At 41.3% G+C, this 64354-nt stretch overlaps 3 protein-coding genes across 4 annotated transcripts; 1 reads left to right on the top strand and 2 right to left on the bottom strand.

Moving 5' to 3' along the window:
• Positions 1 to 12536: 12536 nt before the first annotated feature.
• On the top strand, positions 12537 to 22690 carry LOC115193990 (thioredoxin-dependent peroxide reductase, mitochondrial). The gene is made up of 7 exons (XM_029753194.1): positions 12537 to 12773; positions 16896 to 17007; positions 17136 to 17277; positions 17490 to 17625; positions 18859 to 18962; positions 22177 to 22342; positions 22428 to 22690. Exons 1-7 carry the CDS (start codon positions 12738 to 12740, stop codon positions 22479 to 22481), a joined length of 750 nt encoding a protein of 249 aa, XP_029609054.1. The 5' UTR covers positions 12537 to 12737; the 3' UTR covers positions 22482 to 22690.
• Positions 22691 to 22941: 251 nt separating this feature from the next.
• LOC115193989 (transmembrane 9 superfamily member 3-like) lies at positions 22942 to 37413 on the bottom strand. The gene is made up of 15 exons (XM_029753193.1): positions 37190 to 37413; positions 35787 to 35982; positions 35451 to 35573; positions 30126 to 30286; positions 29840 to 29917; positions 29521 to 29652; positions 29182 to 29348; positions 28979 to 29073; positions 28529 to 28659; positions 28184 to 28323; positions 27904 to 27972; positions 26382 to 26528; positions 26000 to 26083; positions 24760 to 24836; positions 22942 to 24578 (listed from the first exon to the last, which is right to left on the bottom strand). The coding sequence occupies exons 1-15, from the start codon at positions 37280 to 37282 to the stop codon at positions 24511 to 24513; spliced, it is 1761 nt and encodes a 586-aa protein (XP_029609053.1). The 5' UTR covers positions 37283 to 37413; the 3' UTR covers positions 22942 to 24510.
• A 7873-nt stretch (positions 37414 to 45286) lies between these two features.
• On the bottom strand, positions 45287 to 60882 carry LOC115193988 (lysophosphatidylserine lipase ABHD12). Of its 2 annotated transcripts, XM_029753190.1 has the most exons (14): positions 60596 to 60708; positions 57464 to 57633; positions 54990 to 55117; positions 54785 to 54890; positions 54454 to 54573; positions 54347 to 54377; positions 54206 to 54251; positions 53705 to 53834; positions 48971 to 49008; positions 48752 to 48831; positions 48548 to 48630; positions 46716 to 46794; positions 46401 to 46525; positions 45287 to 46280 (listed from the first exon to the last, which is right to left on the bottom strand). In XM_029753190.1, exons 2-14 carry the CDS (start codon positions 57613 to 57615, stop codon positions 46253 to 46255), a joined length of 1146 nt encoding a protein of 381 aa, XP_029609050.1. In that variant the 5' UTR covers positions 57616 to 57633; positions 60596 to 60708; the 3' UTR covers positions 45287 to 46252. The 2 variants fall into 2 exon arrangements, with proteins under 2 accessions (XP_029609050.1, XP_029609051.1); XM_029753191.1 differs by lacking the exon at positions 57464 to 57633 and having other exon boundaries at positions 60596 to 60882.
• Positions 60883 to 64354: the final 3472 nt, after the last annotated feature.

Raw genomic sequence — 64354 nt, 5'->3', positions numbered from 1 at the left:
AACCCACTCAAGTGATGCACCTCTCCTAGGGACGGCATAGAAGAGCACCAGTAAGCCAGTGACTCAGCCCCCATAATAGGGTTAGAGGCAGAGAATCCCAGTGGAGAGAGGGGAACCAGCCAGGCAGAGACAGCAAGGGAGGTTCGTCGCTCCAGTACCTTTCCATTCGCCTTCACACCCCTGGGCCAGACTACACTCAATCATAGGACCTACTGAAGAGATGAGTCTTCAATAAAGAAATAATATCCTACCCCCCATTCCTCCACCAACAACTGAGGAACTTGTGCAATCACAAGTGAGAAGAGGCGTAGGTAAGTAAAAAATAGAAGGCAGGAATATCAGGTAGAAATTCATCAGACCTCAGAGTGAGTTACAACAAAGCCTGTAGGAGATGATACTTATGCAGTCAATGAATAGTTGTCTTTTTATAATTCCACGGTATAGGTACACTAAACCTCCACATTCCTCATTCTTTCCCTCCCCCCTAGAGTTGGGTTTCCCTCCCCCCTAGGGGGGCTTCTAGGCAGAGTTGCAAAGAAAAAGCCATATCTCAGACTGGCCAATAAAAAGAAAAGATTAAGATGGGCAAAAGAACACAGAGAGTGGACAGAGGAACTCCCGGAGTCGCCTCCTCACTATTGACGTTGAGACTGATGTTTTGCGGGTACTATTTAATGAAGCTGCCAGTTGAGGACTTGTGAGGTGTCTGTTTCTCAAACTAGACACTCTAATGTACTTGTCCTCTTGCTCAGTTGTGCACCGGGGCCTCCTGCTCCTCTTTCTATTCTGGTTAGAGCCAGTTTGCGTTGTTCTGTGAAGAGAGTAGGACACAGCGTTGTACGAGATCTTCAGTTTCTTGGCCATTTCTCGCATGGAATAGCCTTCATTTCTCAGAACAAGAATAGACTGACGAGTTTCAGAAGAAAGGTCTTTGTTTCTGGCCATTTTGAGCCTGTAATTGAACCAACAAATGCTGATGCTTCAGATATTCAACTAGTCTAAAGAAGGCTAGTTTTATTGCTTCTTTAATCAGCACAACAGTTTTCAGCTGTGCTAACATAATTGCAAAAGGGTTTTCTAATGATAAATTAGCCTTTTAAAATGATAAAATTGGATTAGCTAACACAACGTGCCATTGGAACACATGAGTGATGGTTGCTGATAATGGCCTCTGTATGCCTATGTAGATATTACATTAAAAATCAGCCGTTTCCAGATACAATAGTCATTTACAACATTAACAATGTCTACACTGTATTTCTGATCAATTTGATGTTATTTTTATGGAATTTCTTTTTTAAAGTGCTTTTCTTTAAAAAACAAGGACATTTCTAAGTGACCCCAAACTTTTGAACGGTAGTGTACATACAAACCCTTTTACACCAAGTACATTACAATGACAGAATTTGAAAGAAGCGGTTTCATTTAGTTTTGCACTACATAATTATTTGCCCCTCATAGTAACAATAATATTTTTTCAGACTTTTCTGTTGGAATACATCTCTAGATTAACAGTAAAGGCCCTGATGGACCAAGACCCTTGCTGCTGGACCTCTCTAAAGTCTCCACTATCAAGCAACTAGGGGGAGACCTCCCTGTCTGCCTCACAGTCCCAACCCAAAAACTGATGCAGCACTTTCTCCATGTACCAGGCCACACACACACACACACACAACCTGATGACAGGAACATACACATGGACAGTTTAAGCTCTATGGCTGCCTGGCATAGGGAAGGAATTAGATGAAATTAGCATTGATATAATGCAGTACAGAGGGCCTACGGTGCCAGACCATTTTCATAGGTTTACTTTACTCTGTAAACATGGCCTTACTTTGGAGAGTACATTACTTCGTTAAAGGCCCGCCGTCATCACATGATCACCCCAATCAATTTGCCAAGGAGCTCCTCCTAAAAGGCTCTTCGCAAAAAGTGACATCACAATTTGCAAACGAATCAGTTAGTTCAGATTAAATCTATAGAGGTCTTTACACAGCTAGATCCATTGAGCCACCTATGCTGCTACATCTTACCTGGATCACCTGTCACCCGTAGCTCTATTAAAATATACCCTCCTCTAATCTTCCCATCCCTGTGTTCATGGGGCTCTACCTGCCTCTAGGGGTGTGTATTATGTCTGGGCTGACACACACATCTTTTATTTCTTGTTAGGTGACAAGTGACACAAGATTCTGGATCAAAGGTGTTTTGATCTGGTTATATTCTGAGTTTCTGTTTTAGCCATTTATCAGTTGACCATTGTTCTTGGTAGCTAAGGGTTAACTTGCGTTTTATCATGTTCGCATTGCATCTCAACTCATTAAAGCTGGAATTAGTGAGTCGTCTGTGACCCCCCCAGGACACACCTCTTATTTCATTTGTAATGAAACTCAACACTGACCTCTTTTTCTCACTTCTCTTTTCGGGTCGAGTTGATACAGATCCAATACTAATGATGATGATACTTGTTCAGTAGGACATTTCTTAAAAACATTGTCCCTGCTACCAGACCTGTTTATCTACAACTAGCTAGCAGCTGACTACCCTGCTGTTTACATTCTACAGTAGCTCCCTCATGCCCAAGCGCTCTCTCACGCATCTTTGCGCTCTCCCACTCTCTCACAACCATACATAGTGTATATATAAACAACACAAGAAGCGGGGTGAGCCTGTGGTCATGGACGACTCACTGATTACCACTTTAAGAATGCAATTGAGTTCATTTGTCCAGGGGTAGTTATGTGTTTTATATACCAGTTTAAACTCCTCTGGAATATCGGTACCATAACCTAATCATTGCACGCCTCTGTCTTATTTCACTGTCCTATGTCTTATTTCACAGGACATCCCATGTCTCCTTGAAAAGCAAGGCTCGGAGTAAATTCTCAATTACCTACATAGACCTGGCACAAGTCATTGGTGTTAACTGTTGTTTTGAGGGTGACATTTCACCTGTAGATTTATGTCAATGGTAAACAATTTTCAATATAGACAAACATTGTCTAAAATGTGTAAAAGTGGGATTTTTTGAAACTGTATATCCAGAAAAAAAACAATATGCAAACGATCAAATGTAAAATTATTATTTATTCAAGCACTCTTTCTGATCTATAAATAAAATCAGACATTTTCCCATTTAAACTTTGTTGTGCCGGGAGAAAGTGCAGTGATCACACTTTTGTGTGAGAAATAAATGAACAAACCTTTAAAATCTTTGATATGACATGGTGTGCCCAGAAAGAAGGTTGTTGATGTCCTGAAGATGCACCTGGCAGGTGTTTGTGTGTGGAGAATGCATACTGAGGGAGAGGTTGTGTTCTGTTCACAGCAATTGGCATGACGCCATACTAATGTCATGCCAATAAGTGACTGGCAACGGACACGCTTTGGCATAACACTAGTATGTCATCATGCCAAACGCTTTGAGAATCCTAGCGCCCAGGGTGGAACCAAGTGTACTGTGAATGGGGATCAGGGAAAGTGTCCCTGATTCTCCAAACACAGCAACTGGGGTTGACAACTCGATTTCCTGCACCAAGGGCACCATGCTGCCACATCACAAACTGTGTGTAGGCAGCATGCTGGTATTCCCAGGCATCATCTCCAGGCTTTGCTGCATTGGCCACTGCCAGCACGTCAACCCTATACCGTCTGTGCAAACGAAAATAACCGCTGACTAGGCAGTAATGGGCAAAATGTGGCAGCTGGCTTACACAGAAGTTTGGTTTGACTGCAACACTTCCTCTCTCTGTCAATTTATTTATTTTTATTTTACCTTTATTACTAGGCAAGTCAGTTAAGAACAAATTTGTCTATAGGCATCTCCCTGCAGTTGCCAGTAAATCTCTAGGACATAAAAACCAACCCTGGCTCTCGCTGAAACATCAGCCTCACCACCTCCCTGTTGTCTGCATCATTCAGCTCCCTGATCAGGAATTCCTGACTGAACAGATGCACACATAGCCTATTATCATTAAGGCAGAATGTGATATTTCTCTCCACACCCAACTAAAGGTATTTTTCATGTGTATGGTCAAGGTCTACGATTCATTCAAAGCCAATTCAAACACTACTTTCTATTGCAAATTGATGAAATTAGATCAGGTTTAAAAAAAAGTAATATGTGTGGAGAAATACCAAAAACCAAAATGTATTCAGCCACCAATTATTCTGTTCATACATTAACTATACAACTTTACAAGAAAAAATACTTTATTTTTGTTAAATATATAGGCATTTTCAACATAATACAAACCAGAGAAGCAGCTATTCTATCACGTCGGAGAGCAAAAAGCCATGCAAAGGGGAGTGACTCTAGGCTTGTTGAGAAAGGGAGTGGGGGTGGGGAAGGGGGAGAGTTGTTTGAAAATAGCCTAACTGTTGTTGTAATACGGGAAAAATAGGTATTTCTCCTATAAATGTTTAACAAGTAAATAATGGAGCGCAATATGAAAACATGCAAACCAAATCACATGTGAAATGCTGTACGAGGAAGGACATTGTTTGCTATACACATTCTCATGGTTACAATTAACTTGCAGTGCTTTGTTTATTTACACCCACGTACAAGTTGCAGTTTTTAAATTAAACTGAACCGGAACATGGACTCTGTCCTTTATCAATTTGTAATTAAAGGGATTCTCCGGTACTTGTGTATCAGGCTCCACTGAGGAAGAAGGAAGGGGAGGATTATCCTACTCAGTGAATTTAACAAATAAATAAATAGTGAAACATTAAAGTCATCATTTTTAGATAAAACTATACTACATATATTCCCATATCGCCAAATAACTGATTCAAACTCATTGTTTCGCAATGAAGGTCTACAGTAGCCTCATGAGCACTTTCTAGGGTAGCACCATGGTGTAGCCGGGGGACAGCTATTTTCCATCCTATGCTGGGTACATTGACTTCAATAAAATCTAGGAGGCTCATGGTTCTCACCCCCTTCCATACTGTACACATATACAGTAATTATGATGACTTCCAGAGGATGTCCTCCAAACTATTAGAGCTCTTGCAGCATGAACTGACATGTTGTCCACCCAATCAAAGGATCAGATAATGAATCTAGTACTGAAAGCACAAGCTACATCTAGCTAGCACTGCAGTGCATAAAATGTGGGGAGTAGTTGACTCAAAGAGAGAAAAAGACAATAGTTGAACAGTTTTGAACAAATTCATTTCCAAAAACATTAAGGAGAAGCAGCAGGGAGAGAGGGAGCTAGCTATATTTCATTGTATTTTTTTCCACTTTCACTTGCTTAGCTAGCTAGCTAATGCAGCTAGCTAATGTAGCCTACTCAAACACCCAGCTCAAACAGAGAGGAATGCTATCTATGTTAGCTAGCTGGCTAAGGCTTTCCAACACTTGAACTCTTCCAAGTCAAGGTAAGCTTTCGGTTTTATAAATGTATTGCCACTGGGGCGGGCTGGTGTATCTGCTAAACTGCTTGCTGTACACTGTACTGCATGATTGTAGCGGGTTTACTAATGCATTAGTTCTAGTAGCTATGTTGACTATGACGTTAGCTAATATGGTGACAATGGTGTAGGCTGTGTATAGTGGTTCTGGTATCAAGGTTTGGCTTGGAAAGGTTTTTTTGCCTGCTCACAGAGCTGTTGTGAGAGGAGGAAGAGAGCGCGTAGATACGAGAAGGAATTATACAACGAGCAAAGGGATTATGTTGTTTGTATGTGGCTGCTATGAAAGTGAACTGTGTGTGCAGGTGATCAGGGGTGTATTATTTCTGCCGATTCTGTTAACATTTCTTAGCAGGAAGCAAACAAAACAGGGATAAATCTACCTGAATTTGTCCAATAGAAACTCTTGTTTGCAACTGTTTGACCTATGAGTACAGGCAAGAGTGTATTGAATGTGTCACTGTCTGTCACCTTGATTAATCCAATTTGTCTCTCGACCTGTGCACCTATGTTAAAAACTTTCAATCGTAGGCTAGGTTGTAGTGCCCTATTTGAGGTAAGACAGTAAATCTGTTCATAGATTATGCATGTATGAACTACACATTATCACATCCAGCCCAAAGCAAGAGGTTGAAAAAATACTTAGCAGTGGCCAAAGTTCTGGAGCATGTCTTTAATTATGATTGAATTCATCATCCCAGCGTATGAAGTAGCTGGGCATATTCCATAAACTGCATCCTGTGGCCTTCAGAAGGTTGCTTCTCGTGTTGCCCAGTCAATGAAGTCACCCGGATTTGGTGCTCCTGCTTCCACATTGAAGTCCGCAGTACTTGTTCGCTGGTGCCTCAGAGCCCCCTGTGACAGCACTGCAATTGTCCTGGGCCTGATGATTCCAGTGTCCTTCAGTGTCTATCCACAGCTTAGAATGGTAAGACTTAGATACATTACATTAATACTGTATTTACTGTGCATTTTTCAAAACCCAATCAGACTGCAACTCAACATTTATTCTTCTGCTTTACAGATCAAAAAAGGAAACTTGGAAAAATAATTACCATGACAGAGGGTATCACGTCTGATGCAGGCGCAGTTGATGAGCTTATTTCTCGAGTCAGTTGTTCGAATGGAGCTAGCTAGTGTGTTCATGTTTCGAAGTTTCAAACATGTTCTCAAATGCCATTGAAATGGCAGCAGCGGTATGACAACCAGCACATTCATGAGCATGAAATACGACTTTCCTCAGTACGAAATCCTCAACGACCCACTGTGCTGTTAGACTCAGCATGCTCATGGGGCAGATATCGCTGGTCCAAATGTCAGTCGTGAAGCTAATAGCAGTGATGCTATTACTGTGTAACTCCGGTAGGGCAACAGCTGAAAAATAGCACACTTGGTAGTGTGTACCGGTGCTCAACCAGTCGGCGAAAGCCAACATCACCCACGATAAAGAATGGTTGATCGTCAAGGGCAATGAATTCCATTATCTTGGAGTTAATGGATTTCACCTTTGAGTTGTCTTTCAAATGACTGCTCAACTTGTTGACTGCTCGATCCACACAGCAGACATTGTGGGCTAGGTTAGGAATGCTGTGTTGCATATGTAGCGCAACATTTTACGTGGCGTCATTACGTCATGTACCTACGTTATATAGGTATGCATGTCAGCTTTGACATCAGTTTTGCACATCGGCGTTAAACTAGACATTGGGCCGATGTCGATGTTGGCATTTTTAGCTAATATTGTCGATTCTGATATCTTCACCGATATATCGTGCATCCCTAGTTCATAACACACAGTCAGTTAATGTTAGGTTCTGAACAGAAATTGTAACGTTTAATCTAAAATTGCTATTTTGATCATTCTTTGTAACGGTACCCTGATGTCCCAGATCAGACTTACTTTATACAGTATTTCAAATCCTATGCACTTACCTGAGAAGGGAACTGGTAATACGGACCTGAAAATCATCTGGACAGCTGGGCTGCTCATGCTACAATACCAACACGCAAATAACCCAGAAAGTCCAAAACAAGAAATGCATCAGTGAACATGTATCCAAAATGAAGTTGCTGGCATCTTTACTAAAATTGCATTGGCCAATACAGTACTGTAATACTGTAATATGCCATTTACGTAGCAGACACTTTTATCCAAAGTCACAACAACCCACACATTTTGGTATGTGACCCCAGTGGTTATCGAACCCACAACTCTGGTGTTGCTAGTGCAATGCTCTTATGAACTGAGCCACGTGCAGGACCACTTACAATAAATAAGTACAATACAATACATTATTATAATGCATGTGGAAGATGTATGATTGCCATCCCTATGAGCGTATCCAGGGCCGGTCCTTGCCGTTCTGCCGCCATAGGCGAAACCAAGCTGAAAATAAGTAATTTATAGACCTCTATGTTTGGGCCAAATCAAGGCTGGTCCAGACAGGACAAAATCTCAATCTAACATAGACGTCTATGATTGGTTCAGATTTGATCCGGACCAGACCAACAACCAATGTCGGTGAATGTGGAAATCAAGTCCAGAACTGCACCAACAAAAGATGTCCAAAAGGCGTTGGTCTGTGCTTAATGAGGTGTAGTCTATAGTGTTGCATGAAATTGAATTTTATGAATGTCCATCTACGGTACCAGTCAAGAGTTTGGACACACCTACTCATTCAAGGTTTTTTCTTTATTTTTACTATTTTCTACATTGTAGAATAATAGTGACGACATCAAAATAATGAAATAACACATATAGAATCATGTAGTAACCAAAAAAGTGCTAAACAAATCAAAATATATGTTATATTTAATATTCTTCAAAGTAGCCACCCTTTGCACACTCTTGGCATTCTCTCAACCAGCTTTATGATGTAATCACCTGGAATGCATTTCAATTAACAGGTGTGCCTTGTTAAAAGTTAATTTGTGGAATTTCTTTCCTTCTTTATGTATTTGAGCCAATCAGTTGTGTTGTGACAATCCAGGGGTGGTATACAGAAGATAGCCCTATTTGGTAAAAGACCAAGTCCATATTATGGCAAGAACAGCTCAAATAAACAAAGAGAAATGACAGTCTATCATTACTTGAAGACATGAAGATCAGTCAATCCAGGAAAATGTAAAGAATTTTGAAAGTTTCTTGAAGTGCAGTCGCAAAAACCACCAAGCGCTGATGAAACTGGCTCTCATGAGGACAGCCCAGAGTCAGTCGCGGTTCTAGCTTGGGGGAACCCCACGGAGCCATACATTTGTGTTGGAACAACACAAACAAATAACATTTAAAATTATATAAATATAAAAATATATACAAAAATAAGACTCATAAATATAAAAAATAAGTAACAAAGACAAATAGAAACAAATTGTAGTATATAAATACAAATAAAAAAGAAAATCGAATTATTACACTATTACCCTATTGCTAACAAAAAAACACACAAATAAAACTAAATTGCACAAATCATATATCAAACAAATACACAAATATAATAACACACTTATAAAGCAGAGAACCTGATTATTACACTATTGCACTTCAAACAAGAAACACACAAACTAAATTGTACAACTGCCATCTAAACCCTGACCTTTCTTGCCTTCCTTGATGCAAAGTCATCAATTACATTGTCATAAGAAATCTGCCCAGCAATTGCATGGTTAATACTGATGACAGCAAGGCCACTAAGGCGTTCCTGTGACATGGTGAACCTGAGGTAGGGTTTGATGAGCTTCAGCTTCGAAAAGCTCCTCTCTGCTTCAGCTACGGTCACTGAAAGAGTAAGACAAATTCTGAGAGCAGTCCACAAATTTGGATACATTTCTGAGAGCTCCCTTTCATGTATAAATATCAGCAGCTCAAGCAGGGTCATTGTCTTCGATGGCAAGTCAGGAAAGTTCTTCAGTTCCTGTGCAAGCTCTCTGCCATCCAAGTCTGAGTGTTCTTTATAGTGCAATTTCATACTAAGGGCCTCACATTGTTCTGTCAGCTCCTCATTTGAGAGACTTTGGAAGGTTGACAGCACTCCAAACTTCTCTCCCACATGTTCCAATGGGGAAAATCTTTCCTGAAGGGCTGTTGCAGCATCAACAACGACATTGAAAAATGTCACCTCCAGCTTCTTCAGGGCATCACTCAAAGGCTCATCAAGTGATTTGTATGAAAGTGTCGCTTTGTGGACCTCAGCCTTTTTTGTTGTAGAACGGCCGCTACATTCATACCCTCGCAAATATCCTTGGCTGACGTTTGTGCAGCCATAAAGCCCTGTAGTTGCTGAGACCTCTCTCTGTCTTTCTGAGAAGACTGACTGCAACATCCACATGCATACTGGGAGACTGCATCAGCTTGCTCACATGTTGGATCTGGCTCAAGATGTCATACCACACCACTGTACAGATGCTGAAGCGGTATGATCCCACCTCCTCTGACAAGGACTGGGCCTCAATCTTCATCACAGGGTCTTTGGTTTGATCCCTCACCTCAATCAGCGACTCTCTCACCGCTGCTGCCTGATACCTCAGTGGCTCGACACTCTTAACTTTACTCTCCCACCTTGTCTCAGTCCACATCTTCAAAGTGATGTCCACATGTTTTTTCAGGATGGCCCATCGCTGTGTGGAGGCTGAGAACAAGATGTACAGTTTGTGTAAGATGCCAAAGTAGCCTGTGGCATTGACAGAACTTTTAGCAGCATCAGCCACAACCAGGTTCAATGTGGCACAAATGAATTAATTTGGATTCATTTCCAGAAGTCTGCCTTGGACACCTTTGTTTTTGCCTCTCATGTTGGCCCCATTATCACAAGACTGTCCTCTGCAGTCCTCAAAATGAATTTTTAGCTCCTCTAATCTTTTGAGAATCAAGGATGCCAAATGTTGGCCCATGGACTCCTCTGACTCCAAAAACCCCATAAAATGTTCCTTTATGTGGGGCTTCTCCTTCAGTGACACAATTCTAATCACAACTGACAACTGTGGCTGACATCTAATTGTTTGTGTTTCTACTGGTCAGAGGGAGCAGGTGCTCCGCGTTAAATGAGTGACGCATCGATGACGAACCTTTGTGCATCACTGGGGCCAAGCTTCCTGCCATCCAGGACCTCTATATCAGGCGGTGTCAGAGGAAGGCCCTAAAAATTGTCAAAGACTCCAGCCACCCTAGTCATAGACTGTTCTCTCTGCTACCGCACGGCAAGTGGTACCGGAGCGCCAAGTCGAGGTCCAAGAGGCTTCTTAACAGCTTCTACCCCCAAGCCATTTTTTTTGCCTTTACCTCCATTATCTCACATCATTTGCTCACATTGTATATAGTCTTATTTTTTTCTACTGCATCATTGATTGTATGTTGTTTTACTCCATGTGTAACTCTGTGTTTTTGTATGTTGTCGAACTGCTTTGCTTTATCTTGGCCAGGTCGCAATTGTAAATGAGAACTTATTCTCAACTTGCCTACCTGGTTAAATAAAGGTGAAAAAAAAAAATAAGAATCCTGAAAAAGCTAATCAAAGGGCTACCCAGACCCTTCTTTTACGCTGCTGCTACTCTTTGTTTATAATCTATAGTCACATTAACTCTACATACATGTACATATTACGTCAGCTACCTCTACTAACCGGTGCCACCGCACATTGACTCTGTACAGGTACCCTCTGTATATAGCCTCACTGTTATTTTACTGCTGCTGTTTAATTATTTGTTACTTTTTTTTCTATTTTTTACTTAACACATTTATTTTTCTTAACTTCTTAAAGCATTGTTGGTTAAGGTCTTGTAAGTAAGCATTTCACTGTAAGGCCTGTTCTATTTGGCGCATGTGACAAATACAATTTGATTTAAAGATATGTGAATTGTTTTGCTCTCAAGAAAAGGGCGCCATTGAAAGGAGTGATTACTGGGGTAGCGGTAAATGTGAAAGTTGACTGAATGGGAAGATTCCCGGGGTTTGTGATTCTCATCGTTTGGCGCAACTCAGACAGGGTGGTGTTAGAAACAGAAAAGTCGTTGCCTGTTCTTTTGAGTTTTGATGTTGAGTCTTTGCCCGACAAAGTGATGTTAGGATATATAAGTTATACCTTGTTTTTACAGGTGTCAAGCCTATGGGCATGTGGCAGCAGTGTGGTTCCAAGGTGTGAGAATTGTGCAGAAGGGCACGAAACAAAGGAATGTGTAGCATTTTGGAAAGTAGTGGTACGTGTTAATTGTAGGGGTGCCCATGGAGCTGGGGATCAGAAATGTCCAGTGCGAGAGAGGCAGGTTGAGGTTTCCAGGGTCAGAGTAGTGCAGAAGTTGTCAAATGCTGAGGCAGTGAAGAAAGATGGGTCAAGGGATCCCAAGGGGAGTAATAGATCTGTACCAGTACAGAGGGAAAGGGGGATACCTAGTCAGTTGTACAACTGAATGACTTCAACTGAAATGTGTCTTCAGCATTTAACCCAACTCCTCTGAATCAGAGTAGTGCAGGGGCTGCCTTAATCAACATCCACGTCTTTAGCACCCGGGGAACATTGGGTTAACTGCCTTGCTCATGGCCAGAACAACAGATTTTTACCTTGAAGCTCAGGGACTCAATCCAGCAACCTTTCAGTTACTGGCCCAACACTCTAACCACTAGACTATAAGCCAACAGGTGCTATATGCTTCAGTAAGATTGGATTGTTTGCATTTTATAGCAATGATTATCAACTGTGCTGCATGGATGGAATGTAAGTCGCAGAACATTTTGGTTGTGGCGGCAGCTGCAGAGGTATTTGGGTGTGGTGGTGGTGTCCCGTCCTTTCAGGCTGTTGGCATGAAGTAGGACTAGATAGATTTAAATAGTGGAGCAGGGTAGTGGGTTTTTAGTGAGTGTAGGGTTAGATGGTAGTGTATTTGTTGATTTATTTTAATTGTAAAACTTTTTTTAAAGCAAAGTATAAGGAAGTTATATTCCAGTCTGGTAGGTGGCAGTAATGCAACATTTATTGAATGCCAGCCACCGTTCAACCTAATCAAAGAAGAAGAAGAAGAAGAAGAAGAAGAAGCAGCAGCTCTCATGGCAGGGGCGTGTTTGCCATGTTCATGACAGCCTGCGAGCTGAGCAGATTGCCAAGCGTGATCAAGAAAATCAAGACATTTGCAGAAACTGGCGAACAAACCACAGCATACTATTTCTCTGCAATATGTTTATTTTTTTAAATATATATATATTCAAAAAGCTAATTTTACAAGGGATTACAAATGTGTTTTACCTAGCTACATAAGTTAACTGCCATTACGCAGCCTACCTGCGCAAACCATTTGTATGACGCCCTAAAGCAACGTCATAATACAAGATGGCAGCCACCGTTGGGAGACTGCTAAAGACCTCTGTAAGTTCATTTAGAAATATATGTTTATGTTACCAGTAGTAAATGCAAACTGTATAATGGCAATTTATAATTTCGTTGAGCTATATAAATTGGCAATGCGAATTGTAAGAAGAGTTGCAATGTGCCGCATCTGAGAGCTTGACCGCAACGTCACCGTGACTGCGTGACCGTCTTCAGAACAGATCCCGCTGCTCAAAGGCTTAGCAGCTAATGCCAAATTAAGTAAAAACTCTAAATATACAATCATTTGTTATACTAAGTGTCTAATGCTCTTCAGTGCCAATAACAGTTGTCACGATGTGCAATCTATCTCTTTTGCCCTCTTTAACGTCAGTGTTAATTTTGGCACTCTTTTAAAACAAATGTTATTTAGTCTAGTCTTATTCGATTTTACCAATATATATATATATATATATATCATTAAGTCTTAGGGCCATTTTTTGTCATTTGAATAATGATTTAATCTAGGTATTTTCAAAATCACAAACAGTGGGCCATTTTAGTCAACTAAATGCCATTTAATATTTGTCACATTTTCACATCACATTTGTATTGCCTCGTTAACCTATAGTAAACACACAGTGCCTTCAGAAAGTATTCACATCCCTTCACTTTTTCCACATTTTGTTGTGTTATAGCCTGAATTTAAAATGGATTAAATTCAGAATTTTTTTGTCACTGCCCTTCACACAATACCCCATAATGTCAATGTGGAATTATGTTTATTACATTTACAAATGAATAAAAATGAATCTTAAATGTCTTAAGTCAATAAGTATTCAACTAATTTGTTATGGCAAGCCTTCATAAATTCAGGAGTAAACATTTGCTTAACAAGTCACATATTAAGTTGCATGGACTCACTCTGTGTGCAATAATAGTGTTTAACATGATTTTTTAATGACTACCTAATCTCTGTACCCCACACATACAATTATCTGTAAGGTCCCTCAGTCGAGCAGTGAATTTCAAACCCATATTCAACCACAAAGACAAGGGAGGTTTTCCAATGCCTCGCAATGAAGGGCACCTATTGGTAGATTGGTAAAAATTTAAAAGCAGACATTGAATATCCCTTTGAGCATGGTGAAGTTATTATATTGAACAAAAATATAAAATGCGACAATTTCAAAGATTTTACTGAGTTACAGTTCAAATAAGGAAATCAGTTAATTTAAATAAATTCATTAGGCCCTAATCTATGTATTTCAAATAACTGAGAATACAGATATGCATCTGTTGGTTGCATCTTTATAAAAAAAATAAGTAGGGAAGTGGATCAGAAAACCAGTCAGTATTTGGTGTGTCCAACATTTGCATATTCCTTGCATAGTGTTGATCAGGCTGTTGATTGTGGAATGTTGTCCGTTCGTCCACACGACACCATACACGTGGTCTGCGGTTGTGTGGCCGGTTGGACATACTTCCAAATTCTCGAAAACAATGTTGAAGGCGGCTTATGTTAGAGAAATTAACATTACATTTCTGGCAACTGCTCTGGTGGACATTTCTACAGTCAGCATGCCATTGCATGCTTCCTCAACTTGAGACATCTGTGGCATTGTGTTGTGTGACACAACTGCACATTTTAGAGTGGCCTTTTATTGTCCCCAGCACAAGGTGCACCTGTGTAATGATCATGCAGTTTAATCAGCATCTTGATATGCCAAACCTGTCAGGTGGATGGATTATCTTGTCAAATGAGAAATGCTCACTAACAGGGATGTAAACCAATATGTTCCCAATTTGAGAGAAATACGTTTTTTGTGTGTATGGAACATTTCTGGGATCTTTAATTTCAGCTCATGAAACATGAGACCAACACTTTACATGTTGTGTTAATATTTTAAGTGTAATTAAACTTTGGATGGTGTATCAATACACCCAGTCACTACAAAGATACAGACTTCTTTCCTAAATCAGTTGCCGGAGAGGAAGGAAACTACTCAGGGATTTCACCATGAGGCCAATGGTGACTTTAAAACAGTTACAGAGTTTAATGGCTGTGATAGGAGAAAACTGAGTATGGATCAACATTTTAGTTACTCCACAATACTAACCTAATTGACAGAGTGAAAAGAAAGAAGCTTGTACATAATAAAATATTCCAAAACATGTATCCTGTTTGCAACAAGGCACTAAAGCAATACTGCAAAAGAAATTGGCAAAGCAATTCATTTTTTGTCCTGAATAAACATTGTTATGTTTGGGGCAAATCCAATACAAACATTACTGAGTACAACTCTCCATATTTTCTCCGTACTTAAATCTATTGCAAGACCTGAAAATGGTTGTCTAGCAAAGATCAACAACAAATTTGACAGAACTTGAAGAATTTTGAAATGAAAATGGGCAAATGTTGCACAATCCAGGTGTGGAAAGCTCATAGAAATTTACCCAGTTTACAGCTGTAATCACTTCCAAAGGTGATTGTAATATGTATTGACTCGGGGGTTGAATACTTATGTAATAAAGATATATTAGTGTTTTACTTTTTATTCATGTTTTACAAATGTTTTACAAATGTTTTCTGCCACTTTGACATTACAGTATTTTGTGTAAATCGTTAACAAAAAACGACAAATCCATTTTAATGCCACTTTGTAACACAACAAAAGTTGGAAAAAGTCAAGGGGTGTAAACTTTCTGAAGGCACTGTAATCACTGACTTCCATGTGCACAAACATACATCGCCTTGTCCTACCAACATATTTTTCTGCATAACATCCTATTCTCTTCCCAACAGCAGACATATCAAAATCATATTCAGTATAACAATTATCTGGCCATGTAAATTCCTAATTCAGCCTACATAGATATTACATACAAAACAAACAGACGTGTAGCACAATCACCAGATCCGTCACTCGGTTGCTTTGCCGTTGTTATCAACGGTCGACAGACACCGCAGCCACATTGATGTCCAAAAGTAGAACGGGAGCTAATGACTGTTCGCTCAGTGATACAGTCAAGTCACTAAATCTTGAGTCACGAGTACCAATGGCTGAAGTCCGAGTAAAAGGGCTCGAGTCCTGGTCCAAGTGCTCAAGTCTGTGGACTGTCTATGTCACGGAGTCCACATTAACTCAAAATAAAGTTATTTACCCAGTCAGGTGTAGCGTAGTGGCAAGAAGAATTTAGTCAAATTGTTTGCTATCCCTTTAACTTTCTTTATGTGCCACAAGTATTTGCATATAGGCTACTGGTAATGTTACCAGGGCCATGCTCAGTTGCAAAACGTTCTCGAACGTTGCAGATAGAAATTCCATGAATAGAGCAGACGTTATTCCCTTTTCAACATGTCAGAGAGGCATGTTTGTTCTACGTAGCATTTTTCAATCTGAACGTTCCAAAACGTTGCGTCCTTCTGAACGCGCCCCCAGGTTGTTAACTATAGCTAACTAATGAGGTAACATGATTGAAAAAGGTGCAGCCTAAACAAATGGTTAACGGTTCTGTCCGCAAGTAGCCTAGTTTTAGAACGGCCCGCTATAGGCTTTATGAATGTAAAATGCTGCTGGCCAATGCACGATAGAAAAAAACATAGCGCTGGTATGAGTCATATCTTTTTATGGTAAGGGCTAGAATCAATACGTTTTCTCTGAGGAAAAGAGGGACAATTGGCTATATTGACAACATAACCTTGTTATAAAACGCAGTGGGGAAAGTGGGAGGTTTGAGCGAGACTACAAATTAAAAGACAGCCTACTTTTCTATACTCAAGTGAGAGAAATATATACGTAGCCTTGCTGTTGTTTTACTATTAAACTCAATGCTGCTATTCTTTTTAATTTCGTAAAGAGACGTGTTTCTTAACTAGGAAAAGGGTATCTAACTAGAAGGCTCGTGGTGACTGGTTAGCTACGGGGAAGCAAGAGTCGCCTTATTACTTATTACAGAAAGTCTCTCCAAAAACTCATATCCAGTCCATTTAGTAGTCCGATTTTAGTCCCAGAGATAATTTCATCTCGTTTTTGTCAACTGAAATGAATTTTTTTTTTAGTTCATTTATATTTATTTTCTGGGTCTATTTAGTCAGTCTCGTAAATTGCCACAGAAAAATACATGTTTGCAGGATATTTTAATCCATTTTTGTTGATGAAATGAACACTTCACATCAAGGTAAAAGTTGCATCTGGAGGACTGAAAGCAGCTTTGCCACATGGAACTTCAGTGAGCAAGGCCTCAAGAATTCTCACCTGTCCTGCACTGCAGAAAGCCTGTTTATCCACCAGTAGGTATTAACTGTAGACCTTCAGGACAGGGAATGAAGTTGATCAAAGTGAGAGAGAGATGCACTTCTTGTCATTGTGATGTAAATATAGAATCAACCTTATTCATTTAATATCTTTCTCCCAATAGGTACTGCTAAGTGGGCTCCAGCTGTCACTCAACATGCACCACATTTTAAAGCAACAGCTGTCCACAATGGCGAGTTTAAGGAGATGGGCCTTGATGACTTTAAGGGCAAATACCTGGTTCTTTTCTTCTACCCACTCGATTTGTGAGTACCGCTATTCCTCTGGAAAGACAGGAATGAATTGCTTTGATTAGCTGCATGTGGTGTACACAGTAGACAATCTGTGACTTTATTCGTCTTCAGAATTTAAGGAATTATTTAGCGGCCTATGCTCTTTGCACTACAGATACCTAAGCAAGAGATTGTGGATGTGACATTCAATATGTTTTTTTAAACATTTCTTTGTCTCCTTACAGCACATTTGTTTGCCCGACAGAGATCATCTCGTTCAGTGACAAGGCCAGCGAGTTCCATGACATCAACTGTGAAGTGGTAGGCGTGTCAGTGGACTCTCACTTCACCCACCTGGCATGGATAAACACCCCACGCAAGGTACAGTGGGTGTACATAGACTTACCATTATTCTATATACATACAGCCGCTCGTGAAAGTCAACACACCCCTTGCACAGTCTTCACATTTTTGCTGCCTTAAAATTCAATCTAAAAAGGGAATATGTAGATTTTTTTGGTTTCTAATTAATGAAACATTTAAAAACATAAGATGTCTTCACACCGTAGAGTTACTTGGTGAAAGCGCCTTTGCCAGCCATTACAGATGTGAATCATTTTGAATAAGATTCTGCCAACTTTGCACAAGTTCTGTAAATTTGATTGGGAATCATTAATGGACAGCAATATTCAAACCTTGTCTCTGATTTTCAAGCAAATTGAAGTCAAATCGGAGACTGGACCACTCAGGAACACTCGACACCTCTTGTAAAGCCATTCTGGTGTGTCTTTGAACTTAAAGGTCCAATGCAGCTGTTTCTTTCTCAATATCAAGTAATTTCTTGGTAACAATTAAGTACCTTACTGTGATTGTTTTCAATTAAAATGATAAAAAATAAACCAAAAGAGTTTCTTAGCAAAGAGCAATTTCTCAAGCAAGAATTTGGCGAGGACTGTCTGGGTGTGGTCTGGGTGGGGAGCGGAAAACTGAAAAACAGCTGTTATTGGCAGAGAGGATTGGAACTCTCTTGTCTATCAACTAATTTACTGCTGGAGGCAGGTCAAAACTCCATCCCAACAAAATAGGCTGAAATTGTACTAATAGACAGGCACTGTACCAATAGATCCTACTGCTCACCTACAAGGCCCTCCATAACTTTCTGACCTCCTCCACACACACACGCACACACACTCCCTCCCACTGTCTCTGCTCCTCTGACTCTGGACTACTCACCATCCTAAAGACAAGACCATGGGGGACTGGGCATTCAGCTCCACTGCCCTCAAACTCTGGAACTCTGCCATCTGCAACTCTGACTCCATCACCAGTTTCAAAACCAGCTTCAGAACCCACCTGTTCAGTCTGGCTTTCCCCTCAACTTAGCTTGCCCCCTTACTCAGCCCTAGCTTAAGCTAAGTAGCTTCTATTTCAATTTGAATTGTTTTATCCCTGTTTTTGTTTTTTTACACTCTTTGCTCTACCGTGTCCTTGTTTTTTTTTTAAAAGGTGCTTTAAATCCCATATAGTATAATTATACAGACAGTGTTCCATAGAGACACAAACAGCAGTTGTGTGGCTACATGTTAATCATTTGTCATGGCGTCTTATTCTCAGGCTGGAGGTTTGGGTGAAATCCACATCCCCCTGCTGGCAGACCTCAACAAACAGGTGTCCAGAGACTATGGTGTACTTTTGGAGGGCCCTGGCATTGCACTGAGGTACAGTAACTATGGGTGCGTCCCAATCGGCACCCTGTTCCCAATATACAGTGCATTCGGAAAGTATTCTGACCCCGTCAATTTTTCCACATCTTGTTACGTTACAGCCGTAATCTAAAATGGATTAAATAGCTTTTTTCCCCCTCATCGATCTACTACACACAATACCCCATAATGACAAAGCAAATAATTTTTTTTTCGAAATTTTAGCCATTTTGTTACAACAAAAAAACATAAAAAATATCACATTTACATAAGTATTCAGACCCTTTACTCAGTACTTTGTTGAAGCACCTTTGGCAGCGATTACAGACTCGAGTCTTCTTGGGTATGACGCTACAAGCTTTGCACACCTGTATTTGGGGATTTTCTCCCATTCTTCTCTGCAGATCCTCTCAAGCTCTGTCAGGTTGGATGGGGAGCGTCGCTGCACAGCTATTTTCAGGTTTTTCTAGAGATGTTCTATCGGGTTCAAGTCCGGGGTATGGCTGGGCCACTCAAGGACATTCAGAGACTTGTCCCGAAGAGCCACTCCTGCTTTGCCTTGGCTGTGTGCTTATGGTCATTGTCCTGTTGGAAGGTGAACCTTCACCCCAGTCTGATGTCCTGAGTGCTCTGGAGCTTGTTTTCATTAAGGATCTCTATGTACTTTGCTCCGTTAATCTTTCCCTCGATCCTGACTAGTCTCGCAGTCCCTGCCGCTGAAAAACATCCCCAAAGCATGATGCCACCACCACCATGCTTCACCGTAGGCATGGTACCAGGTTTCCTCCAGACGTGACACTTGGCATTCAGGCCAAATAATTCAATTTTGGTTTCATCACACCAGAGAATCTTGTTTCTCATGGTCTGAGTCCTTTTAGGTGCCTTTTGTCAAACTCCAAATGGGTTGTCATGTGCCTTTTACTGAGAAGTGGTTTCCATCTGGCCAATCTACCATAAAGGCCTGATTGGTGGAGTGCCGCAGAGATCGTTGTCCTGGAAGGTTCTCCCATCGCCAGAGGAACTCTGTCAGAGTGACCATTGGGTTCCTGGTCACCTCCCTGACCAAGGCCCTTCTCCCCCAATTGCTCTAGGAAGAGTCTTGGTGGTTCTAAACTTCCTCCATTTAAGAATGATGGAGGCCACTGTGTTCTTGGGGACCTTCAACTCTGGGACCTTATATAGACAGGTGTGTGCCTTTTTCAAAATCATGTCCCATTAATTGAATTTATAACAGGTGGACTCCAATCAAGTTGTAGAAACATCTCAAGGATGATCAATGGAAACAGGATTCACCTGAGCTCAATTTCGAGGGTCATAGCAAAGGGTCTGAATACTTATGTAAATATGTTATTTGTTTTATATTTTTAATACATTTACAAACATTTCTAAAATCCTGTTTTAGCTTTGCCATTATGGGGTATTGTGTGTAGATTAATGAGAAATAATTTAATCAATTTTACAATAAGGCTGTAATGTAACAGTCACTTTCCAAATGTACTTTCCAAATGCACTGTAGTGTATAGGATGTGTTCATGTTACAGTTGAAGTCAAAGTTTACATACACCTTAGAAAAATACATTTCAACTCAGTTTTTCACAATTCCTGACATTTAATCCTAGTAAAAATTCCCTGTCTTAGGTCAGTTAGGATCACTACTTTTATTTTAAGAATGTGAAATGTCAGAATAATAGTAGAGAGAATGACTTTCTTTCAGCTTTTATTTCTTTCATCACATTCCCAGTGGGTCAAAAGTTTACATACACTCAATTAGTATTTGGTAGCATTGCCTTTAAATTGTTTAACTTGGATCAAACATTTTGGGTAGCCTACCACAAGCTTCCCACAATAAGTTGGGTGAATTTTGGCCCATTCCTCCTGACAGAGCTGGTGTAACTGAGTCAGGTTTGTAGGCCTCCTTGCTCGCACACGCTTTTTCAGTTCTGCCCAAACATTTTCTATAGGATTGAGGTCAAGGCTTTGTGATGGCCACTCCAATACCTTGACTTTGTTGTCCATTTTGCCACAACTTTGGAAGTGTGCTTGGGGTCATTGTCCATTTGGAAGACCCATATGTGACAAAGCATTAACTTCCTGATTGATGTCTTGAGTTGTTGCTTCAATCTATCCACATCATTTTCTGTCCTCATGATGCCATCTATTTTGTGAAGTGCACCAGTCCCTCCTGCAGCAAAGCACCCCCACAACATGATGCTGCCACCCCCGTGCTTCACGGTTGGGATGGTGTTCTTCAGCTTGCAAGCATCCCCCTTTTTCCTCCAAACATAACGATGGTCATACAGTTCTATTTTTGTTTCATCAGACCAGGGGACATTTCTCCAAAAAGTACAATCTTTGTCCCCATGTGCAGTTGCAAACCGTAGTCTGGCTTTTTTATGGCGGTTTTGGAGCAGTGGCTTCTTCCTTGCTGAGCGGCTTTTCAGGTCAGGTCGATATAGGACTCGTTTTACTGTGGATATAGATACTTTTGCACCTGTTTCCTCCAGCATCTTCGCAAGGTCCTTTGCTGTTGTTCTAGGATTGATTTGCACTTTTCGCACCAAAGTATGTTAACCTCTAGGAGACAGTATGCATCTCTTTCCTGAGCGGTATGATGGCTGCGTGGTCCCATGGTGTTTATACTTGCGTACTATTGTTTGTACAGATAAACGTGGTACCTTCAGTCGTTTGGAAATTGCTCCCAAGGATGAACCAGACTTGTGGAGGCCTTCAATTTTGAGGTCTTGGCTGATTTCTTTTGATTTTCCATGATGTCAAGCAGAGGCACTGAGTTTGAAGGTAGGCCTTGAAATACATACACAGGTACATCTCCGATAGGCTAATTGACATCATTTGAGTCAATCAGAAGCCATGATGGAATTTTCCAAGCTGTTTAAAGGCACAGTCAACTTAGTGTATGTAAACTTCTGGCCCACTGGAATTGTGACACAGTGAATTATAAGCGAAATAATCTGTCTGTAGACAATTGTTGGAAAAATTACTTGTCATGCACAAAGATGTCCTAACCAACTTGCCAAAACTATAGTTTTAACAAGAAATTTGGAAAACGAGTTTAATTAACTCCAACCTAAGTGTTTGTAAATTTAACTGTAAATGCATTTTCAGACCATAAACTGCCTCGAGTAAATCAACATTGAATTTTAGACACTGTATATCATATGGATTTCTACTATGACATTTAATACTTTTCCATTGTCTGTTTGTCAATCAGGGGACTGTTTATCATTGATCCAAATGGGGTGGTGAAGCACATGAGTGTCAACGACCTGCCAGTGGGCCGCTGTGTGGACGAGACCCTGCGTCTGGTGAGGGCCTTCCAGTTTGTGGAGACTCACGGTGAAGTGTGCCCTGCTAGCTGGACCCCTGACTCTCCTACGGTGAGGCCACTCCCCTTCACACTCTCAGACATCTGAAATAAATACAAGCACCAAAGTCTTGGTCTCATCAGTTCTTCTTTTTCAGATCAAGCCAACTCCCGAAGGTTCAAAGGAGTACTTTGAGAAGGTCAACGACTAGAGGACTCACACTTCACAGCTTAATATTCAAAAAATTATCCACAACTGGAAAATAAAACAATAGATTCACCAAATATTTTCTATTAGGTTTAGATTAAAAAAAGGTGCATTTGTGTTCAAAGCAATCAGAAATAAAGACTAAGTTGTTGGAGTTGAAACATTTCATCCTGTTAGCTAGCTTCATGTAATAAAGTTTCCCTTTCATCACATTGCGAGTATTGAGCCTACATGTGTTTGCATGGTTCTAAAGGTGAATATTGTAAAGAGATTGGAGGTCTGACAGTGTCAAAATAAGGAAAAAAAGCCATCACACCAGTTTTATTCTACTGATTTAAAAAGTGTGATCATACAAAGACTGTATTTTCCCAAAACAGTGTTCAAAGAATGTTGCTTCTGGTCTTTGATAGTTAAAAAGAAAGGAATCAGATACAATGTAACCATTTACAAACCATGCCTGTATAACCCCTGTACATAAAGATGTTTATTTCGTTCATTTTTTACAGCAAGTTAATTAATATGCAGGTTTAAAATGTCTTTAGACATATAGTACACAACATGAGGTGCCAAAAATCAACTTCAGTATTGGAAATGAGAAAAGTATTGCCACTTCTCATACATTAAGGTACATACTGTATTTACAGCAACAAAAAGTTAAAACACTGCAGCACTGTATGTAGCTATGAACACATCTAGTTAAGTGTACATAAATGTCACTTCTGTGGAAACTAGCACAATTGCCTCATTTTGTCTGACATTCACAATGTTTCAGGTTATGAAAACCAAAGATAACGTGAGGGACATGGCTGACCAAAGAATGGGGAGCCGTTTAAAGCATACAGCAAACCAAATAAAGTCAGTTTTCTGTCATCTCACTCTTTGGCAAGCAGCCAGCACATACTTCTTTGAATTTGAGACTGCTACATGAGATGTCCACAACCAGGGAAAGTGATAGAAATGTAGGTATATAACGAATGGCCAAACAAAATGGAATTTGATAAGCATATGTTTCAATGGAAACTTCATGCAATTTCAGGCAAGATAACAGCGCCACCCGCCCCATCCCAAGCACCAAAACAGGAAAAAAACAATATATTTTTGTTTATAACCGAATGATTTAAAAAAAGCCCCCCAAAAAACCCTGTAGTAAATCTGTACAACCAAAATACATTTGAGATCTACATCTAAAGTTACATTATTAAGGTTATATACACTTTTTCCCCCTATCCATATATTATCTTTACAAGTAGACTTCATTCAAACCCAAACATTAAGAAAACATAAGCCTAAGTGGGAAATTTAATCACATCAAACATCCATTTAAAACAATCTGTCATTTATACTGTACTTCAAAACTAACTGTTGATCACTCGTTCCTTTCGCAAATGTTTTTTTCCCCATCTATACAGCAAACTTCAGATCTAAAATATTTATCTTGGTTGGTTGATTTTAAACTACTGTATTTGGAAATTAGATAGTCAAAATATGGGAATGGTTCTAACTCTGATAAGTTAGTATAACATCCAGTATATGTTAAATGTCTAGTGTAGCTAGTAAAAATGAATGCGGAAGTCAGAATACAATAATATAATGGAATTCTGAGTGACAGTAATACAAAATAGAATCAAGTCAGAGCATGGACGCAAACCCAACTCTCCAATATTCTAATACAATAGAACAAAGGCTTTCGATATGGCCTCTTCACTGAAGAGAGCTAGACTATTCCATAATAAAGATCTTTATGTTCTCTGGTGGTGGGTGGGACTGGATTGGAAAGGGGAAGCCATGTTACGTTTTGAACAGCATCTGCTTCAGAACGTTGGTTGAATGCAATTGATAAAAACAGAACCGGTTAGAATTTTCTTTTTCCGCAGTTTTGCTCTTGTACAATCTTTGTTTTGCAACATTCAAATTCATTCAGAAAAAGGAGAACTACATTTGTACAAAGTGAGATACCGCCAAAAAAATAAAAATAAAAAATGTATGTTGGGGAAAGCGTCAGCTGATCTGTGGATCCCTTGCTTGCATCTGTCCTAGTCAATTTTCACATTTGTGTAGATCTTCCTCACGAAGGCACTTGTTCCCACATACCCAACAGCTCCTACAAAAGATATTGTTGTAATGTGTCATTGCATCAATAACCATGTACGTTTGCCACTCTCTGAGCTACATTTAAAGATTATTGCGTTTACGGAATAACCTCCAAAGCCTAAACTGTAATATCATAAGAATTCCAATACTCGGATCAACTCAGATGCTGTGAAAAGATAAGTAGAACTCACCACACATAATTCCCAGAGAAGAACTAAACACTGCCATGTAGCCAAAGTAAAAGGATGTCTGGAACAGACCATACATCCTGAAACAGATGGGACAAAACAATTGTCAGCGGAAGTAATACACAGGAAGACACTGCTGAAACATCTTTCATACACATACAGTACTGTATGTGGGGATGGGCATTTGAAAAAAAAATTCTATGTTCGAGCACTTTCATGAAAATATTGGAGTACTCGCATGTTAGCGTGAAATGAGGCTGAAGGCAAAAAGTTTGCTGCATACTATCCAATTACACAACTGAAAACAAAACCTAAGGTCCAAATGCAGATCTCAATATCAAATCATTTCAGTGTAACAAGTATCTTATTTTTTTTATTTTAAACAATTACAATATCTTAAACGGAAACAAAGATTCTTAGCAAAGAGTAATTTCTCAAGCAAGAATTTTGATAGGACTGTCCGGGGGTGGTACCTGAGTGGGTAGGGTAAAACTGAAAACTAGCTTTTATTAGCAGAGAGGATTGGAACGCTTTCTTATTAGTCTATTAACTTATCACCAGGCAGGCCAAAACTCCATCGCACAGCAGGCTGAAATTTCAGGTGGTCTTTTCAAACAGCTCTTACACTAAATGGGCATGATCATAATTTTCACAATTTCACAGTATTATTCCAACCTCAGATGGGTTAGCTGACAACGTCACGAAAACGATTCACACGCTTCAATGGGACAGTGAAGTCCGTGAGTTGTGATTCTGGATGGCCAGATATCTACCAACAATGACAAGAAACTGCCTTGTGGGGAATCGTAAGTGACTTGTTTTAGCTAGTTTCATCTAGTTCTTGATACCATGTCTTGTGTTTAGGTGTTTTAACTATTTCATGTCAATGCTAATATGGCTAAAATTAGCTAGCTAGCTAACCAAACAACTAACAATGTATTTGAAAGACAAAATAAAGTGCTCATTGTGCAAATATACTTATGATTTCAATAAAAATGTTCACTGCACCTGACATAGTCCAAACAAACACATCTCAAGAGTGAAATTCTGTCAGTGATTATATATTTACCTGCTAAACAGTTTCATTTGTACATTGAGTATTTTAATTGAGTACTAGCACCCATCCCTAATCTATGACAGAATGCTTTAGGGTTACACAGTCTGTTTTCTACAGTCAACAGATGATTGACTTCAGTTGTGTACAATATGTATTTTATATAATAAAAATAATATTGGAACTCACTTTGTTTTGAAGAAATAGTAGTAAAAGGAGTACATGTAAACATAAACTGCAGTGGATGCAGCAGAGAGAAAGCTTGTCCATTGCCTGAGAGGAGAAAAAAACATGGAGAACTTAAATTAAAAAGCACAGATACCATAGCCAGCCTGAGGATAGTGTGTTACAGTATATTTTGTGTTCAGGAAAATCCTGAATTCAGCTGTGTTATAGTTCTTAAGCTAGACATGCAATTATACTTACGCCTAATCACACCAAGTGGTGTAGAAGGCCCACACACACACAAGGTCCCTCCATTTAATTAATGGAATTAATCAATTTAATTCATTAATGATTCATGTAATCATAGAGACAAGTACATACATTGCTGGCTCTGTCTTGAACTCACCATCTGTAGTCCTCAGCATTGAGGAGGAAGTAAGTGCAGACAATTGTGACACACACGGTGACAATGCAGAGGATAACCAGGACCAGCATCATGAACCCGTACACGTAGTAGATCTTGTAGGCCCAAAATGAAGTGAAGATGAAGTACCTGGAAAATAAGAAGCAAACAATGCATTTCCACTTCCAGCCATGCACAGGTTTTATATGGTGAATTATCGATCTGCTAAATGCAGACGTACAGGTAACTGCCAAAACAAAGGAAACATCAACATAAAGTGTCTTAATAGGGCGTTGGGCCACCAAAACAGCTTCAACGTGCCTAAGCATAGATTCTACAAGTGTCTGGAACTCTATTGGAGGGATGTGCCACCATGCTTAAAAAAAAAAAATCCATAAAATTTGGTGTTTTGTTAACGGTGGTGGAAAATTCATAGACGCCGCTCCAGAATCTCCCATAAGTGTTCAATTGGGTTGAGATCTGGTGATCGATACGGCCATGGCATATGGCAGGGTTCACCAACTGGCGTCCGCGGGCGAATTTATTTGGCCCCCGAAGTTCTTCGCAAAAACATTGTTGGACATAAAAGACTGAAAAAATTAAATCAAATCGGCTCCAGGTGATTTTAATCTAGGAAATCTGTTCCAAAGTATTTCCACGCATAATATAGATATATGTCTGACCGTCTACAAAATGTAAGCAAGGTGTAAAATGATTATGTTTTAGTCAAATATTATATCCGTTTGGGCTGCTTGCGGTCAATTTACAGTCTACAAATTGTTTGTAATTATGTTCTGGCCCCCTGACCATCCGCTCAATACAAAAATTGGCCCGCAGATGAATCTAGTTGATCCCTGGCATATGGTTTACATCACATGTCAAACTCATTCCACGGAGGGGCAAGAGTCTGCAGGTTTATGTTTTACTGGATTGATGAATTAAGGTCGATGATTAGTTAGGAACTCCCCTCACCTGGTTGTCTAGTGCTTAATTGAAAGGAAAAAAACAAAAACCAGCAGACACTAGGCCCTCCCGTGTAATGAGTTTGAAACCCCTGATTTACATTGTTTTCAGGCACATCAAATTATTCAGTGGCTACTCGTGCCCTGTGGATGGGCATTGTCATCCTGGAAGAGACCACTCATCAGGATAGAAACGAGTCACCATAGGTTGAAGGTGATCACTCAGAGTGGTTGTGTATTTATTGGCATTTACCTTTCCCTCTAAGGCAGGGTTTCCTAACACTCCTCGTGCCCACCCCAGATGTTTCATATTTTTGTTTTAATCCTAAACTGGCACACCTGATTGAATTAATCACCTAATCATCAAGGATTTGACTATTTGAATCAGGTGTGCTAGTTTAGGGTTAAAACAAAGGTGTGAAATGTCTGGGGTGGGGGCTATGAAAGGGTTGGGAAATTCACCCCACAACATAAGAGCTGCCAGAACCCTAATTTACTCAAGTATTTCCTTTATTTTGGTAGTTAGCTGTATCTAGTTTATAGTATAGTGAGGCAGGACTTACATTTCAATGAAAATTGAACCAAATGGAAGGATTCCTCCCAGACAGACAATGACAGCTGGCTCCATGAACCTGTAAAATGTGATCATTTACAATCAACCCCCAACACTAACAGAGTGTCACCAATAGTCTACAATCAGAGATAGGAGATAAGGAGAAAACATAGTCCATATCAGCACCCAAATAAACAAACACTTGGGCCTCCAATAAATATAAAAACAAATGTCACACATACATAGCTATAATTCAGTAATGCTGTACAAAAAAGATCAGTCATAGATACCATTTCTTCTCAGGGATTGGCCGTGGCACTGCATTGACTCGACAAGGAAAGTTGGGCTGGCCAGAGAGGTTTCGTCCCAGAATGGTCCCCACAAGATTGAGTGGCAGGATAACAAACAAACAAATACAGCAAACAGCCACCTGAAAACAAAATGCAATAGTAGAATCCATGAGAAAGGTTTCATAGTGAGAGCAAACAATTCCAAAAAGAAACCTTTTAGTTAATTTGATTTACACACTAATAGGAAGACGGAATAAATCGGCATTTCTAGGAGAGAACATTTGCTAGTTGTTTAGGCAGGTGTTGGCTAAGCGGAGGGAGTGGGCGTCTACACTCTAAACTCACCATGGTGCCAAAGGGGATGGCTCGGGAGGCATGGTAGTACATGGCGATGAAGTTGATGAAGAAGGCTGTCCCACACACCATGGCAGGGATCAGGAAGGCCCCGATAAACATCTGTTTAATCCATCGTCTGCCTTTAGGATCAAATATCATCAGTTATCATAAGGGTGCACATTATGGGTGAATTACAATAATCCACCATGTGTTATTTACACAATCACACTGACAATGTAGCCTAATTTGTCAATACCCATGTCAATAGGTTTCAAACAGTATTATTCTATACCAGGTATCACAAACAATGGTTTGACAACCCAAGCTGCATGTTCAGGTTAAGGAAATGTCATAGGTGACAATATTCTGTCGGCAAAACTGCCCTTGCAGAGTGCAGTGATAATAGAATTGTGCTGTGTAGGAACTGAGTTTCTATTTTTAAGAAAAACCCTTACATACCTCCTTGTTTTGCATACAAACTTCCGCCAAAATAGCCATTGACGGGAGAGGTGGCAGCATACACAAAGATGGCTGTGCTCAGCATGGATCCTCTCCTGTAGAGACAAATGAGAAGCCGCAGTGTACGTACACACACACACGTTAGACAGCAGTGAAGAAACACACTATTAGGTTTCTATCTGTAGGTGGCGCTCATCACTTACTCGGTGTACAGATCCTCAATCATGGCCACGATGATGACAATGAAAGAGACCGAGAAGATCTGGCATCCAGAGCCAATAAGGGAGGAGAAGATCATGGGGTGACTGGACGGCCGGAACACGTCTCCGTGGACCTGCTTCCATCCATACTCATCCCCCAGGTCCCTGTCCTGCAGCAGGGAGAAGCGGGAAAGGGCCAGGTGTACATTAAGACAAAAGGACATGCAGCTAGCCAAGATCAGACGAAGCACTGGAGCCTAAACTGTTACAGCAAAATATTAAAGTGCATGTTGTTCAATGTAAGTTCCTGTCATTAATGCTACCGAGGCCATGAAACGTTACCATGTCATCCATTTCCTCCTCTTTGCTGTATCTAGCATAGTCTTTTCTTAGCGTTCTCATCAGGATCATGGACACCAGGCCAACCAAGAAGATAACCATCATGAAGGAGTTGAAGATGGAAAACCAGTGAATCTAAAGGAAAAAAATGGTTTCATTACCACGGGGAATATCGAAAATACACACGCAGAACCCATCCCTAGATTCTGCTGCTTGATTATAGAACATGACACCCTTGAGAATTGTTCAAACAGGCTGACCACTTTTCCTGTATTGTGCAGTTCAGTGCAAAATTGCATTATTTTTCTAATAAGAAACTTACTCGGTGTTGGAAAAAAGATGGATCAAGATACTTGTCAAATCTGTCTTCAAACTTCACATCTGACTTCTTCCACTTTACCTGTGGTAAAAAATACGTTTTACTCAATTGTTCCTTTGGCGAATGAGCCACGTATGGATGACGACGTAGGTGACCTTACTTTATGTAAAACAATATAAAGCTCTGTGTGGGAAATGTTATCACACTTCAAATACGTATTCAACCCTGTGTATAATAGAAAAATACAGTCCCATTTCCCCATCTCTGACAAGAAAATGCAAATACTTACAGAGTACGACATTGCAATTCTTGTGTTGGGCACAAGCTTGACTTTGCCTTCACTTGTCAGGTTGACGTCGACAATACGGTTGCCATTGAAGCCGATCTCCAATTTCTTGTAAGTCCACAGATAATGATCCTCTCCATTTTCATCTGCCTCTCCGACAATTCCTAGAATATAGAGAGAGGTGTGGGATGAGTGCACGGCTACCAGAAATGTACTGGTAACTTGGCAAGTCTGGTGTGGAATGCAGTAAGCAGATCCAGGGCCAAAGTCTATATTTATTAATTCTCAGAATATTCTACACAAAACTGTCAAAGTAGAAAAAAAAATATGATTTTTTTATATAAGTAAAATAGTCGTTGCATAAGTAGTGAGCCCATTTGTTTAAGCAAGCCTAAATTCAAGAGTCAAATTTGGCTTAACAAATCACATTTTAAGTTACATGGACTCACTGTGTGAAATAATAGGGGTTGACATGATTTTTGAATGACCCTTCCTCGGTCCCCCAAACAAATCACATTTTATTGGTCACATACACACGGTAAGCAGATGTGTAGCGAAATGCTTACGCTTCTAGATCCGACAGTGTAGCAGTATCTAACAGGTAATATCTGACAATTCCACAACAAAACCTATTACACACAATATAGTAAAGGAATGGGATAAGAATATATAAGTAGAAAATATATGGATGAGCAGTGACAGAGCGGCTAAGATGCAATAGATAGTGACGGATACAGTATACATGAGATGAGTAATGCGAGATATGTATACATTATTAAAGAGGCATTATTAAAGTGACTAGTGTCCCATTTATTAAAGTGGCCAATGATATCAAGTCTGTAGGTAGGCAGCTGCCTCGCTGTGCTAGTGGTGGCTGTTTAACAATCTGATGGCCTTGAGATAGAGATTGAAAAACGGCTTCTCTGTCCCAGCTTTGATGCACCTGTACTGACCACACCTTCTGGATGGAAGCGGGGTGAACAGGTAGTGGTGGTTATTGTCCTTGATGACATTTAACATAACATTTGTAAAGGTCCCTCAGTCAAGTATTACATTTCAAGTCAACTACAAAGACCAGGGAGCTCTTCGAATGCCTCACAAAGAAGGGCAGTGATTGGTACATGGGTAACAATAACAAAATCAGACTTGAATATTTCTTTAAGCATGGTCAGTTAATAACTACGCTGTGGATTATGTATCAAACCACCCAGACACATGAAAGATCGTCATCCTTCTGAACTGAGCAGCAGGACAGGAATGAAACTGCTCAGTGATATTATCATGAGGACATTGGTGATTTTAAACAGCTACAGAGTTAAAATGGCTGTGACAGGAGAGAGCTGAGGGCGGATCAACAACATTGTAGTGACTCCACAATAATGATCTAATGATCTAAATGACAGAGTGAAAAGAAATATACCAAATAAAAAAAATATTCCAAAACATGTTATCTTGTATGCAACAAAGCACTAAAGTAATACACCTTTCGGCCTAAATGCAAAGTCTTATGTTTGGGGCAAATCCAACACGTCACTGAGTAACTCCCACCTTATTTTCAAGCATGGTGGTGGCTGCATCATGGTATGGGTATGAAGAGGGCATGACAATGCCTCTCGCCTCTAGGGAGGTGGAAAAGTTTTAGGATGGGCCCTCAGATCCTCGAAAAGGTTATACAGCTGCACCATTGAGAGCATCTTGACTGGCTGCATCACAACTTGGTATGGCAACCGCTTGACATCCGACCCCAAGGCGCTAGAGGGCAAAGTATGTCTGGTGAGTATGCAGGCCATGAAAGAACTGGGACATTTTCAGCTTCCAGGAATTGTGTACAGATCCCTGCGACATGGGGCTGTGCATTATCATACTGAAACATGTGATGGCGGCGGATGAATGGCATGACAATGGGACTCAGGATCTCGTCACGGTATTGCTGTGCATTCAAATTGCCACCGATAAAATGCAATCGTGTTCATTGTCAATAGCTTATGCCTGCCCATACCATAATCTCGTCGCCACAATGGGGCACTGTTCACAGCGTTGACGTCAGCCAACCGCTCGCCCACACAATGCCATACATGTGGTTTGCGATTGTGAGGCCGGTTGGACGTACTGCCAAATTCTCTAGAGAAATTAACATTTAATTTTCTGGCAACAGCTCTGGTGGACATTCCTGCAGTCGGCATATCAATTGCACACTCCCTCAACACTTGAAGACATCTGTGACAAAACTGCACATTAGAGTGGCCTTCTGCCCCCAGAACAAGGTACACCTGTGTAATAATCAGCTTCTTGATATGCCACACCCGTCAGGTGAATGGATTATCTTGGCAAACGCTCACTAACAGGGATGTAAACATATTTGTGCACAACATTTGAGAGAAATAAGCTTTATGTGCATTTGGAACATTTCTGGGATCTCTTATTTCAGCTCATGAAACATGGGGCCAACACTTTACATGCTGCGTTTATATTTTTGTTCAGTGTATCCGCATTTACCGTTTTTGCACTCATCACATACGCTGTTGCTACTGTTTATGATCGGTCACTTTATTTCTAGTTATATGCACATATCTACCTCAATTACCTTGTACCCCTGCACATCGACTCGGTACTGGTGCTCTGTGTCTATAGCCAAGACTCATTGTGTATTCATTATTGGGTGTTTAACTTTTCTATTATTTCTCACTGCATTGTTGGGAAGGGCCCGTAAGTAAGCATTTCACTGTTAGTCTACACTGGTTGTTTTTAAGAAGCATGTGACAAATATAATTTCATTTGGATGCTTGACATTGGCAAATACTGGGGAGTTCCAGAATAAAAAAAGTGTACGGGATAAAGCTAAGTACAGGCAAAATCCTTGAGGAAGACCTGCTTTACACCAGAGACTGGGAGAATAATTCATCTTTCAGCAGGACAATAACCTACAACACAAGGCCAAATCTACACGGGCTCTGCTTACAAAGAAGACGGTGAATGTTCCTGAGTGGCCATGTTACCGTTTTGACTTAAATCTGCTTAATCTATGGCAAGACAAACTGCCATCTAGCCATGATCCCCAACATCTTGACAGAGCTTGAAGAATTTTGAAAAGAAAAATAACAACATTACAGAGTGTTTTGTGTAGATGAAAATTGTTTAAAAAAAGTGACAAATCATTCTCACTTTAACACAAAATGTGAAGAAATCCAAGGGGTCTGAATACCTTTGCAAGGCACGGTATATAAATGGCAGCTGTTTAGCCAATGTATACTACAGGACCAAGAGTATGTGGACACCTGCTTGTTGAACAGCTCATTCCAAAATCATGGGCATTAATATAGAGTTAGTCCCCTCCTTGTTGCTAGCCTCCACTCTTCTGGGAAGGCTTTCAACTAGATGCTGGAACATTGCTGCAGGGACTTGCTTCCATTCAGCCACAAGAACATTAGTGAGGTTGGCACTGATGTCGGGCGATTAGGCCTAGCTCACAATTGGCGTTCCAATTCAATTGGCGTTCCAAAGGTGTTCGATGGGGCTCCGTGCAGGCCAGTCAAGTTCTTCCACACCGGGGCCTCCTGAGTGGCGTAGTGGTCTAAGGCACTACATCGCAGTGCTGAGGCACCACTACAGGCTCAGGTTCGATCCCAGGCTGTGTCACAGCCGGCCGTGACCCCCATGAGGTGGCTCACAATTGGCCCAGAGTCGTCCGGTTTAGGGGAGGGTTTGGCGGGGGGGATTTCCTTGGCTCATCGTGCTCCAGAAACTCCATGTGGCGGGCTGGGTGCCTGCAAGCTAACTTTGGTCGTCAGTTGGATGGTGTTTGCTCCGACACATTGGTGCAGCTGGCTTCCGGGTTAAGCGAGCAGTGTTAAGAAACAGAGCGGCTTGGCAGGTCAAGGACGCATGACGCTCGACCTTTGCCTCTCCCGGGTCTGTTGGGGGAGTTGCAGCGATGAAACAATTGGATATCACAAAACCGGGGAGAAAAGGGGGTAAAAAAAATATATAGTTCTTCCACACCAATCTCGATAAACCATTTCTCCATGGACCTTGCTTTGTGCACGGGGGCACTGTCATGCTGAAACAGGAAAGGGCCTTCCCCAAAACTATTGCCACAAAGTTGGAGGTACAGAATCATCTAGAATGTCATGGTTTGCTGTAGCATTAAGAATTCCCTTCACTGGAACTAAGGGGCCTAGCCCAAACCATGAAAAACTGCCCCAGACCATTATTCCTCCTCCACCAAACTTTACAGTGGGCACTATGCATTCGGGCTGGTAGCGTTCTCCTGGCATCCGACAAACCCAGATTCGTCCGTCGGACTGTCATATGGTGAAGCGTGATTCATCACTCCAGAGAACGTGTTTCCACTGCTCCAGAGTCCAATGACAGCAAGCTTTACACCAATCCAGGCGACGCTTGGCATTGCGCATGGTGATCTTAGGCTTGTGTACAGCTGCTCAGCCGTGGGAACTAATTTATTGAAGCTCCCAACGAACAGTTATTGCACTGACGTTGCTTCCAGAGGCAGTTTAGTAGTGAGTGTTGCAAATGAATAGACAAAAAATTTTTTTGGGCCTACCACTTCGCGGCCGAGACGTTTCTACTTCACAATAACAGCACTTACAGTTGACCAGGGCACCTCTAGCAGGGCAGACATTTGACCGATTTGACTTTTTGGAAAGGTGGCATCATATGACGGTGCCACGTTGAATGTCACGGAGCTCTTCAGTAAGGCATTCTACTGCCAATGTTTGTCCGTGGAGATTGCATGGCTGTGTGCTAAATTGTATACACCTGTCAGCAACGGGTGTGGCTGAAATATCTGAATCCACCAATTTGAAGGGGTGTCCACATAAATAGATACTTTTGTATATATAGTGTATGATCGTTTCCCTTTAAAAACAGGTCATAGACCATGATTGATGTCTTGGTTACCTGTACCAAGTTGAAAATATAATAAATCTGTAGTAAGGCTAGGCTGATTCACATTACAACTATAGGCCCAATGACAAGATCTGCTGTGAACCCAAATACAATGCAGTCCAGGAAAATGTGGTTTGTAGGCACCATTCCATGTAGAAGACCTCTATGTTTAAGACCTTCCTCAATACAGAACTGGGCCCTTCTCAGCCATGGTGAACTAGGTTTTTCCATAGATGACATTTGTAATGGTCAAACTACTTTCTATACCAACCAGTGTGAGGCAACAGATAAGCCCAGAAAAGTAGAATGTTCAAAATGAACATTTGGATGCTTTCTTTTCAACTGCCTCTGGAGCATGACTTTGAATCCTCGTAACTAAATTACAGGACAAGTCGCAACAGGCTGTGTAGCGAGATCACTCACCCCAGATGGGTAAGTCATCAATGTACATTTGGTACCAATAGTGATTCTTAATGGCATATACAAAGGCATCCCGTTTGGCTTTGTCCAGCTCGATTTCACAGTACGTTGTTTGCATGACTTCATCTGTGAGAACAAAACAACATAAAGTGTTGGTATTAGTATGGCATAACACACTACAAGAAGAAATGCAAGTGTAGGCTGCTTTTGGATCTAACCTCATGCTAGGAAAGAATATATTGACTACTCCAACTCAAACAATGCTGATCAAATAGTGACTAATAATATGACTCTTTATTAAAAAGGTACAGCTTCCTGTGGGTGTAGCTTTTTGGATACCTTTGAACTTGATGTCTAGGCCACTGAACTCCAGCTCGACTCCCTGCAGAGCCTCTCCTAGCGTTTCATGGTAGTGGCTAATGGTCTTTTTGGTGCCCACACAGAAGGGCAGGGAGAAGTACTTGTATGTTTCTTGTCTGTTGTGGTAAGGCCCCACCGTATTCATCCATAACACCACCTCCTCTTTATCTGTGTACTACAAAGGGAAAGAAAGACATTACACATTTCAAACATGCTATACTTGTTTTACTTGTCGTCAGATGGCACCATTCGGTATTCTATTCAGCCAACATGGTAGTCTATTCCAAGCAGCTTCCATCCATAAAGATAATCTGATATCAGCTGTCTGTGACAAAAATACATAAAGTTACTATTTAATGACCCATGTCAAAACCAATGCACACATGACATACAAGCATGAGTCAACAGCAACGAAATGCATACAGGTCTTTTCAACCTGAGTGACAGCTATCAAGTTCAAGCACTGTCGTTAGTCGTTTTCATCTTGACAGTTATGGGCAGAGCACAGTGTAGATACAACAACGTGCTTTATCAATGCAAAAACTCTACTGATCACATTTACACTGACAACATGGCATTGGTAACTAAGGATGTCTGCATGCAGCTAGCTGGTTGTGTAGTCAGTTAACGTTACCTAGCCAGATTTTCCTTCAGCGCTAAATGCGGATGCAAACTTATTAATAGCTGGCTACGGTACTAGATCAGGTTGAAGCATGATCCAACCACAAATCAAGACGTGCAAAATAAAGTAATTCCCAATTGTACCAGAAAACACGGAAGGCGGTTTGCTTTTGTCTTGACCATTGGATGTCCTACATAGAATGACAGGCCTGAATAGCCGGATATGCAGTCTTCGCACTGACATACTAGCTAGTTGGAATATTTAGCTAACTAGCAAGTCAAGCAACTAAATAACCAAATGCTATGGATGGCTGGTTAAGCAAATGATTGCCCTCAATCAGATGTAGCTAGGCCTACTACTATGCATGGATGTCACTGGCTGGCTAACTACTGTTTGCTAGCTTCTTTACTTGCTAGCTAGCTTCTTTACTTGCTAGCTAGCTTCTTTGCTAGCTAGCTTCTTTGCTAGCTAGCTTATTTGCTAGCTAGCTTATTTGCTAGCTAGCTTATTTGCTAGCAAACGTTAGCTAGCTAATGCTACGTGGTCCCCTACGTTAACTTGTTCGCGAACGTTAGTTCTTGTATTAATTATTTATCAACCTTTAAAGTGTTTAACCTAAAATATTAACTGCATACATTATTCCTCTTATCTCAAATATAAGCTAATCGGTTGAATAATATAGCTAACGAGCCAGAACGTCCATTATTTTCACCACCACACACAAGGCTTCTCATTTTCAATCGGCCTCAAATGATCTTACCGTGTGTTCGTGTTCATCTGCCTCGATCGGCATTAATAACTCGGCAAACGAAAAAAAGGCCACAACTGCAATCTTCCACCTGGAAGACCCCATCCTTTTCTGGTGGAAAGTTTACAGATTTGGGATGTTAGCTTTCTTAGGGCTATCCCACCTTCTTCCTGGTTGTATGACAGTGGCAGTTTTTTAGGATGCTCTTCAGACGCATATGGCGTAAATTGCCTCACGAGCTCACATCGCATTCGCATGTGATTGATGCGAACATGTCACATGGCTTGTACTCGCCAATCAAAGTCGAAGACGATGAAGAAACCGTTGAATAATGTAACTCCGGTTGTTGGCTTACACGTTCAGCCACTTTCAGCCACTTTCAGCCACGTCATCCGACTGCGAGAACCAGAATTGCCTCACCTTTGTGTGCATATAACCTGAAACCTGGCCCACTCAAGTGTGCAACTGCAGCCCGTAATTCGGGGCGTTCCTGCATGTGGCCATCCTTGCATCTGCAGGAACGCCCCCCCCGAGAATCCCATTGGTTCCTTCATGAACCCCGCAAGCAGAAACCCCCCTTATGAATGTGGGTCAAAAGGGAAATAAAAGTATTATCTGAGTTTTTTCACTCCCGCATGGCAGGTCCGTTGTTAACAGAACTGCGAGAAAACATTGCCCGACGGGTGGGGCGAAGGACACTGTATACCGGTCCCCCCCCCCGCCTCCCGCTAGTACAGCAGGTGGGAGGCTGGAGCGACACAGTGTGCTAACTAGCTAGTTTAGTTATACACATTTTTGCTACTGGTGTTTAATAGCTATTGGTAGCTGCTGTTGTCGCCTCGCCTCTTCTTCTGCGGGGTTAATCGGCAGTTGGCATCCAATGTTATGGTGCATTACCGCCATCTACTGTACTGGAGCGCCCCTGCCTCCCGCCTATGTACTGGAGTCATAGCTTAAAAATGGACCAATAGAGGTATAAAGAGAGGTTCCTGCAGATGCAGAAATGCCCACATGCAGGAACGCCCCAAATTGCGGGCTGCAGTTGCACCCTTCTTGGCCCACTTCTCATGTATGATTATTGCAGCGTTGGAACTAGAAAACTCAGCAATTTTCAACAGAGTTTTCTAGTTCCGACTAGTACTTGAACGCGGCATACACTGGTGATATATAACTAATTTAACAGATTTGTCATCATCATCATATCTGCTTGGAATGCTAGGTACATCTCATTACATCATGTGACATAAAATATGTATAACTGTATCATGTTCCACTGTAGGGATTTGTGTCTCTTTTAGTCTTTATCTCAGACTTAGCCAACCATGTAAAACATCCAACAAGGACTTTTTAATTTATTTGATTTAACCTTTATTTAACCATGCAAGTAAATTAAGAACAAATTCTTATTTACAATGTCGGCCCAGCAAGATAATAACACGGCAGCAGCGCAAACATTGTTAGGCACAGACAACAGCACAAAGACAAAAAATGGTAGAAACAAACACACATCAAGCGAAGCAGACACAAATTACAGTAAGAGTGTCCATGATTAAGTCTTTGATTGTAGAGATGGAGATAAAAGTGTCGAGTTTGTGTTTTTTCCAGCTCGTTCCAGTCACTAGCTGCAGCGAACTGAAAAGAGGTGCAACCCAGGGATGTGTGTGCTTTGGTGACCTTTAACAGAATGTGACTGGCAGAACAGGTATAGCATGTTTGTTTTGTCATTTAGCAGGCACTCTCATCCTCAGCGACTTACACAAGCAATTATGGTTAAGTGTCTTGCTCACGGGCACACCGACAGATTTTTCACCTAGTCGTCTGAGGGATTCAAACCAGCGACCTTTCGGTTACTGGCCCAACTCTCTTAACCGCTAGGCTACCTGCTGCCTATGTGGATGATGAGCGTTGTAGTAGGTATCTCAGATAGGGGGGGATTGAGGACTAAGAGGGTTTTATAAATAAGCATCAACCAATTATCTTGTGCCAGGTATGCAGAGATGGCCAGTTTATAGAGGAGTACAGGGTGCAATGATGTGTCTTATAAGGAGCATTGGTGACAAATCTGATGGCCGAATGGTAAAGAACATCTAGTTGCTCAAGAGCACCCTTACCTGCTAATCTATAAATTATGTCTCCGTAATCTCAAATCCAAAATATAATACCATTTTATTTTTATGCATTTTTTATTTAACCTTTATTTAACTGGGCTATTTATCACATGCTTTGTAAACAACAGGTCTAGAGTAACAGTGAAATGCTTACTTACAAGTCCTTTTCCAACAACGTAGAGTTAAAGATAAAGATACAAAATATAGTGAAATAGTGACATGAGGAATAAATACACAGTGAATAACGAATAACAATAACGAGTTAAAAATACCGTGGCAATATACAGGGAATATTAGTCAGTGCAAGAGAGTCAATGCAGGTAGTCTGGGTTGCCATTTGATTAGCTATTTAGCAGCCTTGTTTAGCAGTCTTATGGCTTGGGGGTAGAAGCTGTTCAGGGTCTTGTTGGTTCCAGACTTGGTGCACTGATACCACTTGCAGTGCTGTAGCAGAGAGTACAGTCTATGGCTTTGGTGGCTGGCGTCTGACAATTTTTTGCGCCTTCCTCTGACACTGCCTGATATAGAGGTCCTGGATGGCAGGGAGCTTGGCCTCAATGATGTACTGGGCCATGCTCACCACCCTCTGTATCGCCTCGCAGTCAGGTGCCTTGCAGTTGCCATACCAAGCGGTGATACAGCCAGTCAAGATGCTCTCAATGCTGCAACTTTTTGAGGATCTGAGGGAACGTGCCCTCTTCACAACTGTGTGGGTGTGTGTGGACCATGTTAATTCCTTAGTGATGGACACTGAGAAACTTGAAGCTCTCGACCCGCTCCAATACAGCCCCATCGACGTTGATGAGGACGTGCTCGCCCCTCCGTTTTCTGTAGTCCACGATCAGCTCCTTTGTCTTGCTGATGTTGAGGGAGAGGTTTTGTCCTGGCAGTGTCTCTGACCTCATCCTTATAGGCTGCCTCATCATCATCGGTGATCAGTCCTATCACTGTCGTGTTGTCAGCAAACTTGATGATAGTGTTGAAGTCGTGCGCGGCTTTGCAGTCGTGGGTGAACAGGGTGTACAGGTGGGGACTAAGCACACACTCCTGAGGGACCCCCGTTTTCATGGTCAGCGCGGCAGATTTGCAGTTGCCTACCCTTACCGTCTGCGGACAGCCAACCAGGATGTCCAGGATCCAGTTGCAGAGGGAGTTGTTCAGTCCCAGGGTCCTGAGCTTGGTGATGAGCTTGGCGGGGACTATGCTATGGTGTTGAATGCTGAGCTGTAGTCAATGAACAGGATTCTTACAGGATTCTTACATTCCTTTTGTCCAGATGGGTGAGGGCAGTGTGTAGTGCAGTAGAGATTGCATCATCTGTGTATCTATTGGGGAGGTAATCAAATTGGAGTGGGTCCAGTGTGTCTGGGATGATGGTGTTGATGTGAGCCATGACCAGCCTTTCAAAGCATTTCATGGCTGTAGATGTGTGCTACGGGGTGATAGTCATTTAAGCAGGTTACCTTGGCGTTCTTTGGCACAGAGACTATGTTGGTCTGCTTGAAAGAAGTTGGTATTACAGACCGGGTCTGGGATAGGTTGAAAATGTCAGTGAAGACACTTGCCAGCTGGTCAGCGTATGCTCTGAGTACGTGTCCTGGTATTCCGTCTGGCCCCGCGACCGTGCGAATGTTAACCTATGTAGCCCTTTCCTGCAGTCAAATGACCTAGTGGCCTCTTAGGTGGAATGTTATTAATATTTTTCATAATTCCATAATTAATAAACTTTTCATTTTGTTAATGCTGACAATCCAGTGTTTCTATGTCAAACGGTTGTGTTATATTTCAGTCTTCTGTGATGTATATAAAGTGTTATATAGGGATGCAAACTCAAAATTGAATACATTTCAACTCTATATCTGAAATGGTACAGGTATTAAAAAAAATAATACAACAAATTGTATATTTTCGTATCAAAGTAGATTTGTTTAAGACCACAAAGAAACACTCTGTGTGACCCTGATTTAGCCCACTGCAGTAAGAGGTCTTAATCACATTTAAAGGGCTTACTCACATCTGCTACAGAGAGTGAGATCATACAGTCATCCGGTACAGTTGGGGCTCTCATGCATGGTTCAGTGTTGCCTTGGAGTGAGCATAGAAGACATTTAACTTGTCTGGTAGGCTTGCGTCACTGGGCAGCTCTCGGCTGGGTTTCCCTTTGTAATCCGTGATAGTTTGCAAGCCCTGCCACATCCGTCGAGCATCAGAGCCGGCGTAGTAGGATTCGATCTTAGTCCTGTATTGATGCTTTGCCTGTTTGATGGCTCGCTGGAGGTCGTAGCAGGATTTCCTTTAGGCGGCCAGATTAGTGTCCCACTCCTTGAAAGCGGCAGCTCTAGCCTTTAGCTCAGTGCGGATGTTGCCTGTAATCCATGGCTTCTGGTTGTGGTATGTAGGTACGGTGACAGTGGGGATGACGTCGTCGATGAACTTATTAATGAAGCCGGTGACTGATGGTGTAAACTCCTCAATGTTGTCGGATGAATCCCGGAACATATTCAAATCTGTGCTAGCGAAACAGTCCTGTAGCTTAGCATCCACACCACTTCCGTATTGAGCGCATCAGTGGTACTTCCGAATTTGAGTTTTTGCTTGTGAGCAGAAAGCAGGAGGATAGAGTTATGGTCTGATTTGCCAAAGGTAGGGTGAGGGAGGGCCTTGTATGCGTTTCTGTGTGTGGAAAAAAGACAATGTAGATTTTTGTCACCTCTAGTTGCACGGGTGACACAGCAGATGTTCTGACTTTACACATTGCACTCTTTGAGAGAGGTAGTTAGCAAACCATGCCAAAGACCCTTCAGAGACACCAATACTCCTTATCCAACCCACAAGAATGTAATGGTCTACTGTATTGAAAACTTTGGCAAAGGCAATAAAGATAGCAGCACAACATTGCTTAGAGTCAAGGGCAGTGGTGACATCATTTAGGGAATTTAAGGTTGCAGTCAGACATCCTTAACTTAAGGATTGGTGGGTCCCTTGCGGGACGGTTGAGACAGGTTAAAAAGGTGAGAGATAGGCTTAGAGATAACAGAGGATGCAATCTTAAAGAAGAAAGGATCTAAACCATCTGACCTAGATGTTTTCTTAGGGTCAGGTTTAAGGAGCTCCTTTAGCACCTCAGACTGTGACCGCCTGCAGGGAGAAGCTTGGCGTGGGAAACAGAGGGAGGAGCATCAGGGCTAGTCACATTAGAAGGGTTGGGAGATGAGGAAGTGTTGGACGGGCAAGGAGGTGTGGATGAGTCAAATAGAAATACTGACTTAATGAAGTGATTAAAGAGTTCAGCCATACGTTCCTTGTCAGTAACAACCACATCATCAACATTAAGGGACATAGGCAGCTGTGAGGAGGAGGGTTAATTATCCAGGTATCTCTGTCACGCTCTGACCTAGGAGAGCTGTGTTTTCTCTGTTTAGTTAGGTCAGGGTGTGATAGGTGGGTGGGAATTCTATGTTTTGTTTTCTATGTTTTGGCCGGGTATGGTTTCCAATCAGAGGCAGCTGTCTATCGTTGTCTCTGTTTGGAAGCCATACTTAGGCAGCCTGTTTTTTGCTTTGTTTTGTGGGATCTTTATTTTGTACTGCTTGTTAAGCCTACAAGATGTTACGGTCGTTTTCATTGTTTGTTCCTTTTGTTTGTAGTGTTCTGAGGTAAATAAATACTACGATGAACACTTACCACGCTGCGCTTTGGTCCACTCCTTTTCACGATCATGACAGAAGATCCCACCACCAAAGGATCAAGCAGCGTGGGCTGATGGACTGGACATGGGATGACATCCTGGATGGCAAAGGATCCTGGACGTGGGAGGAGATCCAGGCCGGAAGGGATTGCCTCCCGTGGGAACAGGTGGAAGCAGCGAGGGAGGTACAGCGACGAGATCGACAGGCAAGGCAACAACGGAGGCCCGAGAGGCAGCGGCAAAAAATTGTTTTGGGGGGGCACACGGGTAGATTGGCTAAGGCGGTTTTAAGACCTGAGCCAACTCCCCGTGCTTACCGTGGGGAGCGAGTGACTGAACAAGCACCGTGGTATGCAGTGATGCGCACTGTGTCGCCCATGCGCACTCACAGCCCGGTGCGCTCGGTACAAGCTCCTCACCGTTGCCGTGCTAGAGTTGGCCGTCAGCCAGGAAGAAGTGCGCCGGCTCAGCATATCTGGTCTCCAGTGCGTCTCTACGGCCCAGGTTATCCTGCGCCTGCTCTACACACGGTACCCCCCGTTCACCAGCGCAGCACAGTTTGTCCTGTACCAGTGCCCCGCCCTTGCTGGGCTACAGTGACCATCCAGCCAGGACGGGGTGTGCCAGCCCTGAGCTCCAGACCTGCACACCCAGTCTCCTGTGTGTCTCCCCAGTCCGGTGAGACCGGTTCCAGCTCCACATAGGAAGCCTCCAGTGATGATCAAGGGTCCGAAGCCTCCAGTGATAATCCATGGCATGAAGCCTGTAGGGATGATCCATGGCCCGGAGCCTGTAGGGATGATCCATGGCACGAAGCCTCCAGTGATAATCAATGGCCCGGAGCCTCCAGTGATGATCCATGGCACAAAGCCTCCAGTGATGATCCATGGCGCGGAACCTGTAGTGATGATCCATGGCACGGAGCCTGCAGCGACGGTCCCCAGTCCGGAACCTACAGAGACGCTCTCCAGTCCGGAGCCTCCAGCGACGCTCTCCAGTCCTGAGCCTCCAGCGACGCTCTCCAGTCCGGAGCCTCCAGCGACGCTCCTCAGCCCGGAGCCTCCAGCGACGCTCCTCAGCCCAGAGCCTCCAGCGACGCTTCTCAGTCCGGAGTCTCCAGCGACGCTCCTCAGTCCGGAGCCTCCAGCGACGCTCTCCAGTCCGGAGCCTCCAGCGACGCTCCCCAGTCCGGAGCCTCCAGCGAGGGCTCTTCAGTCCGGAGCCTCCAGCGACGCTCTCCATTCCGGATCCATTCCGGAGCCTCCAGCGGCGCTCCCCAGTCCGGAACTTCCAGCGGCGGTCTGCAGCCCAGAGTCTTCAAAGGCGGTCTGCAGCCCAGAGGCTTCAACGGCAGTCTGCAGCCCAGAGGCTTCAACGGCGGTCTGCAGCCCAGAGGCTTCAGCGGCGGTCTGCAGCCCAGAGGCTTCAGCAGCGGTCTGCAGCCCAGAGGCTTCAGCGGCGTTCTGCAGCCCAGAGGCTTCAGCGGCAGTCTGCAGTCCAGAGGCTTCAGAGGCGAGCGCATGACAAAAAAATTCAAAATATTCCATTACCGTACTTCGAAGCATGTCAAACGCTGTTTAAAATCAATTTTTATGCTATTTTTCTCGTAAAAGAGCGATAATATTCCAACCGGGCAACGTTGTATTCATTCAAAGGCTGAAAGAAAAAAATGGAGTAGTCTCGTGCACGCGCATCTCAGTCTCACTGTCCCCAGGCTGACCACTTACAAATTCTGCTGTTGTTCTTTGCCCAGAGACAAGAGACAAGAAGCCTTAGAAAATGTCACGTTACAGCACAGATGCTGTATTTTCGATAGAGATGCAACAGAAGGACAACAAATTGTCAGACAGGGCACTTCCTGTATGGAATCTTCTCAGTTTTTGGCCTGCCATATGAGTTCTGTTATACTCACAGACAACATTCAAACAGTTTTAGAAACTTAGAGTGTTTTCTATCCAAATCTACTAATTATATGCATATTCTAGTTTCTGGTCAGGAGTAGTAACCAGATTAAATCGGGTACGTTTTTTATCCGGCCGTGAAAATACTGCCCCCTATCCCAAAGAAGTTAAAGTAACTGACTTTGGCCTTCCAGATAGCCTGAGTGGGCGCTTATCCAAAAAAAAAAAAAAATCCATTCATTTTCCCATAGGCTTTGTCCAATGAACCATGGTGGCGTTATAGTGCCTACAAAAAGACAGCATTACTATTGCTCTCTATTGGAGCTATCAGCAATAGACAGGCCAGGGTGTACATGCACATTTCCAGATATCATCAGCAGTAATACAATCAGGGCACAGCAGAAGACAGGGAGAGCTTTGCAGTGTAGATTTTTTATGACATTTGAATGTGCATCAGATGGCAACAAGATCATATTGTACAGCAATTTCATCAGGTAACATGAATACAAAGCCGGCGAGAGAGGGTTAGAATAGGATGGAAGGCCTTGTCTGTGTAACCAATAGAGTCAGAGTCGTGAGTTTGGAAACAAACATTCCCACTGGGCACAGGCGTCAGTTCAACATCTAGTATTGATTTGTTTGAGTTGTCAACTAACATGAATTCAAATTGAAATCAACAAACAATTTCACCCCGTCATTGGATTTTGATGAACATTTTTGCTAGTTTAACCAGTTTTCCATGTTGATTCAACATCCTCACATTGAATTATTTGGTTGAAATGATATGGAAACAACGTTGATTCAACCAGTTTTTGCCCAGTGGGTAGTCTTTCCCACGGTCGGGTAAACAAGCAAGTTCATAATCAACAAAGAAGCAGTAGTCATGGAGTAAGATTCATGAGCATCGATCAGGTTTTACTTGTACTTGCAAACATGATTTTGGAATCTGGGGATAATACTAGCCAAAAAGAAAAGTTTTCAGCAGTAACTTTTCTGTAATCAATACAAAGAATTCACCTAAGTTTGACACTTTAAACATTGATTAGTCATCATTCTTCACATGTGTCATTCATAAACCGACAGTCAACAAATTCATTGCTTCCATCTCAGACGTTTTGTAATTTGCATAGGCTATAGCTAGATAATAATGCATTGGATAATAATGCACCCCCCCTTCGGCTAAGTAACTGCTTAACTTTACTAACAATGTAACTTTTATCTGATATTAGGTCAATGATTGGACCATCTGATTGAAGGTCACCCTACTGATTTGCCATAAGGTAAAGAGACACATTTATGTGCAAACTGTGCATCTAGGATTTGCAGTCCTCTAGATATGTTGAAACACTCCAAAGGCTCTTCTGCACAGGTCACTGGATTAGGGGGCCAACGTATGTACAAATTCCCTGTAACAATATGGATAAAAACATTTTTACGTTTATTGTTAGAATTAAATTATTTAGAATCAGAATTGCAATTTTTGCCAAATAGAAATTGCAACTGAAGAGTTGACAAGATTTTCTAACCTGATGATGCCTGGCAGGTGAGGGTCTTTGTATAATCCATTGTGATGGTACCCAAGGGATCCGGCGAACGGTATCATCTTCACTTGATTTTCTGAGTTCTGGGCACTCTGTGCTATTTCATACAGCTTGATAGGAACATAACAAAGAATTAGGGGTGGAAACTTCCTTTATTGTAAATATCATGTTTCTTGGAACTCTTCTTGATATATACTCATTCAACCCATACAGATAATATCAGAAATGTTGCTTGGGATACTATGGACAGATGACAATAGAGGAATTATTGTCAGTTACAGTAAAAGTATCATGCCACACCTGCTGAGCCATGTGGATGGGCACTATGTGGTCATCCTCTGCATGAAGGATCAGAAGACGACTCTTCATCCGCTTCAAGCTGTGGAGAATTGATGAAGCATCACTTTACATGAACAGTCAACCTCAATCTCTCAGAACGATTCTCAAACACATTTGGTTGCAGTGCATTCAGAAAGTATTCATACCCCTTGACTTATTCCACATTTTGTTGTATTAAAGCCTGAATGTGATCAAGACTAAGTAGATGATTGTGGACTACAGGAAAAGGAGGACCATTCTCATCGACGGTGCTGTAGTGGAGCAGGTAGAGAGCTTCAGGTGCCTTGGTGTCCACATCACCAACAAACTAACATGGTCCAAGCACACCAAGACAGTCGTGAAGAGGGCACGGCAAAACCTATTCCCCCTCAGGAGACTGAAAAGATTTGGTATTGACTCTGTACCGGTACCCCCGGTATATAGTCTCGCTATTGGTATTTTACTGCTGCTCTTTAATTATTTGTTACTTTAATTTCTTAATTTTTTTAGGTATCTTTCTTAAAACTGCATTGTTGGTTAAGGGCTTGTAAGTAAGCATTTCACTGTAAGGTCTACACCTGTTGTATTCGGGCGCATGTGACAAATACAATTTGATTTGATTTTAATTGAATTCAACATTTCTTTCACCCATCTACCCCATAATGACAAAGTCAAAACATATTTTTAGGAATGTTACCAAATTTATTTAAAAATTAAATACAGAAATATCTAATTTACATAAGTATTCACAACCCTGAGTCAATACATGTTAGAATATATATATATTTTAGAATCCATATTCCTTGCCAATGACAAGCATACCCATAACATGATGCAGCCACCACCATGCTTGAAAATATGAAGAGTGGTACTTAGTGATGTGTTGGATTTGCCCCAAACATAATGCTTTGTATTCAGGACATGAAGTTCATTTCTTTGCCACATTTTTTGCAGTTTAATTTAGTGCTTCATTGCAAACAGGGTGCATGTTTTGGATTATTTTAATTCTGTACAGGCTTCCTTCTTTTCACTCTGTTGTTTAGGTTAGTATTGTGGAGCAACTACAATGTTGTTGATTCATAGTCAGTTTTATTCTATCACAGCCAATAAACTCTGTAACTGTTTTAAAGTCACCATTGGCCTCATGGTGAAATCCCTGAGCAGTTTCCTTCCTCTATGGCAACTAGGTTCGGAAGGACGCCTGTATCTTTGTAGTGACTGGGTGTATTGATACACCATCCAAAGGGTAATTAATAACTTCACCATGCTCAAAGGGATATTCAATGTCTGCTTTCTTTTACCAATCTACCAATGGGTGCCCTTCTTTGCGAGAAATAAACAAATCTGTGTTTGCAATTCACAGAAATGAGGTAGTCATTCAAAAATCACATTAAACACTGTTATTGCAACTTATTATGTGAGTTGCACATTTTTACTCCTGAACTTATTTAGGCTTGCCATAACAAAGGGGTTGAATACTTATTGACTCGAGACATTTAAGATTTTCATTTGAATTGATTTGTTAAAAATTGTAAAAACATTTCTCCACTTTCACATTATGGGGTATTGTGTATAGGCCAGTGACATAAAATCTCAATTTAATCAATTTGAATTCAGGCTGTAAAACAAGGTGTGAATACTTTCTGAAGGCACTGTAACAGTTAGTTATTTTGATTTGATATCGCATATTGCAAACCTGTATTAATAATCTCAAAATAAAGGATGATAAGTACACTGAAAAGTTGCATAAACCAAAATAAATTTACAACAAAATGTTTTGTTTTCATTTGAATCTAAATCGAGAAAATACGTACTTTTCATCATTAGGGAAGATGATATTGTTTTCTGCCATTGTGTCCAGGAAAAAGTACTCAAAACCTGGGAACTTCCGATAAAACTGAGGACACAAGGAAAATTAAAGAGGAAGAGAAGTGCAGTTTAGTACATTAATAAATTCTAAATCATGGTATTTTAAGATGTACTGTGCCACCATGGAGAGGAGGGTATGTGAGTCTTACCCAGGCAAACGGATGATGGGCACCCCCCTGTCGAATGTTGGTGTATGCTCCCTCAATGATCACACCATCAACAACAATCCCTGATAAAAGCAAAATATTCTGAGTCTAAGTACATCAGGTCAACTTCCATGAACTGAGTCACACAAAAAACATTAATGAAATGTGTATTGTACTGTAACTAGAGGGTATAAAAAGTTGAATGGGTTCAGTAAAGCCTACCTTGTTCAATTAGTTTGACTGCAGTGTTAGTGGCCACTCTGTACAAACATGAGGGGTAAAATGGTGTTTACTGATCATGTCTCGTACTTTGAGTCATTGTCAAAATGTTCTGTCATATTTCTAATTATTGATTGGAGTATTTCAATCATTTCTGTTAGTGGTGGTAGATAAGTAGTAGTAGTAGTAGTAGTAGTAGTGACAGATTCCTCTAACTTAAACATCTCACAAATATATATATTGTGTATGAGGGGTGGAACAAGAAAAAAATGAAACAAATAAGTGTTAATTAAAAAAAAATTTTTTTGTCTCATACACCTGATAGGTGCAGGGAAATGTGTTGTTTTTTACAGAGTCAGTCATAGTAGTACGGCGCCCCTAGAACAAATTAGGGTTAAGTGCCTTGCTCAAGTGCACATCGACAGATTTCTCGCCTTGTCGGCTCGGGTATTCGAACCAGCAACCGTTCGGTTATAGCTAGGCGAACAGTCTCTTGTATGGACAATGTTACTTTTCAAATCAAACAAACAGTTAAATATGATATGATTTAAATCATGAAAAGCCTACCAGTGGAATGAAATACATATCTCATTTGGAGTGTAAGGCAAAGGTAATAAAACGTACAGGTCAAGCTAATCAAGGTAAATGTAAAAACGTTAAAAGTAATCATAGGTAATATTGTGTTTGCTTACTTAGTAACATAACTAATTTCTGTATAATATTCATGTGCTGTTCTATAGACCAATTTCTGTGTCCAAATCCTCACTATCAGTAGCTGCAATTTGGCAGTACGCCCAGACCTTGTTTTAAGAACGAAAGATATCTCAGTTTCAAGGTCTCAGATTAGAGAGGAGAAGCCTGGTCAGGTATTGGTCTGTCACATGTTATGAACCAGTATTGGTTTGTCACATGGATGAAACAAAAAAGGAGAATGATTCATTAATTATGCTAAATCATGCAAATATAACTTGTCTGTGTATAGCCGTATATGAGACAACTGCTGGGTCTGCCCAGGTAGAGCTCGTGATTGACATGTGTACTATGGTGCATTGAGTTGGTTGGAACCTTTCCAGTGCGCTGACAATAAAGAATGATTCATTTCAGATTGACTTGAGTGTCCCTGTGTAAGAATTTCCGCGACATTACCTTTACAGATAAAGATCGTCATTTGAGCCAGTTTGCTACATCAGGAAAATAATCCTGCAGTAACAGGAAATGTGAATTATTATGTGGATTATAATTAATGGACATTTTCTAGCGGTTGATACATTTTTTGTTAGGTCAGATCAAGTCTGAAATTTCAAAGTGGAAATCACACTTTAGAAGTCTTTATAAAACTGAAATACACTACAAGTTTGCATTGCAGGAAAATTCTCAGCAACAAAACAGTGATCAAATTAAGAATCCTACATCTGTACCTTTGCCTTACACCCCAATTTCATTACATTGTGAGATATGCATTTAATTTGAAGGTTTTTCATGATTCGAATTGTGGTTATATGATTTAACTGTTATTTGTTTGATTTGAAAGCTCACATTGCTCAGTTAAGAGACTCCAGTGTATAGTTTAATTTAAAGCTTGCTTGTTTCATTTCTTCCCACCCCTCATAATTGTGTGAAACTGTGCATCAGATCTGGGATAACTACAGTGCATTCGGAAAGTATTCAGACCCCTTGACTTTTTCCACATTTTGTTACGTTACAGCCTTATTCTAAAATTGATTCAATATTTTTTTTTACCCCTTATCAATCTACACACAATACCCCATAATGACAAAGCAAAAACAGGTTTTTAGAAATGTTTGCAAATGTATTTAAAAAAAATCAAACTGAAATATTACATATACATAAGTATTCAGACTGTTTACTCAGTACTTTGTTGAAGCACCTTCGGCAGCAATTACAGCCTCAAGTCTTCTTGGGTATGACGCTACAAACGTGGCACACATGTATTTGGGGAGTTTCTCCGATTATTCTCTGCAGATCCTCTCAAGCTCTGCCAGGTTGGATGGGGAGCATCGCTGCATAGCTATTTTCAGGTCTCTCCAGAGATGTTCGATCGGGTTCAAGTCCGGGCTCTGACTGGGCCACTCAAGGACATTCAAAGACTTGTCCCGAAGCCACTCCTGCATTGTCTTGGCAGTGTGCCTAGGGTCGTAGTCCTGTTGGAAGGTGAACCTTCACCCCAGTCTGAGGTCCTGAGTGCTCTGGAGCAGGTTTTGATCAAGGATCTCTGTACTTTACCTCGTTCATTTTTCCATCGATCCTGGCTGGTCTCCTAGTCCCTGCCACTGAAAAAAATGCTCCCAGCACCATCCTTCACCGTAGGAATGGTGCCAGGTTTCCTCCAGATGTGACGCTTGGCATTCAGGCCAAAGAGTTCAATCTTGGTTTCATCAGACCAGAGAATCTTGTTTTAGGTGCCTTTTGGCAAACTCCAAGCAGGCTGTTATGTACCTTTTACTGAGGAGGGGCTTCCGTCTGGCCTCTCTACCATAAATGCCTGATTGGTGGAGTGCTGCAGAGATGGTGGTCCTTCTGGAAGTTTCTCCCATCTCCACAGAGGAACTCTGGAGCTCTGTCAGAGTGACCATCGGGTTCTTGGCCACCTCCCTGACTAAGGCCCTTCTCCCCCGATTGCTCAGTTTGGCTGGGCGGCCAGCTTTAAGAAGAGTCTTGGTGGTTCCAAACTTCTTCCATTTAAGAATGTTGGAGACTTGGGGACCTTCAATGCTGCAGACATTTTTTGGTACCCTTCCCCAGATCTGTGCCTCGACACAATCCTGTCTCGGAGCTCTACGGACAATTCCTTCGACCTTATGGCTTGGTTTTTGCTCTGACATGTCTGTCAACTGTGGGACCTTATATAGACAGGTGTGTGCCTTTTCAAATCGTGTCCAATCAATTGAATTTACCACAGGTGGACTCCAATCAAGTTGTAGAAACATCTCAAGGATGATCAATGGAAACAGGATCCACTTAAGCTTAATTTTCAGTCTCATAGCAAAGGGTCTGAATACTTATGTAAATAAGGTATTTCTGTTTTTATTTGTACATTTGTAAAAGTTTCTAAAAACCTGTTTTCATGCTGTCGTTATGGTGTATTCTATGTAGATTGATGAAGAATATGTTTTATTTAATCTATTTTAAAATAAGGCTGTAACGTAACAAAAGGTGGAAAAAGGGAAGGGGTCTAAATACTTTCTGAATGCACGGTATAGTTTTAACTATGCTTTGTGGAAAGTAACTCGTTTTGGGGGGAATAAATAGTTACTTTGACTACATCTATTTGAATAGAAATCACAAAAAATCACTACTTTTTAAAACTATTTGAATACATTTCTGAGAAAACAACTACTTAAAAAAACATTTGAATACTACTTTTCTGAAACTATTGGAATTGGCTGCCTTCAACTAATGGCAGTTGTGTGGAATTGCATATAGAAAGAGAATGAATAGAACACAATCTCCTATGCTATTCCAATCTGACAGTCATATTTGATCTACACAATACATTTATATATGAACATTCTGTAAATGTAAATTCTCCTGAATGTCCACTGCCTCAGGTGTACATAATCAAGTCAAACCAATTAACCAATTATATTTAGTACATATGTATAAATAAGTTGTGAGTGACTCTTTCAACATGCCACTGAAAAGGGTGAAAGCAGCAATTCATTTTATGATACCTAAAAATCCTGAAGAGAAATTCAATGTTTAAATTCAAGTTGGATGCTTAGCAAAAACAACTGAACTTCTTTGTCCATCTGAGGGGAATGGTTCTTATTTCAAACACACACTATACCATCTTTAAATGGATACTTTACTCTGAATTTTACTCGAAATATAAACTAACAAGATTTTCCACCTACCTTGGCTGTAGTTAATTCAAGAAGGCCGTTTTGGGATATTTTTTATACTTAATGGAGCAACATTTTATTAGCATGTTACATGATACTTTGGTAATTGCATTTTAATTACATAGCAATGAGCTGAGCATTTTTGAAAGTACTGTACACAGGAAAAGTGACTGTTCCTTATTCCACTTATGTAATCACACCATTATTATTCAATTATAAAGCAATTTCCAAAGTTCTATGTAACAACTATGTTGCTATTGTAATAATCACAAAGGTACTAGTACTATACATGTATAAGAATTTGATGTTTAGTGTTACTGTATTACTTGTCTCACTCACTGTGAAAATACGTTTGTTAGTAATTTTGAAGCTGCAAAAGTGGTCTGCTCAAATGTTGAGGTGATTGATTCCATGTCCCTCATGTATTTAATTCTTGGCTATAAATGATATTAAGATTCATATCTATATCGGAGAGCCCTCCAAACCATGTGCTAATGATGATATATTTAGACTAATTCAACTAACTGTTCTTCATCAAATACTTGGCAGCCTTCAAATGCATCATTTTTTTTCAAATACCTTCAAATATTATTTGGTTTTCTGAGAGGTATTCAAAATACTTGAAAATATTATGTTTTTTTGAGACATGTATTTGAATATTAAAGAAAATAGTTGCCATTTAGTTGAAACTCTACATAAACTATATTAGACTACCTTGAGTATTTGAAAAGTTTGTATTTTAAAATAAACTTCCAAAAACAACTATTGTTTGCCCAGGTCTGCTGCGCATTGACATAAAAAAATAATTTCTACTCGCTTATCTCATCTCTACAAACTGAACCATCCACCTGAAGGCACACATTTGGTCACTCACCCAGTGCCAAGGGAGTGTCCCCATAATACCACCAGACTGCTCCCACTGCGGGCTTTTACCCACTGGTACAAGTAGAGGGTGTCAGTGGTTAGACCAACTTCAGTGGGCTCTCCGGTGGAGTCCCCAAAACCTGTTAGAGTTTCTTATATCAATGGTTGTTCACTATGCAAACATACTAGACTATGTATAGGCTTATCATGTCATGTCTGTCTGCCTGAGGTAAACTTGATGCAGAGTTGTGCAATGATTTGTATTTGACCACAAGGGGGAAGTCACAGCGAACCCACGCCAGAGGGTGAGCTCTACTGCAGTGTAAGGAATTGGGACTTGGTTGTCGGACTCTCTTCACAGCAAGCAAGGTAAAATTACACTGTCACAACACAACATGTAGACTAATGCTAGGTTATCAAGGATGTGTGCAATGATTATAAACATTTATTCAGACTAAATAAATAAAGCAAATATGTTTCAACAGTCTAGTCAAATGTAAGTTTAACCAACCTCTGTAGTCCAAAGCCAAAACATGGCAACCTATTGCACTCAGCACCTGTGGACACAAAGGCCAATCACCAATTTATCAATCACCAATGTCATTTTTCTGCCATGATGAAGTAACTTTTGATGTAGTCGACAGTCACTTACATGTATTAATCCCACACGGTGACTTGCTGCCCTGTTTGAAAGAATGTGTACTTTTAGATTCAAAGTGAGAACAATATCATTGTATAGGAATCCATTGTTCTTCCTACCTTGTGCCTCCGTTGCCATGGAGATAAATGATAATCGGAATTCCAGCTCCCAAAGAATCTTGGTACCATTCCAAGTCCTTTCCCTGTGCCTCCTTCCACTGACTTTCAGGGACTGTGTGCCTTGAAGGTATTGTACAGTGACAACACTTGTAAGTGACAACATTAGGAAGTGACAACACGTGGAAGGGACGATGTATAGACTTTGATGTTTAAAGTTCAATGCTGTCTTTATAAAAGCTATACTGTCCAATGGCAGTGAGTGTACTTCCGAAGTAAGGTAGGTAGGCTACATTACCCTGCTCACAAAGTAACCTGGAGAAAGCCTACTCACCAAACACCCAATGAGATCCCTTGCTCAGATTTAAGGTACATGTTCACAGTGTGGTTAAGATACAGGTCAGCTGGCTGGCTAAGGTTGACAAAGAATGGGACGCTGACTAAAAAAACAAGGAGAGAAGCAGACGATATGTTATACGATTTGTTATTCCTGATTTGTCCAGTATTTTGGAAAATTATCATGATTAGCTTACACTCACCTCTGTGAGAATACACCAGGTGTTTTATGATGTCAGGGAACAGTCGCATCATGAAAGGCACAGAAACATAAATGACACATACAACCAGGAGACCTCTTTTGACCCACCACAACAAACGGGAGCGAGGTCTGAGAGAGAGAGAGAGAGAGACAAAAAGCGTCAACATTGCAATGACAAAGGTCCATGCTGTGTCAGCAGACCTTACTGGATATTGGCATTGAAGCACATTTTAGGCCAATAATAGGGCGCAATAGTTATGGAGTCTTTTTGTAGGCGCTAATGTAGACTAACTCCGCTATGGCTCGTTGGCCATAGCCTATGGAGAAATACATGGGCTTTTGGATAAACACAGAAAATACGGTCTGTGGCAAACATATGCTTAGAAGATCTTATATGTTTTGTTCTATGAGATAATATTCAACAACTAACATCACTTTTTGAATTTTGAAGCTTATGTAATCAAAATAAGCACATAAAGGCTTCATAATTAATAAAGGTCATGTTAACTGGCTGATATTATCTGATAGAACAAACCGAATAAGATCTCCTAAAGACCTCTACGGAGCCGACGGAGTATCGCAGTGTCATTTTACGTCACAAAATTGGCTGCTCCCCAAGAAATTTGGAACGCAGCGTATAGCTCCTTGCGAAGACTTGAGGGGCAGTATTGAGGAAGTTTTGCAATGGAAGTCCTGTCCCTGTGTCTACATCACAACCCGTATGGCATTTATAAACACGGAAGCAATGCTCCGTGTTTGCACGGAGCATTGCTTGCTTTTGCACGGAAGAAATGCTTGCTTTTATTTTCGACTGTCGCTACACTCAATTACAGTGCGTTCTGAAAGTCCTCAGACCCCTTGACCTTTTCCGCATTTTCTTACGTTACAGCCTTATTTTAAAACGGATTCAATTGTTTTTTTCCCCCTCATCAATTTACACAAAATACCCCACAATGACAAAGCAAAAACTGGTTTAGAAATGTTTGCTAATTAAAAAAAAAAAAAACTGAAATACCTTATTTACATAATTATTCAGACTCTTCACTATGAAACTCGAAATTGAGCTCAGGTGCATCCTGCTTCCATTGATCTTCCTTGAGATGTTTCTACAAGTTGGAATTAAATTGATTGGCCATGATTTGGAAAGGGGTACAACTGTCTATATAAGATCCCACAGTTGACAGTGCATGTCAGAGCAAGAAATAAGCCATGAGGTCGAAGGAATTGTCCGTGGAGATCCGAGACATGATTGTGTCGAGGCATAGATCTGGGGAAGGGTACCAAAAAATGTCTGCAGCATTGAAGGTCCCCGAGAACACAGCGGCCTCCACCATTCTTAAATGGAAGAAGTTGGAACCACCAAGGCTCTTCCTAGAGCTGGCTGCCCAGCCAAACTGACCATTTGGGAAAGAAGGGCATTGGTCAGGGAGGTGACCAAGAGCCCGATGGTCACTCTGACAGAGCTCCAGAGTTCCTCTGTAGAGATGGGAGAAACTTCCAGAAGGACAACCGTCTCTGCAGCACTCCACCAATCAGGCCTTTATGGTAGAGTGGCCAGACAGAAGCCACTCCTCAGTAAAATGCACATGACAGCCTGCTTGGAATTTGAAAAAAGGCCCCTAAAGACTCTAAGACCATGAGAAACAAGATTCTCTAGTCTGATGAAACCAAGATTGAACTCTTTGGCCTGAATGCAAGTGTCACGTCTGGAAACCTGACACCATCCCTACGTTGAAGCATGGTGGTGGCAGCATCATGCTGTGGGGATGTTTTTCAGTGGCTGGGACTGGGAGACTAGTCAGGGTTGAGGGAAAGATGAACTAAGCAAAGTACAGAGAGATCCTTGATGAAAACCTGCTCCAGAGCACTCAGGACCTCAGACGACCCTAAGAACACAGCCAAGACAACGCAGGGGTGGCGTCGGGACAAGTCTCTGAATGTCCTTGAGTGGCCCAGCCAGAGCCCGGACTTGAACCCGATCGAACATCTCTGGAGAGACCTGAGAATAGCTGTGCAGCGATGCTCCCCATTCAACCTGACAGAGCTAGAGAGGATCTGCAGAGAAGAATGGGAGAAACTCTCCAAATACAGATGTGCCAAGCTTGTAGCGTCATACCCAAGAAGACTCGAGGCTGTAATCGCTGCCAAAGGTGCTTCAACAAAGTACTGAGTAAAGGGTCTGAATACTTATGTAAATGTGTATTTGCAAAAATGTATACAAACCTGTTTTTGCTTTCTCATTTTGGGGTATTGTGTGTAGATTGGTGAGGATCTTTTTTTAAAATACATTTTAGAGTAAGACTGTAACGTATCAAAATGTGTCAAGGGGTCTGAATACTTTCTGAATGCACTGTATGTCTGTATGGCGTTGTGGACAGCCAAGAGACCGAGCAGAGGCCAAATGGCCCATCAACAAGTGGTTCATCATCTCCCCAACCTGGCTCATCACTTCCCTGGCCCTTCTCACCAACGCACCTTCCAGATGCGCCATCGCTCTCTGACCTCCGCCCCATCTGCCCGACCCAGCTCCAGTGGCCGAAGAGGAAGACAGATGAGAGTCCTTTGGAAGCTGAAATAATGCAACGGCGACAGAGTCCAGCAAGTGCCCTCTGATGCCATTGAACCATGGATGGCGCATCTTCCTCCTGACAACCATATTGCATTTGTCAGGGACATGACATTGAACTTTTTCAGGATCATCTAACAGTACCTTGAGTCCGCTCCGTCCGGTTCCGAGTGCGACAGCCTAAGTCTCAACCCAAAAACTGAACTCAGGTCTCCCCAAAAAACGTATGTTCGGTGTTCAAGACATTTGTGTAGATGTTGGTGGTGAACACGTTTTTCTGTATTATATATATTTTTTCTTATTCACAAGTTATGTTGGTGGGTAATTTACATGTTAAGGTGGTGGGTAATTTACTAGTTTGCCTTTGCAAATTTCCCCTCTTGTGATATTTTGTTCATCGAAAGAAATACATTTCTAGCAAAAGGTCAGCAAATCTCTTTATCTGGTTATTTATACATACGGCAGAAGATATTGCTGTATTCTGAAGCAGTCACTCAGTAAGCTTGTAGCGCTTTGTAGCGCTTTGTACATGGGCTATGTAGGGGTCTGTTCTTATTGTCTACAGTTGGACAGCCCTTCTCACCCATGTGCCATAGCAGGGAGGTCCTCATTGAAATGGTTGAAAGGCCACTACACAGCTTGTACATAGCCATGTAGATGAGGTTATTGTTTACAGCTGGACGGGCATTCTAACCAACGTACCATAGCAGGAAGATCCTCATTTAAAATGGTTAAAAGGCCACTACGCCTAGGAGGCGACCCATCATTCACCTGTTTTGAGCTATACATGTTTGCCTGTTTTGCCATTAATACATGGCACATATAAGTTTGCAAACAATGTAAATAAAAAATTATCATTGAGTTTATAAAGCTGCATACAAACATGGTCTCTTTTTCTCTTTCTTGAGTAAGGCAGCTCCAAAATGCAGGTGTTTCAGCCTAGCTCAGTGCTTTCTGTGGTGCTGGGGCAGCCAGCGGAAAATACAGAGCGTAGGGGTTGATAATGTTCTCTAGTCGTGCCGTGATTGGCTCAGTGTTCTGTCATTCATGGGGACACTACGTCACCGCAAAATCTACGGGGAGAGCTCGAAAATTCAAGCCCCTTGGGTGTTGCCATAGAGTCACATTAGAAGTGCCCATCTAAGAAGGCTCAAGGTCATTGGCCACAGATAAAATGACGTCAATTCACGTTACGTCTACCATAGCTTTGATTGGACTGACGATGTCAACATCATACTTCAAAACCTTAGTTAGCAAGCTATAAGTCATCATCATGAACCAAGTCGACAATCTATTGGCAAATCCTTTTCAATCCTTGTCATATGAAGAGAAGTTATGAAGAGAAATTATAGATAAAATGAATTGGTGCTCATCGGTCATTAAACAAACTTTACACAAGTAGGAAATCGCAAATTCAACAACGAGTGGTTTGGAAGGAATCAGTGGCTAACTGCAAGCATTGCAAAGCAATCACTAGCCTACTATTCAGTGGAGTGGACATGTGAGCCAAGTCTGGGATTAAGGGTCTCTTTTCCAAGCTTAAAAAGGATAAACATTCAACCTTGGCCATGCTGTCAATCCAGCATGACTTCTGCCGCGTTCAAAACTACTGGAAACTCGGAAATCTCAGACTTCAGTGAGTTCAAGACAAATGGGAACTCAGAAAAAACGAGCTCAGACTGGAAAAATAAGTTTTGAATGGTCATCCAACTCGGAATTCCAAGTCAGGAACTCTGGCCTCTTTCAAGAGCTCCGACCTGAAGATCACTGACGTCATGATTAGACCTTGTTTTATTCCGAGTTCCCAGTCTTGAAAGCACCATAAATCCAGAAAATGCTAGACTTTGACGACAAAGTTTGATGACAAATTTGCCCACGAAGGACAGCCGTGCCACCTTCCTGTTCAAGTGAGCACAGCACAAGGTGAGTCCAAAAATGTATTGTATGCTGCTGTATAAATTATGTAATATGCCAGGGAGACATGTATACCATAGCTAAGAAAGTAATGCTGAGTGTATGTTTTTTATTTTTATTTATCCATTATTTAACTAGGCAAGTCAGTTAAGAACAAATTATTATTTACAATGAGAGCCTACTGGGGAACAGTGTGTTAACTGCCTTGTTCAGGGGCATTAAGACAGATGTTTACCTTGTCAGCTCTGGGATTTGATCCAGCAACTTTTGGTTACTGGCCTAATGCTCTAACCACTAGGCTACCTGTTATGTAGTAAGCTGTAAGTAACCCATGATCCTCACCCTAATAATTTAGTCCCTTTCCTCCTCATAACTTAGCCTATTGTTCTGACTTGGTGCACATGTAGCCTATAGCCTGTTTTAGAGAAATGTAATCAATGAATATTGTAAGAGCTTTCATTGTCTGCTTATATGCCCCCTTTATTTATCATACAGTTCTGACTTGGTGTACAGGGAGAATACTGTAAGAACGGCCCATGTTCTGAATTCTGTCGCTGTACATTTCAAAAGTGCTGAACAAATACCTATTTTGACTGTCCATCCTAGCTCGCTCATTAATGTCTTCATCGAAATTACGGATTGCCTCTCATCCACTCGTCGTCCCCTTATGCCATAGTTTGTACATCTCAATTTTCAGTAGAAACAACATTTGTTTAAGCAAGTCAGTCATATCAGCAATGTTTTTTAAGGCAGTAAATGAGGCTGAATGAATTGCTTCGCTGCCAGTGTAGCAGTGGTAACGTGTTTGGGCTGCTGTTGGGACAGCTTTATGTAGGCCCTAACCGTTTGAGGGCACCGTTCGTCACCGTTATAGTTCAATGCATGTATTGTTTAGTGTTGTGTTGTATAGTGTAGTGGCTTTGCTGGCATGCATCAACAAAAAAATGGTGCGTTTGCTCCACCAAGATTTACATTATAAATCGCCACTGCTCAGACCTTATTTTCATTCGGCCTTTATCCCAAAACCTCATTCATTTCCCGCATAGGAATGGCTGAACGAACCCGAGGTTTCATTTATTTACTATACTCTAGTCTAGTCTAGAGAGCATAACTTAACGCAATTTTACCTCGGCTGCGCACTCGATGACACACCAGCTTCGTCTCCGGCAGTCTTCTGCTTCTTGGAGTCACGGTCACCAGTCCTCTTCCTCATCCTGAGACGTTTACTAAACTATTTACTATATGAGCCTCCAGTCCTCTGCATAATCAATGCAGCTGGTAAAAACACAGTCGTGAAACAATATGGTCTGATCTAGATTGACATCTAGGCTTTGTGACTAACTACTGTACTTAGTCTTTGTCGCCTACTGTATGTCTGTTCTTTTGTCGAATGCTGCGTTCGTAACCAAGTGGGAAGTTAGCACTATAGAGTTAGATAGAGAACTCTAGATGATAAAACCTGTTTGTCATTGAGGGCTTCCACCATTTCCCACTAGCAATTTCCAGTTAGAGGGCCATACAAATGGATTTTTTCCCCAGTCCTATGTTGTAAACAGCGAACCAAAGAGATATATAAAGATGATATGTCCTATGATGGCATTTGTGAGCACACAAGCAGAGCCATTGAGGCTATCTCCATTTCAAAGTAGTCCGCTTTCTTCTTTTACTGCTTCTATGAGTTGGTAAACAAACGGAAAGGTTGAATACTGCCACCTGGAGTGCGTTATTTGAACAGTTATGAAGCCAAGGATCACAATTTACTACCACCCAAAATTATGGAATATTTGCTCACAAGTGTAATTCATTGGCTGATCCCTTATGATGACCCGGATGGAATAATGGGATCATTCCTTCAAACATAGGACGTCCCACCCAGCTGACTACTTTACAATGGTTTAAGCCGTCAATGGCAATGTCCATGTGAAAACATGTTTAATCTATCTAGTCTCCTCTATCTAACTCTAAGGTGGCACATTCCCACTTCCCAATTGGTTATGAATGCAGCATAACTCATAGGCTCTATAATATGTGGTAAAAGAGGGCGGATAAAGTCAGTTCCTGTCTGCTTAAGGGGGTGGCTCTCCCATAGGCACCAATGCAATAGCAGCTGGGTCTGGTCTACTTAGTTCATTGACCTCCTTTGTAACAGAAAAAATTAGGGAGTGGGATGTCTGGCTTCCTCTTCTGTCTCTGATGTGGGTGAAAGTACTGTACTGAAGTCCCACATTGTTGATAAAGAAATGAGGGAGGAGTAAAGGTTTAAGGTGACCCAGAGTAACCTATGCACAAGCCACACAAGAACAACTCCGGTCTACCTTATGAATTTATAAATTAGAAATATGTGTGGCAATCATTGAGAGTAAGGAAAATAGTATTTCATAGAACACAATCCCAAAGCACAAAGGCCTATTGCATACTTCAGTTTGTACACTAGATGGGGATTTAAAATCATTTTGTTAGAGGGATCTTTTCACATGGCACATATACAATTCAGTCGTCTAGCTACAGTGTAGGCCTATGATGTAGACCTATACTACTACTACTACTACTACTACTATGTGCTGTTTTGTATGTGCTTATATAGAATAACATAATCCACTAGAATATAATACAATCTCTCGTGGATACACTATGAGCATCTGACCAAATTTCTCAATATTTGTTTTCTGGGATAACCAAGATTAAAACTTTACTAATCTCTATTCTGTTCTATTATATGGTCAAAAACCTGATCCAGGAAATGTCAGAAAAAGACCTTCATACAATTGAAGATACATTAGATCTCCTACTGTAGCATGGTTAATGGTTATGGGGAAGTCAGAAAACTATTTCTTGACCAGCATTTTTAGGCACTGGCTCAAACCACACTATTTCTGTGTGAAAGCACATAACTTGCTAAATGTAAATTCTACCAGCCAGGGGCTTTTTACAATAAAGGCTACTCCCTTGCATGTTGTTATGCAATGAATGATGATGAGTATTTAAATAACAGGAGAAGGGATCCTCTAAGCAACATGCCCTAAGCTACATCTCACAAAACCTTCAAGGTAGGCAACATATCATAACATTAAGATAACATGAACATATTTAAAGCATTATATTGTGTAATATACATTGCATTTCCTCAACCTACACACGATACCCCATAATGAAAAAACAAAAGTTTGAAATAACACATTTACATAAGTATTCAGACCCTTTACAAGGTACTTTGTTGAAGCACCTTTGGCAGCAATTGTAGCCTCAAGTCTTCTTGGGTATGACGCTACAAGCTTGGCACACCTGTATTTGGAGAGTTTCTCCCATTATTCTCTGCAGATTGTCTCAAGCTCTGTCAGGTTGGATGGGGAGCGTTGCTGTACAGGTATTTTCAGGTCTCTCCAGAGATGTTCGATAGGGTTAGAGTCCGGGCTCTGGCTGGGCCACTCAGAGACTTCCTGCGTTGTCTTGGCTGTGTTCTTAGGGTTGTTGTACTGTTGGAAGGTGAACCGTCGCCCCAGTGTGAGGTCCAAAGCGCTCTGGAGCAGGTTTTCATCAAGGATCTCTCTGTACTTTGCTCCGTTGATCTTTCCCTCGATCCTGACTCGTCTCCCATCACTGCCGCTGAAAAACATACCCACAACATGATGCTGCCACCACCATGCTTCACCGTAGGGATGGTGCCAGGTTTCCTCCAGACGTGACACTTGGCATTCAAGCCAATGAGTTCAATCTTGGTTTCATCAGACCAGAGAATCTTGTTTCTCATGGTCTGAGAGCCCTTTAGGTGCCTTTTGGCAAACTCCAAGCAGGCTGCCATGTGCCTTTTACTGAGGAGTGGCTTCCGTCTGGCCACTCTACCATAAAGGCCTGATTGGTGGAGTGCTGCAGAGATGGTTGTCCTTCTGGAAGTTCCTCCCATCTCCACAGAGGAACTCTGGAGCTCTGTCAGAGTGACCATTGGGTTGTTGGTCACCTCCCTGACCAAGGCCCTTCTCCCCCGAATGGTCAGTTTGGTCGGGCAGCCAGCTCTAGGAAGAATCTTGGTGGTTCCAAACTTCTTCCATTAAAAAATGATGGAGGCCAATGTGTTCTTGGTGACCTAAAATGCTGCAGAAATGTTTTGGTACCCTTCCCCAGATCTGTGCCTTGACACAATCATGTCTCAGAGCTCTACGGTCAATTCCTTCAACCTGATAGCTTGGTTTTTGCTCTGACATGCACTGTCAACATTGGGGCCTTATAGAGACAGGTGTGTGCCTTTCTAAATAATGTCCAATCAAATGAATTTACCACAGGTGGACTCCGATCAAGTTATAGAAACATCTCAAGGAAGATCAATGGAAACAGGATGCTACTGATCTAAATTTCGAGTCTCAACAAAGGGTCTGAATACTTACAGTACCAGTCAGAAGTTTGGACACACCTAGTCATTCAAGGGTTTTTCTTGGTTTTTACCATTTTCTACATTGTAGAATAACAGTGAAGTCATCAAAACTATTAAATAACACATATGGAATCATGTAGTAACCAAAAAAGTAGCCAACTTTTGCCTTGATGACAGCTTTGCACACTCTTGGCATTCTCTCAACCAGCTTCATGAGGTAGTCACCTGGAATGCATTTCAATTAACAGGTGTACCTTGTTAAAAGTTCATTTGTGGAATGTATTTCCTTCTTAATGCGTTTTGGTCAATCTGTTGTGTTGTGACAAGGTAAGGGTGGTATACAGAAGATAGCCCTTGATTAAAAGACCAAGTTGATATTATGGCAAGAACAGGTCAAATAAGCAAAGAGAAATGACAGTCCATCATTACTTTAAGAAATGAAGGTCAGTCAATTTGGAAAATGTCAAGAACTTTGAACATTTCTTCAAGTACAGTTGCAAAAACTGTACTTGAACAAAAG

The sequence above is a fragment of the Salmo trutta genome, chromosome 5, assembly GCF_901001165.1.
Source record: "Salmo trutta chromosome 5, fSalTru1.1, whole genome shotgun sequence".
In the NCBI taxonomy this organism is placed as follows: Eukaryota; Metazoa; Chordata; class Actinopteri; order Salmoniformes; family Salmonidae; genus Salmo; species Salmo trutta.
The sequence above is the reverse complement of the archived record's forward strand: the minus strand, read 5'-3'. Positions and strand labels throughout refer to the sequence as shown.

Excerpts from the sequence above, each read along its gene's own strand:
- LOC115193990 (XM_029753194.1), top strand. The coding sequence starts at position 12,738 with ATGGCAGCCACCGTTGGGAGACTGCTAAAGACCTCT. Across the intron at positions 17,278-17,489 it reads TTCTTCTACCCACTCGATTT|CACATTTGTTTGCCCGACAG; the intron begins GTGAGTACCGCT and ends GTCTCCTTACAG. Across the intron at positions 17,626-18,858 it reads GGATAAACACCCCACGCAAG|GCTGGAGGTTTGGGTGAAAT; the intron begins GTACAGTGGGTG and ends TCTTATTCTCAG.
- LOC115193989 (XM_029753193.1), bottom strand. The coding sequence starts at position 37,282 with ATGGGGTCTTCCAGGTGGAAGATTGCAGTTGTGGCCTTTTTTTCGTTT. Across the intron at positions 35,574-35,786 it reads CCTAGACATCAAGTTCAAAG|ATGAAGTCATGCAAACAACG; the intron begins GTATCCAAAAAG and ends TTGTTCTCACAG. Across the intron at positions 28,324-28,528 it reads CCATCCCCTTTGGCACCATG|GTGGCTGTTTGCTGTATTTG; the intron begins GTGAGTTTAGAG and ends TTTTGTTTTCAG.
- LOC115193988 (XM_029753190.1), bottom strand. The coding sequence starts at position 57,615 with ATGGTTCAATGGCATCAGAGGGCACTTGCTGGACTCTGTCGCCGTTGC. Across the intron at positions 54,252-54,346 it reads ACCGTGTGGGATTAATACAT|GTGCTGAGTGCAATAGGTTG; the intron begins GTAAGTGACTGT and ends TTGTGTCCACAG. Across the intron at positions 46,795-48,547 it reads ATCTTCCCTAATGATGAAAA|CTTGAAGCGGATGAAGAGTC; the intron begins GTACGTATTTTC and ends AATTCTCCACAG.